Source organism: Notamacropus eugenii, chromosome 5, assembly GCF_028372415.1.
Source record: "Notamacropus eugenii isolate mMacEug1 chromosome 5, mMacEug1.pri_v2, whole genome shotgun sequence".
NCBI classification, from domain to species: domain Eukaryota; kingdom Metazoa; phylum Chordata; class Mammalia; order Diprotodontia; family Macropodidae; genus Notamacropus; species Notamacropus eugenii.
In genome coordinates, this window is record NC_092876.1 from 279,338,156 (window position 1) to 279,390,975 (window position 52,820).

The following is a 52,820-nucleotide window of genomic DNA, read 5'->3' on the forward strand; positions in this document are numbered from 1 at the left end:
TCCCATACAACTCCTGTTAACTGAGCTCCTCTCACAGACTCCCTGCCTCATTTTTCTGAGCACTCTCAAATGAACCCATTTCTATTACCCCGGTGGGGAGCAGTTTGGAGCCTTTCAGAAGCGAGAAGTGGAGGGCCGAGCTGAAGGGGAATGAGAGATCTTCCGACTGAGTGGAAAGTAACAGCGAAGGTTGTTGGGAGGCTGATGTATTTATTGCTAATGAGATGAATGACCTGAATCCATTCCAGGAAGCTTAGAGCTAGTCGGGTGGATGCTGATTGGACCACTGAACGCGAGGTTGGTTGCTGTAGCAATCTGCACCCGGGAGAATATTGGTCAAAAACTCAGATTTCACGGTTGCTCCCCCCCAAATAATTTGCAGAACGGGAGGGTTGGACTACATGGTCTTTAAGTTCATTTCTGACTCTAAATCATAACTCCTATGGATCCTCTTGCTCCTACACCTTTGCAACACTCTCTTCCTTTTCCTCCAGTCTCCACCCCCTTTCGCCCCGCGTGCTTCTCTTCCACGTGGCTCTGTTTACATCAGTTGCCTGGGAAACTCAGGCTGGGAGGAGCTCCATCAAGTCACAATAGTAAAGAGCCAATGGGTGCTCCACGTCTCAGTGACGCAAGGACGCACAGGGCGTGGCTAGGCCGTCCTGGAATGCCGTATGGCGATTCCCCGCTGGGTGGCGCTGTTCTCCCGGGGAGGTCTTCATTGGGGCCCCTGGCGGAGGTGGGGAGAGGCGGGCAGGAGCCGGGGCCAAGGAGCCCTCTGCGTCAGCTGTTGCTCACTGCGCCGCGCCAGTGTCAGGCGGGACTTACCCGCAGCTCCATGCCTGTTTTCGGCTTGGCACATCCACCCTTAGAGAACCAGGTAGGTGCCACCTGTTCGGGATTGGGGCAGAGGGAGGATAAGGAGCGACCTCCGCTGGGGCAATGCCCGGGGTGCCCCCGGAGCCAGAGCGGACCCCGGGGACGTGGGGGTGGGCACCCTGCGGGGCCAGGGCTCAGGCTCGGACACTCGTGGGGGGAGTGTCCGCCGTGCCAAGGCCGGCTCCTGCTCTGGGTACCAGCCCGGAGTACTGCTGCTTTGCCGTGCCCGGAACCAGGCTGCCCTGGGTGGCGTGTGCCTGGGTATATTTCGGAGGAGCGGGACGTGTGGTGTGTTGTAGCCTATTGTGACAAGAAGGTTGTGTGCCGCTCATTTACTGCCCCCCTGGAGGGTTTTCTGGGGGGGAGGGGGAGGGGAGGAGGAGGCGAGAGAAGAGAGGAGAGAGAGAAGAGACAGACAGACAGACGAGCTAGTGTGGTCTGACTGTCAGCCGGGGGAAGGCAGCAGTTCAGTAGTGGAGGAGAACTGCTGCCAATCTCAGACCGGAGGAGGTATCTTTATAACCGCCCCCTCCCCCCCCATCATCTAAAGCAGCAACTTAAACTTTACGTTAATAGTTATTCACGTTTTTATAGTGCTTTAAGGTTTGTGCTTTCCCATATTACTCTTCCCCACCTCGAATAGGACTGAGCATCCCCACTTCCACCTTGCTTTAGGTTTAAGGATGAGAGAGCTGGATCTCACTGGTACAGAGCTGAGACTGAGGATGGGGAGAAAAACTAGGAAACGACCCATTGCCTAGATTATACTGAGGCTTACAGAGTTGTGGGAGACCAAGGAAAGCTTGGAGAGGGATCAGGTGATTGGAAGTGCTGAAACTCAGCCCCTTTGATGCTGTAGACTCATGCCCCCTTGGGGTCAGGGAATGAGGACTGGAATGAGGACCTGAGTGCATCATCAGGACCCAGTGCTGAGTCAGTGGCATCAACTGGGACAGGGTGGAGACAGGTGCCTTGAGACACCTACACAAAGGTGGGCTACGACAAGGACTGTGAAACTCTTGGAGAGCAAGATGAAAAAAAAGGCCTAGAAAGGTGAGAAATGCCATTTTTTCCCCTCTATATCTAGTATAAAGGCAGAGCCCTATGAAATGGATCCATCAAGAGTAGGACTCAGTTGGGTATTTGCCTAGGCACCAGTGGGACCTTGTACTTTTCTCACTTTTTTAAGCCTAAAGGAAACAGCAGTGGTCTGAAACGCCTGGACAAACACTTGATGTCTCCTTGACTAAGGCATCCTGGGAATTTGTTCAGCCTACTTTGTATACCACAATGGTGGTGGGACCAATCCTGCCCTGGTTATGAGAGCCAAGGGATTTATACGTAGACATATAAAAGAAAGCTTTGGAGTTGCTTTTTAACTTTAGAAGCAAGCATGGCACTTAGGGTTGACAGACAGGACTCTTTTTTTTTTCTACCTAGAAACATGTAACCTCCAGATAATTTCAGTCCTATGCTTCCTTTCACCCCAAGCTACAACCAGTGCACTCTGCCACCTTTTCTCTTTCCCTTTCTTTTCATTGAATCCCTTTTTGTGCTGCTTCTTACTGTATCCTTCCCTGAGTTCTTTTAAAGTCACCCTTCTGTCTAGTACCTACTCATTAGGGACAGTACCCTCCCCCACCTTAGGTGGGCATAACACTGCCCCTTTAAGTCTCTCTGGATCCTGGAATGTGAGTGAATTGCTGTAGCCATCCCTCTGAGGTCAGATAAGATACTATATATATCAGAGCCAGTAACCTGAGCTCCGGATTACCCAGCCTGGAGTCGGGCTTCACTCCTCCACCTTCCACTCCATCCCATGCCCCGCTGGGGAAGGAGAGGCCCCCAGAGTCCCGATCAATCCTTTTCCCCTGGACACAGGTCAGTGACTGCCCCCACTATGCATCTAAACATACATAGGTGCTGCTGCCTGGTGCCTGCCCTTCTAGTAGGTCTGGGGGAGTTGGGGCAGGGAGGGGGTGGTGGGTATAGATGACAGATGATTATCTTATCTATCCAGCCAGGTCTAGTGCTGTGAACCAGGCCAAGACCTTAGGAGATGGAGAGCAAAGGAGATACAAGATCTGGCCAAGGAATGGAAAGAACCGGCTACGCAATAGACTTAGGGGACCTCTTCCTAAGGGTTTTCCATATTGCCTAAAATGTCCAGAACACTATTGTATGTTCATGGTAGTAGTGAAGCAAGTTTGGGAGCATTGAGGCAATGATTTGGGAGCACTAGCACCATTTTTGCTTTCTCTGGAAAATATAAAGATATGCTTCCCAACTAAGACACTACCGTGGACCCACATATGTACCTTCTTTTTCAATTATTCATTGTTAAAGCTTTAATCTGATCTCTGGGTCCTACTTCCTTACCTTCCCCACCAGGCTCCTAAGAAACTTGTAGGAAACATTAAGGGGGTTTCATTTTTCTGACTGATTGCCACCACCCCTAAAGGAGTCAGAGTTTGTTAATCATATGAGGGATAATGTGCTCACCCCTGATAGATATGCTTGCTAAAAGAAGGCTGAGAACAGGCTCAGGTTAGGGGAGGAGGTCTGAGAATAAACAGAGCCCTTGACCAATGAAAATATCAACTATACCATCCCCCCTCTCCTCTCTACCTGTGCTCCTTTTTCTGTCAGAACACCCCCAGATCTGATCTGCCTTGGACTGGCACTCATGCCTTAGTGCTTTCCTGCTTTCCCCAAAGAGATGAGCACAGTAGTTTGGGCCCCTTTCTTGCCCCCCACCCCACCTACCTTCCATAGAAGGCACTTTAGTCTGACCACATTCCAATCCCGTTAGTGAGTAGCTTTAGGAAGCTGTGAGGTCATTGCTGAGGAGGCCCCCAAAGCACCTGGTATGGAGGAGGTTAGGGACATAACTCATCCTACACTGGGCTCCTGTATACCTGAATAGGGACTTGATCCCTATATGCAGATTTCCCACGAACCTCACCCTGAAATCTCCATCCCAGAGTCAGAGCAACAGAGCATGGGATTCATTTGCCCTGGAAATCACTAGGAGGTGCTTATAGGTAGAATAGATCAAGGGTCAACAGCAGAGGCAGCAACCAGGACACGGGATGTCCCTGCCCTCTCTTCTCCTTGGGGCTGGGAGTTTCTGGGATTCCCATTAAGCAAGTCACTTCCCTGGCTGGACAGGTTAGGGAACTCTTCGAGTAAGGGACAGGAAATGACAGTGCCTGATGTAAGGGAGCTGACTGTCCTGGTGGTGACAGGGTTAATTGTAACCCTTGAGTCATCTAGCTTGTTGGCACCTTGTGCCAAGTTAAATCTGGAGTCAGGGTTGGGGATGGGACATGACATTGTCTGGAGACCTCCTAGCTGTATTCAGGAAGCTTGTGGCACCAGCACCATGAGGGAGATTGGCACTGTGGCTGAAATGGAGTCTTCCTGAATGATATCTTGACTGATCAGTATTGTTCCAGGGCTCAAGTTGCTCCCGGCTTCACTTTCATCTGCCTGCCAGTGGAAAATCTGAAGGGTTGTCTCCTACAGGGGCCTCCACAGGGCCCCCCTACAGGGGTGGAGCAAGGGCAGTAGCTGAACAGGCCTGAGGGAGGAGCCTGGAGACCCAAGTTCTAGCCCCTACTTGGACTATGGACCAGGAAGGTATCCTTACATATACTTACAGTCTCCTTCCTGAGACCTTGGCAAGTCCCTTGTAGCCCCAACCCCAGGGAAGGCTAGACACCTTCCATTCCCAGAGAGATGAGGGGCTATGAGGCACTAAGCCTAGGGGAGTGGACACTGCCCCCACCCCTTAGGGAAAGTACTTGACCTAGATGGTCCACAGGGACCTTATCTCTTCTGAGGTAACATGGGAATGACCTAACTCCAAAGAGAGTGTAAGCTTAGCCAGAGAGTTCTGGCAATCAGAAAGAGAACCCTGCAGTCTTGAGAGATGGAGCTGGGGAAAAGTACCCAGAGCTAGGCAACTTGGCTGCCCAGTGTGTCCAAAGTGACTGGCACCAGGGGAGGTGCCTGCCTGCCAGGAGCTGCGTGTCAGTACTTGCCAACCCAGAATAAACAGGAGGAGGGGATGGATAAGGGGGGCCCATACTGGGTGGTGAGAGGGTGAGAAGGATCCCAGCCAATAGGATCTTTTCTTACTGCCCCATGAAAGGGCCATTCAGTACCGGTGGTTCCTGTGGCAACGAGGAGACTCACAGCCATGTGAGCACCTCTGCCCTGTATGAGGAGGCTGGAACCAAGTCTCCCTTCCAGCTGTACTTTGCCGGCGTCCAGTGACACCCCTGAGCCAGGTAATGCCCAAGAGAGCCAATACATATTAGTCTTCTTCTCTGCACCAGAATTAGATGGGCTGGGGCTGGAGAATGCCCTGGGGCCTCAACTCAAACAAGTACCCCCGAAAGACATGATGCTGTCAGGTTTCCAAGAAGGGATGCATATGTTTGTGCATTGAGAGGATGTTTAGTTTATTCCATCATCTGCCCCGAATTACCAGGATGACAGTAAATTTACTGCTTTGTATTGGGACTGCCCCAGTTCAGCTGATTAAGTAGTGTGAGAATGAGAATACGTAAACCTGTAGGGATTCCCCTAGCAGAGGTGTTCTTCAGTTTTTCATGCCATGGACCCCTTTGGTAGTCAATCTGGTGAAGCCAATGGTGTGTTTTTAAGTGGTTCAAATAAATTACACAGGATTGCTAAGGAAAGCAATTATATTAAGATAAAGATGTGTAGGGGTATTTTTCCCCATCCAAGTTCATGGGGCTTCTGAAATCTAGGTTCTGTGAACCCCAGGTTGGTAACCTCTGCACAAAGGAAAGGGACTGTTTTTACTTGGGGAGTTCCAGTGTTGGAGGGGACAGAGAGACATGAATTTTGAAGTCTTGCTTCAGCAGCCCCACCAGCCATATCCCAATGCTCCCAAACCATCTCAGAAATATCTTCTATGGCAGGGTTAAGGAGCCTGTGGTCATGTGTGGCCCTCTAGGTCCTCAAGTGTGGCTCTTTGACTGAATCCAAACTTCAAAGAACAAATCCCCTTAATAAATAAATTTGTTCTGTAAAACTTGAACTCAGTCAAAAGGCTGCACCAGAGGACCTAGAAGTCTCAAGGCCACAGGTTCCCCACCCCTGCTCTGTGGCTTCCCAAGAGTCCAGTGTCATAAGACAGGCCATCAGATGCCAAAGCTTGTGACAGTGGCCTACAGAATGCCAGTGTGGTGGTGGTGGTGAGGCTACTAGGGAAGTCATGAGCTCATCCCCTGAAGAAGAGTGGGACGTTGCCATGTCTGAATGACTGCCTAGTTTAAGGGAGCTGGGCTCCTGATGCTTGGAGTTTCTCTGACATTGAATTATTGATGGAGATTTCAAACAGTGAAATAGAGCAGGACTGAACCAACTTCCCCCTTTCCCCACCATCTCTCTCTCTCCTTTAACCCTTTCTTTCTACCTCTTCTCCCTTGGGGACTGAAAAAAGGGGAAAAAGACTTCCTAGTTTCTCCTCTAACCCTTCTTCAACTATCTTTTACCACACAGGTTAGAAGGGCACTGCTTAGGGTTGAGTACATGGCTTAGTTCTGGCCTAAGGGCTTGGGATAGGGGAATTTGTATATAATGAATTAAGGGGCTAACAGAGACTCAGCAGCTGGCTTGGATGAGACTCTCTACTAGTAGTCTTGGGACACTATCATGGGAGTCAAGTGCTTTGTGGGAGTTAGCTAGGTGGGCAGGGAGGACTATCCCTTTAAGCCCCCATTTAGATTTCTTTTTGCAGCTGCTGCCAGAATATATACCCCCTGCCTCAAAGCTGGTTTCCTAGAGATCTCAGCCAAGCCTGAAGTATTTGAGGCTTGGCACTAATTCCAAAGTGGGCTGGGCTCTGGGCCCTCTGAATGCCCAGGGGAGGGGTGCAGGGAAGGCTAGACAGAATCAATGCCTACTATATCTTGCCAGTGCCTCCCACCACCACTATTCCAGTACTCCCTGGCTGATCTCATCGGGGGCAGGACTGGGAACCCATTGGGCAAGCTGACAGCAAAAGCAGAATTAGGGTACCTCTGTAGAGAGGAGTGGGCAGACCATTTATCATTACTAGAGGAGGGGAAATAGAAGAAAATTAATATAGCTAGAAGAAAGAAACCCCGAGTCCTGACCGATAACCTTCAAGGAAAAGGGGGTGTGAGCACCTATTAACACACCAGTTCCTTTGATCTGTTCTGCCAGCACTTCTCCCTCCCTAGTGCCCTTGGCCAGAAAGACTAGTCCTGTAGGGAGACAGCAGTACAGGCTTTATGGTAGAGGGAGGAGCATAGGGCAGTAGCTGAACAGGCCTGAAGGAGGAGTCTGGAGACCCAAGTTCTAGCCCCTAGCCTTGTTCCTACCCAGCTGGATTTTTAATAAATGCTTATTGAGTTGTGCAGCCTTGGGCAAATTATATCAGCTCCCTGGGTCTCATTTTCCTCCCCTGTAAAATGAGGGGGGGTGCATTAAATACTCTCTAATATCTAACATTTTGCATAATTCCATTCCCTTTCTGGGTTAGCCACCAGAACCTAAGGGTCAGTTAGAGCTGGGAGGAAGCAAGTGAAAGAGCCGTGGGCTTGGAATCAGGAGTTGTGAGGTCCTGGCTCTGCCTTCATACCCTGATGTAGAACCCTGGGCAGGTCTCTACCTTTTTGGACCTCATCTATATGCCATGTGGGAGTTGGACTAGAAAGAACACTATCTGGGGTCAGAGAACATGGTTTCAGATCCCAGAAAGTCTCTTCCTCTCTTTGGGCTTCACTTTCATCATTTGTAAAAGGCGTGGGGCTGGGAATTGGCCTGGCTGACTTCAAAGTCTCTATCCAATTCTGACTCTGTAATCCTATAATCTCTAAGAAGATCCACTCCAGAGGGAGAGGGCAGTGTTGGCTGTAGTACTGGATTTCTGCCTCTAGGGGCCCCCTTTGCACAAGCCAAGCATTTCCATAGATCCTGGAGAATTTGTGGGATTCATTTGAGGCTCCTAGAGGTGTTTACTGGGACTGTTCCAGCTGTCTGCTGTAAACTACTGTAATTCTGCTGTCTGTTGTAGAAGGAAGGGTCAGTTTGAGTACCAGGGAGAGGAGCCCCAGAGGTTAGACTGGGCCACAAACAGGTACTGCCTGGAGCCTGGGCAGAGTGGTGCAAAGACTGGTAGAACATTGGACCTAGAGCTTAGAGAATCATAAATCTAGAGCTGGAAGGAACCTTAGAGGACATCTAAACCAACCCCATCATTTTTACAAATGAGGAAAATTAGTACAAGGGAGGCCAAGTGACCAGCCCAAGGTCACATAGGCAATAAGCATCCAAGTCAGGAAACCTGGATTCTAGACCTTGCCACCAACAAGCTTTGTGACCACCTCCCTGAGCCTCAGTTTTTCCATCTCTAAAACAAAGTGGTTGGACTGCTAAGATTTTTCTCTACCTATAACATTCTGTGATTCTAAGATGGTTAAGCTCACCTGTCATGACAGTGCTGGGCCCACAGCTTATATCAGAAGGATGTTTCTTCTCCTCTCAAAAGCACACCATGCAATGTGTCTGCTGTCTCATGAGTCTGGCTTCTTAGAGTCCTCAATTTGAAATGAGAGCTTCACTAACCCCCTTCAACTCCAGGAAGCTTATCCAAGGGAATGGGACTATCTGTATCTAATGGGAATGGGACATTATATGTGGCATGGGGAGGAGAGGGATCCTGAGTAGGGGGTGTCTGTCTGCATGCTTGTTTGACTCTGTGTATGTATATAACTGTAAAATAAGGAGACTGTTTTGTGTGGCCTCTACAAGTAATAATAAATCAGTTACTCTGAAACTATCCAAGCTGGAATGGGCCTTAGAGATCATTATGTCCAACCTTGAGAAGAGGTAGGCTCAGAAAGATTTAAGTGACTTGTCCATACTCACTTGGCTAACTAATCTCATTACTTTAGAGTCAAGTAACATGTCTAAATTGTACAGTTGTGTTTGTACCTTTGTGTGTGTTTGCTGGCATTAGTGTCTCAGTATAAAAATCTGGGATTTAATCAATAGTTGAGAGGCCAGACTAGAGGTCCAGCTGAGGATAGGGAAATTAAAGGGATTGATGGGAATGGTAGGGGAGCTAGTCCTCCAGGGCTGTCTTTGACAGCTGCTTCCCTTATCTTACAGCCCATGCCGCTGCCAACCCCCACTGAGCTTCGACCTGAAGGATGTCCCAGCTCTCCTCCACCCTGAAGCGCTACACAGAATCATCACGCTACACAGATACCCCTTACTCAAAATCCAGCTATGGGACCTACACACCTTCCTCCTACGGAGCCAATTTGGCTGCATCCTTCTTGGAGAAGGAGAAACTCAACTTCAAGCCAGCACATCCCTCTGGATTTCTCAACACCCGTCCCCGTACATATGGCCCTGCCTCCATCCTGGACTATGACCGAGGGCGTCCCATGCTGAGGTCTGAGATGGGAGGTAGCAAAAGAGGAGAGAGCCAAAGTAGGATCAGTGAACGGCCTTCTGGGAGTGGACTCAATGGAGGCAGCAATCTGCCTTATGGAATGCCTAGTAGCTCTCTCAACTACCTGCCTGTAAATTCCCGGGACCAGGTAGTGCCCCTGACCCAGAAGAAATCTAACAGTCACTCGGACCTGGCCCGAGATTTCTCTGGCCTTCGGACCACGGACAGCTATAGGATGGATCCTGGGCCAGGGCGGAGCCCAATGCTTGCCCGGACACGAAAGGAGTTGTGTGCCCTACAGGGGCTATACCAGGCTGCCAGTCGATCAGAGTACCTATCGGATTACTTGGAGAACTATGGGCGCAAGGGCAGTGCCAGCCAGGGACCAGCCCCAAGAGCCCTGGAGACCCTCAGCCCCACCTACCGACCAAGTGGCCGCTATAGCCTGTGGGAAAAGGGCAAGGGCTCCAGCCCTTCCACCTCCCCAGGGCGGGATGTTATGGTGAGTTAAGCCCATGGGCACTGAGGCTGGAAAGGCAATCCCCCAGGGTGTGGGGAGGGTCACTGAGGAACTTTATGTACTGAGCTCTTCTACCTTCCAGTTTAATGATAAATTGGCTGAGATGGGTCATAGGGATGGAAAACTTTCTAACCTCTATTGCTATCACTCCTAAGTCCCTGTTGAGGGAATAGGGGGAGGGTGTCACAATATGACCAGGCTCCCTATTGGTCAGTGCTTGATGAGAGAGTGAGGAGACCTAGCCCACTCTTGTCCCTGGCTGAACCCTGGCTTCGGTAAGCTGTGTTATAGAGTTGAAGGGAGGGGAGGAGAGGAGGAGGGGAGAAAGGAGGAGGAGCTGGATGACGCTCTCAGGAATGCAGAGCCTCCAGAACCACTGCTATTCTTATCCTCTCCTTTTCCACGGAGTCTGCCAGACCCCAGGGTCTCCAGAAAGCTCTGCTGCTTCTCCTTTTTCTATATGTTAAGGTCTACTGACCCTTTCTGGACCAAAACCAAGTGTAGTTCCCTCCCCACTATATTACCATCACACCTGGAACTCCCCAGCTCCTTGTTGGGTGGGAAAGAGGTCAGAAACAGAGCTTGCAGGCAAAAAGAGGGACCAGCCTGCTTTAAGCTGCTGCTTCTTTCTTTTTCTGCCTCCCCATCTTCACTTTCATGTTCCTGTACTAGCTGTCTTATGGCCCTACATCATCAGTTGGAGGAGCCAGAGAGATAACCAGCTGACTTTCAGAGCCCTACAGTTGGACAACTGGACTTCTTAAATGATTTACTGCTAATTCAGATAAACTTATTGTGGGGCTTTGAAACATGTTCGTGGTTTGCCTTGGACCAGAGTGCATAGGGGTTCATAGGAAAGGCCTCACTTGGAGAATATTCAAGAGTTGATATCACATCTCTGTCCTCTGAATTCTCTTAGTACTTTGTTATGTGGTCTAGGATGATCATGACAAATTTTTATTAGGCTAAAGTAGATACAGACATGGAACATATCATGACAGTGGAATTCTGATAGGACAGCTTGATATCACCATTGACAGACGTTTGTTGGCCAGTCTTCTATTGTGTAAGATAGACAGATATGAAATTCACTTCCCATTGTTAAGGAGCTTATCATCTATTTGGAAGATAGGACATAGGCATATAATAGTCACTAAGACACACAGTAGTATTGCTGTATAGTAAGATCTGAATTGAATGGTGCAAAGAGCAGTGCTTTAGGAATTCAGAAGAGGAAAACATTATTGTGGACAGGAGGGACAGAAAATGTTTGACTTTATCTGGCCTTTAATAAGTGATGAGGAGGAAGGAAGGAAGAAAGAAAGAAAGGAGTTACAAAGTACCAACAGGTGCTTATAATTAAGCTAAGTGCTTTAGAAATTATGTCATTTAATCTTCACAACAACCTTGAGAAGATAGGTACTCTTATTCCTAAAAGAAGAAACTGAGGCAGAGAGTGGTTAAGTGTCTTGTCCAGAGGTCAGTTTTAACCTCAAGTTGTCCTAACTCCAGGCCCAGCACTGACCCACTTAGCTGCCAATAAGACTGAAATAACTGGAGAGCAGTGAGGTAGGGCATCCTAGGCTGGGAAAACAAATGTGGAAAGCTGGGATTGGGCAAAGTGTAGTAGGGGACATTAAATCATTTGGATTATAGCAGAGAGTCATCTAAGAGAGTAGTAGTGGAAGATAAAGTATGTCATGACACAGGAAGTATTTAATGATCAGAGACTATAATATGTGTGTGTATACATACATACATGCATAAAATTTCACTATTTTTGTCATGTCAATAGATATATATCATAACTTATCATGGACTGAGTTCTAATTGTTTGAATCTCCTACAAAAGTGGCATCATCCTCTCGGTTCCAGACCTCTAGAACAGCTTCAGCTTTGCACCAGAGAAGGAAGCAGTGAAGCGACAAATTCCACTGCAGCAGATAGAACCACCTGCAGATCCTTACTTTGTTGCTGGGAGTGACCTACCAAACCTCAAGTAGCAGACAGTCCTCTATAGCTGTTCAAACGAACATTTAGTGAGCACTTCCTCTGCAAAAGTGCTGTGCTAGGCATTGAGATCACAAAGATATGAAAGAAAACATAGTTCCTATTCTCAAGGAGCTTAAAATTTCAAAGGAGAAAGGACATGTACAAAGATAACTTGATTACAAGGTGATGTGTGCTAAGTACAAGGAGAAACTCAGAGTTCTGTGATTTTAGGAGGAGGAGAAATAATTTCCAGCTTAGAGACTAAGGAATAATAAGGAATACTTCATAAAAGTGATGACATCTGAGAGAGAGGGAGGGAGGAAAGGAGGGAAGAAGGAGGGAGGAAGGAAGGATAGAAGGTAGGGAGGTTCAAAGGATCCCTCGATTTGTGATTTCATCAGTGTGTGAACTCCTTCCACCAAAGAAGACTGCAACTAAACCATCCGTAACTTAGTAGAGAAATACAAGGGATTTGCCTGGGACTGAACTTCAGTGACTCACCTGTGGTCACATAACTAGTGTCAAGAGGTGAGATTTATATCCAGGCTCTAATTTGACTTCAGGTCTAATCCTCTATTGACTATGCTAGCTACTCTGTTTATACAGCAAGTTAAAGCTGTAGAACAGTGTTCTACACACTGTTAGCTCAATGAGTCTCACAATCCTATGAAGTTGATACTGTAAGTAGTTATCCCCAGTTTACTGATGAAGTAACTGAGGCTCCCAGATTAAGTGATGCCTATGGGCACAGATAACAAGTTGTTTAAATCAGCATTTGAACCCTGGGCTTTTTGATTCCAAGTCCAGGACTTTATTTATTAAACCAAGCTGCCTGCCTCAAGGGAAAAGAGGGGGACATGAAGGGTCACTAGTTAGGAATAGCCTATTTTGCAGTAGTCTGGGGCAGAGGTGATGCAGGGCTTTTTAAGGGTTTTTCTGGCCTTCATTACCTCAGGCCTAGACAGTTGAAGTAGCCTCCGAATAATGGGTGTCCCTGTATCCAATATCCCCTCTTCACTCTTACCTCTACACAACTGCCAAATTAATATTCCTAAAACACAGGTCTGACCATGTTGGTCCCTTGTTTAGGAAGTGAGTCACCTAATTGTTGCCTGTTGCCTGATAAAATAAAAACCCTCTGTTTGGCATTCCTGATCTGGCTTCAGTCTGCCTCTCCCTTTTCCATCCTCAGTTTTCTAGACAAATGAGTCTTCTTGCTGTTTTCCAGCACGTGATATTCCATCTCCTATCTCATGCCTGGAACACTCTCCCTCCTCACTCAACCTAATTTCCTTCAAGGCTCAGTTCAAGTGCTACTTCAGATATGAGAACTCTCCTAATTTCCCCCAGTTGCTAGAATTCTCCCCCTCCCCCCAAGAAATTCTATTCACTTTATACATATTCTCTATTTACTTCTGTTTGGTGGTGTTTCCCCAATGGAATGTAAGGAGGGCATGAAGTGTCCTGGTTGTGTCTTTATAGCCGCAGAACCAGTGCTCAATAAAGCAGCACTTGTTGAATAAATGAATGATTAAATTGTAGTGGGGGAGTGTAAAGGAAGTGATGAAGGCAGATCCATTGCGGAGGTAACTATTGTCAGGTGTCAAAACAAACTCCCAGATCCTGACCCTGAATGATTTGAAAAGAGGATGGAAGGGCCATCCATAAAAATTAAGTTTGGAGAAAGGGCAGATTGGAGGGGAGTGGTGGGCAGGAAGAGAAAGAGGTCATAGGATCTTGGAGGCCATATAATACTACCTTCGCCCCCACCTCTCCAATTGTGTAGATTAGGAAACTCAGGTTTGGAAACATGGTGAATTTGAGATCCTGGCTTAATCAGCTCAGCAAATAATGTAGGTTTAAGTGCTTTTCAAACCGTGAAGTACTATTGTAAATGAAAGTTACCATTTATAACAATGATATAATGATGATGATGGCATTATCATCATCATCATCATGATTAGATATCTAGGAGGAAGTTAAAATCCAGAATTAGACAAGCCAAGACTGGAAAGAAATTCAGATCAATAAATATAAAATGCCTGTTGTAGCATGACTGGGAATACAAAACCAAAAATAAAATAGCCCCCGCCCTCAAGAAACTTACATTCTTTTGGGTAGAAGCAAGGGATATATTCAGATAGATAATAAATACAAGTTTATTCTGAAGAGAGATAACTCTATTTTTGAAGGAAAAAATGGGTCCCAGTTGCCTGAGGATAAAATACCAATGCCTGTTTGGCACTGGAATGCTAGCCCAGTGGAACATAATCTAAGCCTTGAGGGAAAATGAAGATTCTTGGAAGCAGAGATAAAGGGAATATAGGGAACAGATTTGTACAAGGGCACAAGATGGGAAATAGAATGCAAAGTTCAAGAAATAACTAGTATTCCAGTTTGGCTGGAATGCAGAATACATGAAGGTAGGAGGTGATATAAGATAATATCAATAAGGTGGGCCACAGCCAGGCTGAGAAGTCTGTATTTTATTCTAAAGAAAATAGGAAATCATTGACAAGTTTTGAGAAGGAGAATTATATAGTCAGACCTGTGCCTCAGGAAGATTATTTTGGCAGCTGTGTGGAGGAGGAGGGTAAGGGGAAAGACTGGAAGCAGGAGGATCCATTAGGTGGCCACTGCAATAGTCTAGGATAAATGAAAAAGTAATGAGGGCCTGAACTGGGGGGTGGGGAGTGGGTGGAACAATGTAAGTGAAGAGAAGGTGACAGGTCTTAGAGACACAATCAGCAACTTGGCAAATTGATTGAATATGGAGAATGTTAGAGGGAAGACTCCAGGCTTATGAACTAGATGTTGGCAATCCCTCAATATCTGATAAGGGTGCCCTCAAAAATTTGGGAGGTTTGGAGAAGAGGTGAATTTAAGGAGAAAGGAAATTAATTCCATTTGAGACATGTTGAGTGTGAGAAATTGAAGGGGATCTCAGTGGAGATCAGAAGATCATAGATTTCAAACTGGAAGGGACCTTAGAGATCATCTTACCCAAATCCCTTATTTTTCAGATGAAGGAACTGAGTTCCAGAGAAGCTTAGTGACTCATCTGAAGTCATTAAGGTTTTAAGTAGGATTTGAATCCAGCTCCTGACTCCAAATCTGGTACTCTTTCCACTAGACTAAGAAGCCTTGATGACAGCAGGCAGTTGACCATGTGGGATGGAACAAGATTAGAACTGGATAGGTAGATTTGAGACTTATCTGCCTAGAGGTCAACACTGGAATCAGGGAAATAGATAAGAATGTAAATCTGACATTTCACCCAATCACACAAGAGAATTTCAGCTGAGAAAGAAACTGGATACCATAACCTCTAGTGTGTAAAAGTTTTATTGGAAGTTTTCCTTTCCTTCCTTCCTTCCTGTTCTCTTCATTTCCCCTCCCTCCAAAGACATAGCTAGTTCCTGATGTCGATGCAACGTAGAGCCTTCTCATTTGCAGGTTAGAATGGGAACTTGACCACTTCCTTGAATAGGAATGAGCCTATGCTTTTGGCAAATTGACGCTTTGGAATCACATCTTTTAGTTTATTCAGTCAGTCAGCAAACATTTACCAGTAACTACTGTGTACATGGCACTATACTAGGTGTTATGAGAGCTACAAAGATGGATGAGCACAGTTCCTGCCTTCAAGGAGCTTAAAATCTAATAGGAGAAATGAATATGTGTAATAGATGTTTTTCGGTCATGTCCAACTCTTCATGACCTTATTTGGGTTTGGTTTGGTTTTGGTTTTTTGGCTGAGATCCTAGAGTGATTTGCCATTTCCTTCTCCAGCTCATTTTGCAAATGAGGAAACTGAGGCAAACAGTGTTAAGTGACTTGCTGAGTCCATGCCCAACACTGTCCATCACGCCATCCAGCTGCCCCACTGTAATAAATAGCTGTATATAATAAAGGCCATGTCACTGGAGCAAAGAAAATGCTACATAATTTAGAGAAGGGTAGAGATTACTTCCAGCTAGAGGCATTAGAGAAAGATTCCAAGGCACTGGCATTCTTTCTTGAGCTTGAAGAAGGGCCTGAGTTCCAATGGGCAGAGATTGGAAGAAAGATACTCCAGGTAGAACATGACTAAAGATACAGAGATGGCAGTATTCAAGAAATCAGGGGAACTGAACTAGCCAATTTAGGCCAGGTCCCCTTCCTCCTGATTTCCTTATGTTTAACTGCTGCCATTAATCAAGAGTACCATGGAGGGCAATATTACCACAATGGACGTTAGGACAGCTCAGTTTCTGACAATTTAAGAGAGTGGCAGTTGTTGGTGTACAGGAGATACTTTACCTTTGTAAGGATGACCAAAGCAGACCCTGACATTGAAGATATTAACACATAAGCTCTTTTCACCTCATTAATAGTAATATCATCAGGCCTTCACTCTGTTTTGATGGTATAGTATCTATTTGCAACAAAGAAAGAAATTGAGACCAAAAGAAGAATGATTTGGAAGCTTTGGAAAGAAGCAATCAGAAATTCTAAATTCCCAGGCCTCCTCTGCCCCCTCCTCCTGTACTTGATGCCTCTGAACTGTGATAGGCATAGTCTAAAAATTAACAAACTAGGAAGGAGAAAAGGTTCAGTACCAGAGAAGAGCCTTCCAAGTGGAGTGGGTGCTGTTCCTGAAATGCAGGAAGCTGAGGAGGAGGAAGATGGGCCCAGAGCAGGTAGAAGCAAAAACCCAAAGAGGGAATCAAGCCAGCACAGGTGGTTTCTGGCCTTGCTAGGGAACTGGAAGCCTCAATACCCAACGTGCTACCATCCCATCCTATCCACCCCACCTCTAATGTTCCCTAGGCCTATGGAAGGACAAGCTGTTCTACAGAGTCCTGCCAGGGCTGTGCCTTAACCCCCTACAATCCTTCCTAATCCACCTCCGCTCCACCCCCTCCAGCTGCTCTCTCTCCTGGCCCTTGGCACTGAGCCTCTTCTGTTCAGCTCAGCTCACTCTCCCCAGGGAACAAAGTAGAGCAGAAACGAGCAGTGAGGAAATATTTGTTATTCGAGGTCCCTCCAGAGGACAAAGTCACCAGGCTGGACACCTACCCCCTTTCTCTCTGCCCCCTTCCTCCCTGCTCCCTCCTCCTCCCCAGCCACACTGGGAACCAGAAACTAAATCAAATGGGGCCCTGCATACAATCCTCCCTTCCTCCCCACACCCATTTTTCTTCCAGGGTTTCCCCACCCCCTCCTCACCTCATTTGTGTGCAGAAGCCCAAGTTTAGGAATACCTGGGTCCTCTTGGCCCCTAGGGCAGCCGACTTGGTGCCCAAGGCCTGGGTTTGCAGAGGCTCAGTGACAAGTGCCACTCAGGTAATAAATCATGGTCACATAGGTTTACTTCTACCCTCTCGGATGGGACTTTGGACTTGAACAGTGACCTGAAATGAGCCAAGGGTTACTCCAAACAGGGCAAATGAGGACACCAAGGACAGTCCTAGGAGTTCCTTGGTGAGTGCTTTGACCGTCCTCTCTTCCTCCCCTTCTCTCCCCTTGGCCCTTTTTACTCAACCAAATGAAATCCTTGCCCTGTCTCTTCTTTCTCCAAAGAGACAGCGTGAGGCCTTAAGGCCTTCTCCCCAGCACCAATACCACCCCCCTCCCCTAATTAGCTTGGTGTTACTATCCATGAGGGTTTGATTGGATTTGTGTTTGACAGGTTAGGAAAGTCTCCTAGAAGAAAAAGCCAAGAAGAGCTGGGTCCCCTAGCTAGGAGAAAAAGCTAGATGCCAAGAGTCAAAAGTGCATTGATTCAATGGTTTGTGCTTAGTTGGGCATCTGAATACCTGAGTTTGAGTTTCACACACATCCAGGGCTGTCTGGCTCATGAAAGAACTTTCACTAGGAAAAGTTAAGGGAAGAGTTTTGCTTCTCCAGGCTTCAATTCTTGGCCTTTAAATAGCTAGAGAAAGAAAAGTTAGACGGAATAACAGACCTCAGTTTCTCTGTCTCTGAACAGCACTTTCTTTGCCATCTAATTCCTGACACATGAAGCGTTCCCCCCAATCCAGATTCTGATGACTCATTGACAGAACTGGCAAGAGCTATGCAGGGGTTAATCAAGGTCTAAGAGAATGTTCCCTGCCTCTGGGGGAACCGCTCCACTGATCATCAGAATTAGGAAGTGAACACTGTGTTCAGAGCCCAAGGTTAGACACGTGGCCCCCACTCACCTCACTGTATGCTTGGAGCTGACTTCCTGATGAACCCAGGTGTAAGAGGAGAGGGAATATATGCTGGTCTCTGAAAACTTGCTGACGCAGGCTAGTTCCCCCCAGGGTGCAATGGAATTCAGAACTTGCCACCTCCTATCAGTAACCTGCTTCCTAGAAGTCATGGAGAAGTGGGGTAGGAGGGAGGGCACAGTGTGGAGAGTCAGCCATCAGCAGACAGGGTATAAAGGATGTAGGAAACCAAGGTTCCACTTACCTCTGAGGGGTCACTCTTACAGCCTCATAGACAACAGAATGACTGACCCCATTCCTCCTCTTACAGTGAAACCCAACAGGTGCCAACTCACTACCTCACAGGGTTTGTGAGTTTCAGAAGCCTCTATTCATTCTTCCCAGACTTGCTCAGTCAGCAGCATCTGAGATATGGCCTGGAATCATAGGGATTTTTGCCTGATTTGTTTTGAAGACTTAACTCGGATTTAAAACATTGTGTCCATTTACAAGGGAAGTGGAAAACATGCACACCTGCCCTCAAGGAGCTTAGGCCTGGTAACATTAGTCCAACTTAGAGTAACTTATTTTTTCAAGGCACAGGAAAGGGAACTATGACCACACAGCCAAGGAGGGACTAAGTAAGATAAGTGGGTTCAACGAAATGGCCTCTAAGGTGCCTTCCAGTACTAAGTCTATGAACTTCTCTATCACAGGCTCCCAAAAAAGAGTTCTCCATCCTGAGACTTCCCTCTCTTCTCTGGCCAAGGAGAAAGAAGGCAGGGGAACATGGCTGCCCTTTCTGAGAAGGGAGAGAGGGTACCATGATGTCATAGGAAGAGAACGGGATTTAAAATTGCAGAAACTGAGTTCAGATCCTGGCCTTGCTACTTACTACCTGTGTGTGACCTTGGGCTTGTTATCTTCCCTCAGCCTTGGTTTCTTTATCTGCAAAAATAAGGAGCATGGAATTGATGATCTCCAAGGTCCCTTCTGAAGCTAAATCACTGGGCAAGTCCTCTGAGCTTCAGTTTTCCTATCTGCAAAATGGGGATAATGATACCTGGAGTATTGAGAACCCAATGGGATAATTATGCAAAGCACTCATTATAGAGTCAGCCATTATTATTGTCTATCAGGATACCTGCCTCTTGCCAGTGTTCCACTGCAGCCAGGTCAGCCCTTGACTGCAATAAGAGGAGTCTGTCTGCTTTACAAGAAAGAACACATCCTGTCACCTTTCCTCAAGAAGTCACTGGATTTTCAGGCACTTAATCCAAAACACTCAGAAGCTGTCAACCAGCACACTATCAGCTCCTTCACACTGACACCCCATTTTATTGCCCACCTCCAAAAGAGGTGGGCTTCTGGGACCTTTGGTTTTCATCTCACAGACAGCCATAACCAAAGATGCCCCCGGAAAAGCAATTACAAAAAGCTTTAAGAAGCAAAGCATAACCAAATGCAAATTAATACAGTGTGTTTAAACTAAGGGCTTCATTGCTGAAGGGGACTTGGTTAATGGTGTGTTGAAAGCTAAGTGCATAAGTAACAAATCGAAAGTTTCATGGAGGAAATGAGTTTGGAAGGAGAAGGGATGTGGACTGGCAGAAAGGAGGGAGGGTTTTCCCAGAGAGGTGCATCTGTGCAAAGATAGGATGAAGTGGGAGAAGTCAGGTTGCATGAAGAGTACAGTGTGTGGGTTTGCTTGGCTCCCAGAAGCGAGTATGGAAAAGCAAGGATGATGAGATAGTAAGAAGTGATTGGTGGACAATATTAAAGGAAAGGTTAAGGAGTTTTAATTTAATACAAGGCAATAAAAAACTGATTTCTAAGCAAGGAAAAATGACAGGATCCAAGCAGTGTTTGAGAAAAATGGTTATTACTGCAATGTGTATAATGAATCAGGAAGGAGGGAGTTCAGAAGTAGGAAAACCTGGAAGGAAGCTGTCGTAGTTGTCCAGCTGTGAAACGATCAAGATTGGCACTGGGGTGGTGGCTGCGGAGGTCCACCCCTTTACAGTCACAGCATGCCTGGCACACGTGGGCAGGCAGAGCCCCACCAAACTCCTTGTCCTCACCTCTGCCTCCCCAACCATTCCAGCCCCATCCCAGGCTAGCCTTGCTTAGGGCTTCCCTGTCTTCACCATGAAGCTGAAGGTCTTCGGTGTCCACGCCGTGCATGCGTCCAGGACGCCTTAGCCACGTGCCCCTGGCCATGTGGACCCCATCTGTGCACATGTGAACACGAGCAGGCCTGTTTTTATGAGAGGAACAGAAGGAGCCCACAGATGAGTACCAGCACACGCCGCCGCCTCTCACAATATTTTTAAAGGCTGCTAAATATAGCCTCCAAGCTCCAAACAAGATACTTTCTCCAGGCAGGTCCATGTGCAGCTCCGAGGGGGAGGGATGGAGGCAGAGATAACTTCTCTAGAACCAGGAGGCCCAAAGGAAGCATGCGGGCTGGGCCTACAGATGAGACCCCAGCTTGGGACTCAGCTCAAAACCCATTGCCCAGAAAACTTCATGCCCGCCCTCTGCCCCCCAAAAAGCCTCCGGGCTGTGGATTCGAACTTCCTCTCCCCCACGTGTAGCTAATAAAATGTGAATGCCGGAGGGGGGAGCCCCGGCGAAGCGGGGTAAGTGGGAAGTGGCGGCCCCCGAGCCGCGGGCATCTCCGGCCGGGATGGCAAAGGTGCTTTTTCTCCGTTCCGCGAGTGCTGTCTGGGGGCGGGGAGGGGAGGAGGCCCCGGAATGGGTGCTGGGGATGATGACGGGGTCCGCGGCCGGCCCGGAGGTTTACCGCCGCTCGCCTTCCTGACACCCAAAATGAGCCCCGTGCTGTGGTGGTTCCGAGACCACCAGCAGCGCTCCGGCCCCGCTGCCATGCCCGCTAGCCGGCTGACCTAATGCAGGGGCCTCAGTTTCCTCAGCTGTGAAATGAGAGCTGGACTAAATTACCTCGAAAAACCGGAGGGCTGAGAGAGCGGAACCTCGCAGGCTCAGAACTCCCGCCGCCCCCGGGCATGGGTCTCGCGCCCTCAACCGCGGCCGGGCCGGCCCCGCCCCCAGGCCGCAGGCCCCGCCCCGGGCCCGCCCCTCGGTGACGTCGGCGGGCTCCAGCCTCCGGGCCGCTCGAGTCCGACAGTCGCTCGGTCGGTTGGCTGCGCGAGTGACCGAGCAGGCGGCGGTGGACGCTGTGGTGGGGGGCGGGTCTCGCGACCCCACTGGGAGCGGCGGCGGAGGCCGGCGGCGGCGGCGTGACGGGGCTCGGGAGCGGTTACCGGCTAGGAGAGCGCGCGCCCGCGGCGCCAGCTGCGAGGTCGGGCGGCCACCTGGGTCGCCGGGCCCCGCGCGGGGGGGCCCCGCCCGGGCCGCCGGCTAACGTCTGTGGGGGGAGGGGAGCGGGGCGCCTCTGAGCTCCTCCGCCGCCGGCCCGCCCCCCAGCATGCGCACCTCGTACACCGTGACCCTGCCCGAGGAGCCCCCCGCAGCCCCCTTCCCCGCCTTCGGGAAGGAGCTGCGGCCCCGTGCCCCGCTCCCCCGCTCCCTGCTGCTCTCCACCTTCGTGGGGCTCCTGCTCAACAAAGCCAAGGTAGGCCGGGCCCCCGCCCAGGCTCCGCTCCCTTCCCGTGCCCCCTCCCCCGAGAGGCCCGCCCCTCCTTCCCGGGGAGCCCAGAGCGTGACGCCCCCGGCAGTGCCCGCCCGGCGTCGGGACAGGTGCGAGGGGAGAGTAACCTTGAGGAAGGTGGGGGTGCGGATGGCACTCCCGGACCGCCGGGATCTAGACTCCCTTAGGCCAGAATCCGAGCTCGAAAGACGTTTCCAAAGCGTGTCCCTGGGCTTTGGGGGAAGCCTGGGACCCTGTGAAGGGCAGAGCAGCTGGAGGGGTGGGGAGACAGGAGGAGAGCGGCCCCCCTTTGCTGTGGCCAAATTCGGCTTTGTGGAATGAAATCCTGCGTCCCCAAAATTTAGAGAACACCTTCAGAATAATGCTGGAACTTGGAGACAGATTGCCCTCACCTTCCCTCCTCCCTTTAAAGAGTGCGAAAAGGGGCAGGAGCTTGACAGCTCTTATGTAACAGGCGCTGCTGACTCGTCCTGGCAGGGCATAGTTTGCCCAGTGCCAGAGCAACACCAGGTTTCTGGGCTTCAGCCAGGACCCATGGCTGACCCTGTCATTATAGGTGAAGTAGTCATAAAGGTGCTGTCCCAGTGATCCTGGGGGTTAAGTACTAAGTCTCAACTAACTTTCTTGTAACCTCTGATCCCGGAATATCTTCTTTTTTATGGGCCGGTGTTATTCAGGGACAATTTCTTTTAACTTGTCAGCCCCTCCCATGTCTGTCCTGACCTTTCCTATTCTTTCTCTGAAGGGTGAAGGCTGTTAGATACAGGTGTTAAAGAGGTGGGGGAGGAGACCTGACCCTTTGTTCTAGATATTTATTGTCACTGACTCACAGGTTTTTTAATGACCGTTTTTAAGAATTGCCAGAACTTTTCAGAATTCCTATAGTCTTAAGAAAAGGGACAAGAAGTTAGTTGAAATCTCCTACCTCCTCAATCTTAGCCTCTTCCTGTTGGTCCAGAGGTAGGATTGTTTTTGGTAAGAAAGGTCACTCCTAGGACATTTTGTTCCTCCTTAGAATGGAAAGTGCTGACTTTCCCTGGAGCTTCTAATTTCCTATTCAATGACAGACTAACTGAATGCAAAGCAGCATTAGTCTCCTTTAATTCCCACCCTTAGACTCTTAGTATTCAACGGTTCCACTTCCTGCACATAGGTCTTAGTATTTGGCAAGAAGGATGAATTCAGGAAGTTTTATGCAAGCAATTAACCCCCATAAATCTGGGGCGGGGAGGTCCTGATGAGACCTGGAGGGAATCTGGCTAGAGACCCAAGCTGAAACTTGGATACAAGGGGCAAAACCATAAAGAGTAGTAATAGTGAGTGATGACCTAACTTTTTTGACCCTTCTCCCAAGTTACTAACTCCTGATTTAAAACATATTGGGGGAACCTAGGTTGAAAGATGACCCTATATTCTTCCCCTAGGCTGTTACTATAGATGTAATATCATGATATTGGTAGGCACTGATATTGGCACGGTTGGAGGGATGCTCATGGCCCCAGTTTTTTCATGTGTGTAAGTTAAGGAACTTGGCACACTAGGTTAAAGTGTGTAAGGGCTATGGCAGACATGTATTAGATGGTATTTGAGGGCAGAATTTTCAGCATTCAGTTAGGAATCCTCAAAACCAAGAAATGTGTTAGAGTCTCAACAATGCGTTAGATCCTGTTGTACTTCTGCAGGCCCCCTTGCATATTTTTTAAATAAGGTTTCTACCCCAAAGTTCACATCAATAAATCTCTTCCTTTTCAAAATACTGCAAGCTGGACTGCCCTAAGCCCTGAATCTTGCTTTCTGTTTTTCAGTTAGGGTCATACAGTGTCAGCCCTGGCAACCTGTTCTTCTCAGGGATGGCACCTTTCATGTGGTGTCAACATTCCTTTCCCTGTGACTATATATTTAAGGGTTCTTTTTGAGTGACACAATCTGACTTAACATGCTGGGAATCAGCTTTGTAACTGAGGAAGATCTTAAAATTTAGATATGAGCTCATCAAAGCAACATTTAAAAGAAGCCCCCGCATCTACCCAGCTCTCCTTTCCCTGACCACTTTTCCTGGGTTAGTGAGCCTCTGACAACTATGTAGGCTGTCAGTGTATAGCAGGAGTAATTTTAGCCGAGCTATTTCAAGCTCCATTTCAAGCTCCTGTTCTGATGAGGGTTGAGCTGGCCCCACACAAACACCAGCCAGTACAGCTCTGGAGCTGATCCTGGACCATCTCCCTAGAAGCAGAGGTAGCAAACACCTTGAAGATACTGTTTTAACACCCCTTTTGACACTTCAGACTTTCTGCCTACTTGGATTAGTAAAGGAGCCTTGACAATGGGCATCCTGACTTCCTTCCTGAGCATCTGTTCTACCTGCATCACCTCTCACCAGCCCCCATTATAGGGATGTGAGTAAGAATAGCACCCTTCAGCCAGACTTTTTTACCTCTGCTTAGCCACCCGAGTGATATCAAATCACCCTAATTTGCCATCACTAGGATTCCCAGCCAGTAGCCTCTCAGGATGTCAGAACCCAAGCCATGGAGCCAGGGAAGGAAGACTCTCCTAGTTCTTAATTCATCAGCCCTTGGGAGTTGAGCGAAGCAGGAAGGAATTCCACCTGTCAATGGCATTTTGGACTGGCAGAGACTTGAGCTTCTCTCAGCTGAGGATCTGAAAACATGGTTTATGATTTATTTCATTAAACTTTTCAAGCCCTCTTTGTATGTTGGGCAACCATGGTAAAATTAGGGATCGTTCACCTTGGGCAAGTCACTTAACTTCTCTGGGCTTCATTTTCTTCATCTATAAAATGAGGGGGTTGGACTAGATCTCAGAGGTCCCTTCCAGCTCTAAAATCCTATGATCCTATAAATCCGAGCCATGAAGAAAACCCCATTTTTTTGACTTGCAGTCTCCCATAGCCAGGAGTAGAGGGAAACCCAAATGTTCTAATCTCTGTTTCCCAGCCTTAATGGCTAGCCCTTGCCTGCTGTAGAGGAGAGAGGTAGTTAAAGATAAGTGAAAAGGTGAAAAATAATTAAATAAAATAGTTTTTGACAAAAAAGCAAAATTCTGAGGAACACTTTTGTTTCTTTGTTGGAGAGGTGTTCTTTACCCCTCTTTCCCACAAGAAGCACAGACCTGGGAGGTAAAGAGCCTATTGAAAATAATATTTGTGGCTTAGGGAAGTCCAAGGCCCCTCTCAGAACGGGGCTGTGGACCTAGCACAAGCCCTGCCTGGATAGCTGACTAGATTTCTGCCTGATGTTTTATGCATTACTTATTTATTTGTTTGTTTATTGCAGACCTCCAAAAGCACCCAGGGTCTGGCTGGTCTTCGAAACCTTGGGAACACGGTGAGTACTAACCCGAAACTGCACATGTCTACCTGACCCAGCTGTTCCTCAAGACTCCCCCATCCTGTTCCTGGCAGAGCATCCTAACTAGAACCACCCACCTAGCTTGTAGGCAAGATAACCACCTGCTAAGCCAATTGGTACCTTCCTTTCCTGGTTGGCATTTCCCAGAATTGTGATGTCTTGCCTCAGTTCCTCAGAAAAAAAGTCCTGTTGAAGGGGAACTGCCCTTTTAACTGGCAGTGATAATGCCCTTCCTGATCCTTCCCCTCAAGGGTATCCCTCCATTTTCTACTCCCTTCTTTCCAATCTTGCCCACACCCTGTTGCACACCCCTACAGTAAATAACTCTTTACATCATCCTGTGCTGACATAGGGAATTTACTGCAGGTCAACAATCCTTTCACTTATGAAAAGGGGAACTTGAGGTTGTGGGAGGATTCATATCTGGGGTAAACCAAAGAGTTCTGTATGCTAGGGAAGCTAGAACTCTAGACTAGAGCCACATATCTGTCCTACGGACTGAGCAGAGACTAGGGATAGGTAAGGTAGGCAGCCACCTAGGACATAGCATATTGGTGGGGGGGTTAGGGGAGAATGGGTTTGATCGTTATTCATAAATGAATATTTTTAATGCCTGGATATTCTATTTTCCTGGCATATTGATATTTTTATTTTTTGATAAATTAAAGCACAAATTCTATGAACAGAGACACTTAGGGTAGGGTGGGAGTGGAGAATGCAGTTCTCAAGCCTTGGTTATAGTGTACAGATACTTATCTCTCTGCTTTGCCCAGTAACGGCTCCTGTCATCTCTTTCAGTGCTTCATGAACTCAATCCTGCAGTGCCTGAGCAACACCCGGGAACTGAGAGATTACTGCCTCCAGAGGCTCTACCTCCGTGACCTCAATAGCAGCAGCCATGCACATACAGCCCTTATGGAGGGTAAGGAGTCTTGGGCAGTATCCTTTTAACCTATGCTATCTGGAAATCCATTTGTCCTTTCCACAACAACTGCTTTGGCTGTTCTGTGTCCCTTTGATCATGTCCTCTGCCATTTTCCCTTTTTTTAGCATTTGCCTACTTTGGTTAGGGTCCCAGTTTCAGAGACCTTTAATGGACTGTTCTATGTCCTGGCATTTTCATACACCTTTTCTTCCCAATAGAATTTGCAAAACTGATCCAGACCATATGGACTTCGTCAGCTAATGATGTGGTGAGCCCATCAGAATTCAAGACCCAGATCCAGAGATTTGCACCCCGATTCGTTGGCTATAAGTAAGGCTTCTGCAGAGAGATGTCTCTTCCCAGGGTGGGTGAAGGGGACAGTCGAGAACTTCTGGGGAAATGTGTATGACTTACTTGCCCCCTCCCCTGCCTCTTACTGTTTTCCCTTCTATTTGTTCAGTCAACAGGATGCTCAGGAGTTCCTTCGTTTTCTGTTGGATGGACTGCACAATGAGGTGAACCGGGTCACAGTACGGCCTAAGTCCAACCCTGAAAACCTCGATCACCTTCCGTAAGTGAGAGAAGGAAAAAATGGGCAAAAAATTAAAAATGGGTTCTTCTACCTTTTTCCTCACAAAAGCAAAAGACTCCAGGGAAATGACCAAGAGAACCAAAGTAGGATGGATCCTACATTAGATCTGAGTGCCTGTTTGGGTCAGAGCTTCTATTACACTTACTTGTATCTTACAATAATCTGGACCTTAACTCAGTTCTTGTTTAATCCTTCTCTTTCTGGGTACCACAGTGATGAGGAGAAAGGGCGACAAATGTGGAGGAAATATCTGGAACGGGAAGACAGTCGGATTGGGGGTGAGTGCCGAGAATCATCTATGAGGGAGTTCAAGTTGGATTGTCACTTTGCACCTGAGCAATTGGGGAAAGAGGATGTGCATTCCCAAGAACAGTTCCTGAAGATCACTGTCCCGCCCAGGATTTAGTGCTTGATAGCAGTACCATCAGGATACAGAAGAGACATGAGCACATAGCATAAAGTGTGTTACTGCATGTCCTTCTCCTCCTTGCTTATATGTCTCACTTCCTTCTTTTCCCCAGATCTCTTTGTTGGGCAGCTAAAGAGCTCACTGACATGTACCGAGTGTGGTTATTGCTCTACTGTCTTTGATCCCTTCTGGGACCTCTCCCTACCTATTGCTAAGGTAATTCTGGCAGCTAGCCCACTTCTGAAACTCCCCTTTCCATCCTTTCCTCTCCATGGCCTCTTACCATAGCTCTGTATTCTCCTAGCGGGGCTATCCTGAGGTGACCCTGATGGACTGCATGAGGCTCTTCACCAAAGAGGATGTGCTTGATGGAGATGAGAAACCAGTAAGTGATGCTTCCCAATAGGCAAATAACAGCTTTTTGTTAACACCTTAGTTTACTTGATAATCACCTGGCCAAGCCCCAGGGTTCACTACCATCGAATCCTGTGGTGTTCCCCACAACTCATCCATTGTGTTCCTTATGCTTTTCAGACATGCTGTCGCTGCCGAGCCAGAAAAAGGTGTATCAAGAAATTCTCCATCCAGAAGTTTCCAAAGATCTTGGTGCTCCGTATCCTTAGGGCCTACCAAGACAGGCATCTTGCTTTTGGGGAGGATGAAGGGTATTGAAATAGACTGATTGAATTGTGGGGAGGTGAGGGTGTTACAGGAATGGGATAATGAAATCTTCATTGTGTGAGGCAGCTATGTGGTGCAATGGATGGAGCACCAAGCCTTGTATTAGGAAGATCTGAGTTTCAGATTTGACCTTGGACGCTTACTAGTGTGACCCTGGGAAAGTCACTTACCTTCTGTCTCAGTTTCCTCATCTGTGAATTGGGAATCATAATAGCGCCTGCCTCTCAGGGCTGTTGTGAGGATCAGAGGAGATGACAGTTGTAAAGCACTTATCATAATACCTGGTACAACATAAGTGCTTTGTAAATGTTGGCCATTATTATTTCTTCTCTCGCCCATTTTTCTGCTGTCTTAAAAACAAGAAAGCTCAGGAGGATTTCTGTATTCATTATTTGGACTTGTTCTTATAGTGCTTAGCATGGTGCTGTTTACTTAAGTAGACAATAAGTATTTGAGGAACAAATACTACTACCCTCTCTGCTCTTAACTCAAACCAATTCCAGATCTAAAGCGATTCTCAGAATCCAGGATACGAACCAGCAAACTCACAACATTTGTGAACTTTCCACTGAGAGACCTGGACTTAAGAGAATTTGCCTCAGAGAACACCAGTGAGTATCTTACCAGAATTTGAACAGGGATGAAGGGGAGGGGGAGGCCTCACTACCTTTAGGATGGGAATGAGAGGAAAGAGGAATACTGAGAGCCAGCTGAGAACAGGAGAGAGGATGGCATGAGAGGCTGGAAGCCTTGTGACCCTCGCTGCTGTTTGACTCAGTACTTATTCATTTAGACCACGCTGTTTACAACCTGTACGCTGTGTCCAATCACTCTGGAACTACCATGGGCGGCCACTATACCGCCTATTGTCGGAGTCCAGTGACAGGAGAATGGCACACTTTCAATGACTCCAGGTGAGCAGTGTTGGGAACAGTATGCCCATCCCCCTCTCCTAGCAGACAGGGGTGGGCCAGGAATGTTAGAGTTACTGTATTTCAACAGGCAAAGAGCTTGGGACAGTTGAAAAGTTTTAGTAGTAGCAAAGTAGTTGCTGGTTTTCCAGAGATGTCCATTGGTTGGCTCTTGACCTTGATACTGACTGTCCTTCCTTTCTCCACAGCGTCACACCCATGTCTTCCAGCCAAGTGCGAAGCAGTGATGCCTATTTGCTCTTTTACGAACTGGCCAGTCCACCCTCCCGTATGTAGCAGCAGGGGCGCCACACCCCACCTCCCCCTCCCCGTGGCAGCCCCACATCCCAAGTTTTTTAAAAAGACAAAAAAAAAGAAACTGCAAATGAAAGCGAAAGAGAGAGAGTAATAAACTAAAATAAAGCTGCCGAGCAGGAGTTTATGCAGCCTGGTCAGGGGCCGGGAGAGAGGAGCTAGGTGTTCCCAAGGTTCGCCCAGACCTGGCTGGGAGAAAGCAGGAGGATGCGGAGACTGGAGTCAGCAAGGCGCTCCCTCGGCTTCTCGTGTTTTCTTTTTTTAAACTTGTGTTTTCCATGTGTGTAATAAATAACAGCAGTTTTTGGGGAGAAGGCCCTCATCTATTTGCTGCTGTCTCCAGCCTCCAACTCCTTCTGAGGAGACCTCATCCTCAGGAACCTAACTAGGAGGACTGCGCCTGGCCATGCTGGCTCTACAGAGAGGAAACCCCATCCCGAGTCGCCAGCCAGCTTGAAGTCACGTGAGCCAAGAGGCCTCCTGACGCTGCTAACTCCAGAGGAACTGATTGTGGGATATTTTTTTGAAACAAGCAGTTTTTGTTTTTAAAAGCCCAATTTTCTTTTTTCTTTCTTTTTGTTTTTCAAACAACTACAAGCAGAGTTCTCAGACTGGAGATGTTCTCCCGTATGCCTCTTTGCATCTGGGGAGTTGTGTTGGTTTTATTTTTTAACTTGTCAAGCACAACTTTTTCTAATAGCATCCCCCAGCGGTGCTAGGCAGGTATGTCAGCAGGGCCCCAGGCACAGCCATTGTACAACTGGCATCTAACAAGTTGTTTTTTTTTTTTTTTTAAGGCATTTTGGATGGATCCTAGTTGCCTCTGAGAATTGTGCCTTACAGCATTTGGGGACTAGGGGAATGCCCTTCCCAGATATATCCCTCTGCCTTGTTTTCCTTTCCCCCAGTGCCATGCTTGGATTTGCTGGGGGAATAGGAGCTATGTCCTTACACCACTGACTGAGTTCACAGTGCAGTGAGATGAAGAGGCAAGTAGGTAAGGAGAACATCTCTCATGACAAAGGTGTCTGGTTCTCCCTACCCACTTCCTCCAATCAAACTATGGTTCCACTTCCTAGGCATTTAAAGGACAGTACAAACCATTTCCCTGGCACCTCTCCCAGTTTTTCTTTTAATTTATTCCCTTCTTCCCTTCCATTTCCTCCTCTCCTCAGAGCTTCTCAGACATAGGCCCCTTGGACTGAGTTTCTCAGGGACACCCATGCTGCCCCTTTGGCTCCTTTTGGCATTAGTCTTTAGTACCATTGTGAGAGCTACAGCCATGAGTGCTTTGGGACATGCTGCCTCAGCCCTTAGTGTTCTCCCCATCATGGGCCTGGTTCTGCCCTTAGATAGATGGACACAACTCCACTGGGTCTCTGGAAAGGAAGATTATTCAGCCCCAAGGAACTGAGCTCCATGGGTCCTCCCCCACCAGCAGACCCAGGATAAACTTGTGCTCCTCAGATTGAGGCACCCCAGTGCATTAAGGGGGGAAGACCCCTTTGGTTTAGTTGGCCTGACCCCTTTCTCCAGGGGAGACCTGTAAACCTGAGCCAAGGGGCTGGTGTACACTTGCTTACTGTGTAAGCAAGAGTAAAAGAGAATGTCTAATGTACAGTGGAACCTTGTACAGAATAAATTTTAGCTTTGAGAAAAAACAAAATAGTCTCTTTGTGAGTCAGCTGGTGATTAGGGTTGGGGTTTGATGGGTCCAAACAACAGGGCTCCACACAGTTTGGTGCTCAAGAGTTTTTCCTGTATAGTCTTGGTGACCTACCAAACCATGAGCTATGACAGAATCATGTAAGGCGGGAAGCACTACCCTGGGTATCAGGAATTCTGATGATAGATGTTGGACAACTATCATCATGAGTTCAGATCTGGCCTCAGACACTAGCTGTGCGACCCTGAGCAAGTCACTTAACTCAGCCTCAGTTTCCTCATCTGTAAAATGGGCTAGAGAAGGAAATGCAAACCACTCCAGTATCTCTGCCAAGAAAACTCCAAATGGGGTCATGACTAAACAACCAAACACCAACAACAGTGATGTATACCGGGTGATCATCAACTATCATAGAACCTCAGAACTAGAAAAGGCATCCAAGGTTATGTAGTCCAGCCTCCCCTTTATAGCAGCTGATCCAGCTTCGACTTAAAAACCTGCAGGGTTGAGGAATATGTTTTGTAAGGCGACCCATCCCATTGTTATCTCAAATTGTAAGGAAGGTCTTTCTCTGAAATCTTGCTTCCCAGGAGCTTATCTGCTCCTTGCTCTCTTCTATCTGACAACATGCTGGACCTCAGTTTCCTCACCTGAAATGAGGTGAGCTTTGATTAGATTTCTTAAGCCTTTTCAATATCTGAAGTTCTATGACTACATCCTTTTTAATAAGCAGCTGAATTTCCCCTTCTAAACAACCTACATGAAAGAGACCACCCTTTCATTACAGCAGTAACTTTATTTAAACCATAAGAGTCACATGCCTGTAAGACTGCAAAACCTTCCTCATTACATAATTACAAACACATACTTTTCTGTTAGGTTTAAGTAAAACCTTACCCCATGCAGTAAAGGTAGTCTTTTTTTTCCAGTTTTATGTAATATCTTGCCTATTAAAAATAAGAGCCCTTTTACCTTAGACTTGTATCCTTTGATTTCAAATAACTTTTTCTCGGTACAGCATTTGCTGTCCTTGGACCTTTAATTGCTGAAGTCACTGCAAATTTGGATTAGATTCAATCTCAAGATTTCCTCCACCTCTTAGCCATCCTTCCTTTGACATCATTTCTACCATAGTGCACCAATGCTGGGGCTATAAAGGAGTCTTTTGAGCATGCCAAGTACTGAGATCCTCTAAACTCAGATTATTTCATCAGGGGAGGGTCATACCCTTACCTGAAACTGGCCTCCCTGCTCACCTGCCCCAACTATGCTGTCTTATTCCATTGCTTTATTAAGCACCTCTGGGCAAGGCTAAGTGTGATGGATAAAAAAAATGCTTAATAATCCTTGCTCTCACAGAATTCATGTTGTACTTGGCGGTGGGGTTAGAACATGAATGCTTGAGGATGTCCAAGTTCATTTGAAGAAGAAGAGAACACAACTGGAAGGATGAGGAGGCTTCATTTAGGGAAAGGGCACCTAGACCTTGTCTTGGAGGAAGCTAAGGGACAGAGGTGAGAGACAATGTGCTCAAGGAGTTTAGGAGGAAGCCTGTGGGAAGGAGTACAGATGGAAGATGGAAAATCAGTTTCAGGGAATAGTATGGTCAGTCACTTCATATGTTTGCCTCATTTTCTCCATCTCTAAAATGGGGATAATAATAGTACCTTCCACCCCAGGTGGTTTTGAAGATCAAATGAGATAACACATACAAAACTTTGAAAAACCTTTAAGTGTTCCATTAATGGTAGCTCTTAAACTGGAGCTTCTGGAGAGGTAGGAGTTAGTCTGTTGAAAGACTTTAAATGCAAGGCTGAAGGAGATTGTATTTTACCCAAAATGCAATAAGACACTGAAGGCTATTGAGGATTTGAGTTAAAATAGTCAGACCTGGATTTTAGAAATGGTAATTTAGCAGTTGCAAAGGAGGATGGATCAGAGAGGGGAGAAACAGAAAGGAGGCTCTTGATGAGGGCCCAAACTAGGATAGTGGCAATGGAAGTGTAAAGAAAGGGGGGCCAATACGAGAGATGTTGCAGAAGTAGATGTGACCAGACCTGACAATTGGTTATGGAAGGTAATGAAGAGGGAGGAATAAAGAATAACTTCAACATTGTAAAAACAGGGAACTGTTAAGATGGTGGTGTTAGGAGAAATAGGGAAGTTTGACAGAGGGGTTTAATGCTAAGTTTCATCTTGAATTTGGGGAGTTTTGAGTTGCCTACATCTATGTGGAGATAGTCAGTAGACATCTGGAAAAAAGGGACTGGAATACAGGAGAGAGGTGAAAAACAACAACAGGGCTTTTTCTCATAAGAAAAAAGCAATCCTGACCTTGAACCCCTGGGAACTTTCCCTAGTGTCCTGACATCCTGAGGTCTACTTTGGGGTGACAGCCCACCTAAGCATAACCCAATTCCTAGACTTCAAAGTATTAAGACGTTTCCCCCATACCGTAGAAGGATGGCAGCTACAAAAAGCACGTGTTTTCCATTTTCAGTAGTTCCATTAGCTGTGGAAATGAAACTAGAAAAGAAATTGGGTGTTGAACTAAACCGAAATAAAAGCTGCATCTCTTCGTTCATTAGCTTTTCACTGGAGAAGTCAAGAGGAAGAGTGGTTTATTTCTTGAAGGTAGACAAGACACTTGTTTTCTTCATCCTTTTGTTCATTCGCCCAAAAAAGCAAAGCATTTATAAAAAACCTACTATGGGTTCAGGGAAGATAAGTACCTCTACTGAGGGTTGCTGAGGCCTTTTCAGGGCTGCTTTCCACCTTTGGTGCCCACCTGCCACCCAGCTCTCTCCCCTGTGTCTCCAAGAAGCTGTAGCATAGGCATCAGCTGTACCCAGGTAAAACCATGTCAGCAGTAAAACCAAATTGAGGGAAACTGATAGACCTCAAAGCCATCACTGAGTCAGGGGGTGTCTGCCCCAAGCAGGTGAAGACTTCCCTCAGCAGAAAGGGTAGATGTGATCGATTTGTTCCAACAGACAATGAAGGTGTTATAAGGCAGGCCTGGTGGAGTACTTAGAACTTGGTTAGACATTAAAGACTCCAATGGCATCCACTGCATTCTAAATCATTGCAGTTTTTTTTGACTTATTTGGCATTCAATGACTTTGAAGAGAGAGTGAGGCTGATGACAGTGCAACTATGCCTCACTTAAATCTAATTTATGCAAGAATTCAATGCATTAATATACAAAATCAAATGATATCACCCATACCACTTTACCATTTTTACCTGCCTCAAAGTCCTGTGGCAATGGGCAAGTGACAAAGCAGCAGGTGCACACATACTCAGAATTGTAGTCACAACCCTGCACACAGGTGGTCCAGGCCATGGCCTCATTTTCTCACTGGATTGAAGCAGCAGAGGGATTTGGCAGCCACCTAGATGTCTGGGCAGAACTTTTTAAGGACCACTTCCTTCAGGAGGAAGGTGCTAGAAAAGGTACTTTAAAAATTGTCTGTTTCACCTAACCTAAACCTGCTTATAAGAGCAAGCAGGGATCCTACCCTATGGTAGAAACACACAAAAAAAATACAAAAACTTTTGCAAAGATGATTCCACTCACCATTGATACATGGAATGTGTGCACATTTATGAGCGACAAGAAATCTAGTAGACCTGAAAGACAAACAGTTCTTGTTACAAGAGAACTCACTAGATATCCCATCTAAATAGCAACCCTGAGTAAAACAAGACTGGCAAATGAAAGCCAGCTTACTGAAGTCAGAGCTGGAGTCGAGTGGTTACAGTAATGGGGAACAGTGTGAAAGTGGCATAGGTTTCACAAAGAAAAATTTTATGAAGACCTTGAGATTCTCATCCTTAACATGCTGAAAGAAGACAAACGTGTAATTCTGGGTGACTTTAGCACCAGAGTAGTCACAGACTATCAGACGAGGCAAGGAATCCTTGGGAGGAATGGAGTTGGAAACAACAATAACCATGGTCACTTTACCACGGGACTTGTTCATCTCATGACCTCATCCCCAACACCATCTTCTATTTACCTAAACTTGAGTTAAATAAACTTCAGTTCAGCAATAAAGCTTCATGGATGCACCCTCATAACAAACATTACCATTTAATAGACTGCCATTGTAAGGAGAAGAGACAGGCAAGATGTGAGAGTCATGAAGGCAATGTGTGGCCCAGAATGCTGAACTGATCATGGACATATCTTTTCTAAGCTAAATATTCGCATTCAACAAAAGCTGGAATCCCAACCATCAGAAGACTTAATGTCAACAAACTAGAGCACTTCTCTGAGCTAGAAGAGTTTGTTGCTAACTTGGAGGGAAAGCTGAGCCAACAAAGTTGGCAACAATAGAGCAGAAAAGGAGTGGGCAGCCTTCAGAGATTTGGTGTACAGCACTGCATTTGCTCATCGGGGCCAGAACACTCACAAACATCAAGAATAGTTTCATGAAAATGATGGGGAAAGTCAGAAACTGCTAAATGGAAAAAAAAAATGAAAACTCCACAGGGTTTAACAGAAGGATAGTTCATCCTTCTCTAAGAAGGCAGCATTTGATACCATCAAAAGTAAAGTGCAAGCAAGACTAGAAAGATGCAGGACTCTTGGCTTAGTAAGAAGGCAGATGAAATTCAGTTTCACACTGATACTAACAATCCAAAGCACTTTTATGGTGTCCTGAAGGCTTTCCATAGGTCAGAGACCTATCGTGCATCTCAACGACTCAGTTCTGATGGAGCCACACTGATCGGTGACAAGGACATGATCCTAGAGAGATGGACTGAACACTTCCGTAGTGTTTCCAACAGACTGTCATCAACCAATGCTGATGCCACTGACCATATTTCTCAGGTTGAAGTCCATCCCTCTCTTGCTAAACTTCCAACTGAACTAGAGAAATTGACTGCCATTATACTCCTCTCATGTGGTAAAGTGTCTGGTGCTGATTCTATTCCAGCAGAGATTTTCAAGGCAGAAGTTCCACTCTCATACAAAAGCTGGCAGAAATGTTCTAGGTTATACGACAAGAGGAGGTAATTCCCCAGGAGTTCAAGGATGGCTCCTTGTTTATAAAGGAAAGGGATGTAGGTTGTCTTGTGACAATCACAGAGCGGGTCTCTCTCTTAGTCATTGTTAGCAAGATTCAAGAATCTTGCAACCAGGGTCTTCCTTAGTAGGCTGATCCTTCACCTGCAAGATAGTCTTCTACCTGAGAGCCAGTGTGGTTTCAGAAAAGGCTAAATAAAAATTGATATGGTTTTTGTTGCCCAGCAACTCCAGGAGAAATGGCAGGAGCAGAGCAGAGGTCTCACACGGTGTTTGGCAATCTGACCAGACCAAGGCCTTTGATGCTATCAGGCATGAGAGCTTGTGGAAGATCATGGCAAAATTTGGTTGACTAGAGAAGTTCATCAATATTATGTGTCAGTTCATGACAGCTTGATACCAAGGGCTCTGGATAATGGATGATGCTCTCACACTTTCCCAGTCACCAATGGAGAACTGGGTGCTTATTCCCAAAGATTTTTGGCCTGATGTTTTCAGTTATGTTGGTAAATTCCTTTAATGAGAATGAAAACAGCATCAAGGTGGGTAACCACTGACAGTAAATTATTTACCTTGAAAGGCTATAAGCCAAGACTAAAGTGGAGGGAGAGTTGGTACCTAACTTTTGTTCACGGATGATTGTGCACTCAATTCAGCCTCTGAGGCTGAGATGCAACAAAACATGGATCATTTCTCTGTCATTTGTACTAATTTTGGCTTGATGATTAACACCAAGAAAACAGAAGTTCTCCACCAGTCAGCACCACATCATCCATTATAGCACATGGAGAATGCTGTGGGTAAGTCCACTTACCTTGGCAGTAAACTTTTCAGGGATGTACACATAGATGATGAGGTTGCCAGATCTAACTCAGTGTATGGGAGGTTCTGAAGGAAAGTGTGAGAGAGAAGAGAGAAGATGCACACCAAACTGAAGATCTAGAGTCAGTCCTGCTGACCTCATTGTTGTATGCCTATGAAACCTGAACAGTATACCAGTACCATGCCAGGAAATTGAATCACTTCCATTTTAATTGTTTTTGGAAGATTCTGGAAATCACCTGGCAAGATAAGGTACCAGACACTGAGGGTCCTTTCTCCAGATGAACTGCATTCAAACTCTACTTCAGAGAGTGCAACTCTGATGGACAGGCTGAAATGTTTGAATGCCAAAGGCATGTTTGCCTAAAAGACCATTTTACAGAGAGCACACACAAGGCAAGTGCTCACAAGGAGGTCAGAAGAAGCAATACAATGACATTCTCAAGGTCTGTCTGAAGAACTTTGGAATCAATTGTGAGACACGGCAGATGCTGGCACAGGACCATCTAGCATGGTGTAGCTCAAAAGACACATGAGAGGCACAAAGTAATCAACATCTCCACTCCAAATATTCCCATGGACTATTTGTGTCCAACCTGTGGTAGAGCCTTCTGACCTCATACTAGTCTGATCTATCACAGTCAGACACACTGTATCTTGATCCCAACATAGTGATGCCATTTTGGTCTTCTTTGAACATGAAGGAAAACAACCAACTGGGTAAACATATGACATTCCCTGCCCTTCAGAAATATATATTCTGTTGCTGATGGATGGAGCAGAGGGTTGGAGTAGTTAGAAGTGCTTTTCCATAGATGTTCTTTAGTTTTATTCACTGACAGCTTCCCTTCCTCTTGAGTCCCTTAACTCTGTGTGTGCCCCAAGCCATTCAATGCCCCGCAGAGTCTGACTCAAAGCAAGCTTTCCAAGCTTATTTCATAGTGCTCTCATTTAGCGACTCTACATTCCACCTAGAATTAAATTCTTGGAATTCTCTAATCTTGGCATGCTCTCTCTCTTGTTTTTAATAATATTTTTCCCAATTATGTGAAGACAATTTTTAACATTCATTTTTTTAAATGTTGAGTTCCAAACTTCCTCCTTCTCTCCCTGAGAAGATAAGCAATTTGATATGGATCACACATTGACAGGCTCTCTTCCACATCAGTGCCCTTACATATATTATCCTTCATTGCTGGAGTAGATTCCTTATGTATATGTCTATTAAAATACTTTCCTTTTTAAAGGCTCAGATAAATTACTGCTTTGATGAAGCCTTACTGAACTCTACTCTGTTAGAGGTAGCCCTTCCCAATCTCTCACCACTATGAGTAATACATTTGTTCAATTATTTGTAATGTTTGACTCTTCATGACCCCATTTGGGACTTTCTTTGAAAAGATACTGGTGTGGTTTGCATTTCCTTCTCCAGTGGATCCCTGTGGCTCTGAGGACCTATAGCATGTGCAGTGGCCACACCCTAGGAAAACCATCTCAGTAGATGGGCTAAGCCAGGTTAAGGGTAACCAATGGACCTCAAATCTATGGGGAATGTCTACCCCAAACATGTGAAAACATCTCCCCTTAGAATGGGCTGATGAGCACAATTTGTTCCAATGGCCATGAAGGTAGCTGATGCAAGCATGGTGGAGTTTGGTCAGATATCAAAGACACCATGGTCACCCACTACATCCTGGGACATCTCAGGTCACCTTGACTTTTGTCCTCCCACTGGACTTTGATGACTCTGGAAGAGAGAGTGAGGCTGACAATTTTGTGCAACTGTGCCTATTCACAGGCAGGTTAAGACATCACCCTGTGATGTCATTAGTCCTCTTCAAAACAAACTTGAAAGCTACTTTTACCAGGTCCCAACCATTCTCAAGAATTATGTTTCTAATGATGAGCAAACAGACTTAAGAAAAACCTGGAAAGACTTATTTAAACTGATGCTGAGTGAAGTGAGCAGAACCATAGTGCATAGTACATAGTAACAGCCATAGTGCAAGAAGTAACTTTGATAGACTTAGCTCTTCTCAGCAAAACAAGGATCTAAGACAACTCTAAAAGATTCATGAAGGAAAATGCCATCCACATCCAGAGAAAGAACCATGGAATCTGAATGTAGATAGAAACATGCCATTTGCTATCTTTTGTTGCTGTTTTGTTTTGTTTCTTCTTTCTCATGGTTCCTCTCATTAGTCCTGGTTCCTCTTTACAACATGACTGATGTGAAAATGTGTCTAAAAAAAAAAAGAAAACAAGTAGATACAAGAGCCCTTTTAGTAGCTGTATCTATTTAGGACAGCTTCCATACATTTGTCAGTCTCAGAGCTTTGTGATTATTTTTCTACAAATATTAAAAATTAGCTAAACTTTTAAAAATGAATTATGTTTCTACTGTGGAAATGTACCAGTCTTTCAGTTACTTGGTAGGGGGTTGTCAACCAACAGGCCACTAGCTTGTATTTTCCTTGTTTTTGTTGTTGTTCAGTCATTTTCAGTCAGGTCCAATTCTTCCTGAACCCATTTGGAGTTTTCTTGGCAAAGATACTAAAGTGGTCTGCCATTTCCTTCCCAGTTCATTTTACAGAAGAGAAAACTGAAGCAAACAGGGTAAAGTGACTTGCCCAGGGTCACACAGCTAGCAACTGTCTGAGGCCAGATTTGAAGTTACAAAGATGAAACTTCCTGATTCCCAGCCCTGTGCTCTCAAGACTCTAATCTCTAGCAAGAATTCCTAACATCAGGCTTGAGCAACTCACTACTACTTCCTCCTCTCTGAGTTCTCTCCATTTTCTGAAACTTCAAAGCACAAATCATCAGAAAGCTATGCCTCTTACTCAAGGATGGACATATATCTTGTGAAGACTGAGGCAATCTTTCCTGGTGCCATGATATGCATATACCAGAGTGACCACACGATGCCTCCACTGAGCCTGTTGCTCAGGTCTTCAAATTTAAAGCATGTGTATAATTTAAATGCTCTGGCTGTGGTTCTAATACTCTGGCTATGTTTTTCCTGTGAATAGTACAGTGAAGCTCTATACTCTTTAATTCCTGCTAAGGCTAGCACCTCCTTGGGAAGCTTGCTCTCAAACTCTTCAACTTGATCGAAGAAGATCCTTCAACGGAAACCATATACTGAGAAACACCATAACACCCTGGCAACTGAAAAAGTGTTATGACTGGGTGGGGCGGTTTAAGGGTAACAGCTCCAAAATCTCTGCACATATGTTTTCCATGTAAGCATCTTAAATTGGTATCATTTTCCTAGAAATACATTATGCACAGGTCTCACACTTCTTACATATATAGTCTGCTATCCTTGGTCCAGTAGAATCTGCTTTGCATGAGTTCTAAAGCTCTCTCTTGGCTAACATGTCCAAAATCCAGGGCTATGTTATAGCCCTGGAACAGAAAGCCTTGAGTAATACCAATCGCTTTTTCATCTTTTGTTTAGGATTGTTTTTAGTCTAGCACAGTACTCCCCTGGAGAGGAAAGATGGTAGACTGGATATGGAGCCTGACTTGGAACCTAACCCTAACCCTAACTCAAATCCCACTTGACACCTACCTGTGTGACAATGGGCAAATCAATGCCCAGGCAACTCTTTTTAATTAAAAATTGTAAAAAAAAAAAAAAAAAAAGGTAGTGACTTTCACTGGTCGGGGTATCCCTCCACCCAAGAGTTTCCTATCCCAGCATAATCACAGGTCCGGTCCCAACCTCAACAATACTTCCTCACACAGGAAAGTGGACTACGGGGAGTGAGAGTTAAATCCTTGAGCATCACAACCTTTTTCCTTTTCCTTTTTTTGCCCCCCACATCACTTTTTCTTGAACTGCTTCATTTCTCATAAGCATTCATATTATATCTTGCTCATTGCCCATCATCCATGACAATGGAAACAAGAAAGATGGCTCCCCTGCTACATTTAGGTGCATTAATAGCATGCTATCCCCTGGGTGTCCCAGTCTTGGCTTCTTGGCTTCTTTCACACTTTCTTGTGTGAACAACCCTATTCTTTGTGTTTCACAGATCACTCTTACCTCTCCATGGGGATTATCAAGGTTTCTGATAAACTGAGTCTACATGTAATCCCATATATCCAAGTTAGTTTTCCTTATCTGATAAAACTTGATTGATTTGTTTTCAATTCAATCTATTTTCAGCTCTGAATTTTCTTTCCTATCTCCCATCTTGAGAAAGTAAGAAAAACTTGTCACAAACATGTATAGTCAAGCAAAACAAATTTCTACATCAAAAAAAAATAATGCCTCAGTCTGGCTTCTGGGTCCATTACTTTGACACCTAGAGGTGCATAGCATGTCTCATCATGTGTCTTCTGAAATGTGGTTGGTCATTATGTTCTCACATCGATCAAAGTTGTTTGTTTTTATAATATTGTTATTATTGTATAAATCATTCTCCTGGTCACTTCAATTTGCATCAGTTCATACAAAGTTTCCCAGGTTTCTCTGAAGTCATCTTCTGCATCATTTCTCATAGCAGAATAGCATTCCATCACATTCATATACCATAACATGTTCAGTATTTCCCAACTGATAGGAATCCTGTCAGTTTCCAATTATTTTCTATCACAATAAGTATTGTTGTAAATGTTTTCCTTTTTCCCTTTCTTTCAACCCTTTGGAGATATAAACCTTGTAGTGGCATCACTGAGTCAGAGCTATGCATAGTTTAATAGTTTGGAATAGAATGGCCAAACAAGTTTACAGTTTCACCAACAGTGCATTAAAGTCCCTATTTTCCCACAGTTGCTCCATCATTTGTCATATTCTTTTTTTTAGTCAACTTTATCAACCTGATGGGTATGGGGTAGTACCTCAGAGTTGTTTTAATTTGGATTTCTCTAATTATTAGTGATTTAGAGCATTTTTTCATATGGCTATGGATTGTTTGGATTTCTTCCTCCAAAAACTGCCTATTTATATCCTTTGACCATTTATCAATTGAGGAATGACTTGTATTCTTACAAATTTAACTCAAGTATCTGTATAATGAGACCTTTAACACAGAAACTTATGGCAAAAATTTTCTCCTTAATTTCTTGCTTCTCCAATTTTAATCATATTGATTTTGCTTGTGCAAAAACTTTTTAATTTTATGTAATCAAAATTGTCCATTTTATCTAGTAATACTTGCTAAACTCATAGTTGGCTAGCAATCCATCGCTTAGTGATGGTAGCCAACTTAACATTTGTTAGAATGAGTCAGTGGATTATCACCCAGCTATACTTGGAATCAAGCTCCAAGCACATATTCTCAACATTTCTAAGTAACAGGAACTTTAAAGTCAAGAACTCCAGTTTTTGGATGTAATAAGTCTCACTATCAACAGGTTATTAGCTGTTTGAGCTGCAACAACCAATGTTCTCCAGATACAAGACTTTTCCCAAATCACCTAGTCCGAAGTCTGTGTATTATACAAAGGACTTACAGCAACAATCATATCGTTGGTGTATGGGTATGAGGCAGTCACCAGTTCCTTCCAATCTTGCTCACATTTCTTCTCCCCATGAGAAATATGCCTATGTATATTCTCCTGATGTCCACCTTCGTAGCAAAATAAAATTCTGTCTCTTTGGCTTTATTCTTTCACTGTTGTTCCTGAAGCAAGTCTCCTTGACCTTGGATCCTAGACCATTTGCCCTTGGATATGAAAAACCCCAGAGCCCTATCCTTGAGACCTAAAGTCTCATGGGAAAAGAAGTCCTATTAGTCAAACAGACCTTTTGTATGCCCTGTGCACAGACTATTCCATTCTACATAATATATGCTTAATAAGTGTTTTTTGAAAGGAACCATTCAGATGAAAGGGCTTGAACTAGGATAGTGGTGATGGGAAATAGTAAGTAAGGATGAGATCTGAGAGAAATTTTTAAAAAGATTGGGGACAGCTAGGTATCACGGTGGATAGACCACCAGTCCTGGAGTCAGAAGGATTTGAGTTCAAATCCAGCCTCAGATGACCTGTGTGACCCCGGACAAGTCATTTAACCCCAATTGTGTCCAAAAAAAACCCCAGAAGACAGACTAGACAGGGCTTAGTGATTGACTGATTAAGCCGGGCAGGGAGAGAGAGGAATCAAAAATAATGATGATGATGATTCATTTTGCTTAGTTCTTTACAATTTACAATGAACTTTCCTTACAGCAGCCCTGTCGAATATGTAGGTAATATTAGCTAGTATCTATATAGCACTCTATTAAAAAGCACTTTACACATTTTGTCTCTTTTTCATCCTTACAACAACTTTGTGAGAAAAGTAATATTTGTGTGTGTACATATATATATGTGTATATATATATATATATATATATATATATATATATATACACATCCACACAAATAATATACACATATATGTGATAATTCCCATTTTACAGATGATTTGACAAGAAACTGATCAGAAAGATTAAGGGATTTTTATCTGATTATACAGCTCATAAGTATTAGTAAGTGGCAGAGCTAGACTCACTAGGTCTTCTGATTCTTAGTCCAGTCCTCTTTCCAAGTTTACGTGCATGGGTGATTGGGAGAAAGCTGTTGTTATCGACAGACATAAGGAAATTTAAAAGGAACATGATGAGTTCATTTCAGGCCCTAATTCCTGCTTTACCCCCCAGAATCCAACTCATGACACCCAATTATACTTCAGCTAGCAACACCACCAGAGTAGAGCAAAGCTATGATAGTCTGCAGGAAGTATGTAGTAGGATGGATCCTCCATCACCAACATCTTCTATCTTTGTGAAAGTTTTAAAGGATCTAACCTCATTCACAGGCCACGTTGAACTATATCTTCTTGGTAGTCATCAGCAACATTTTGACCCAAGGTGCTCTTGCTTTTGATTCCAAGGTTTTTTCTTCTTTAATCATTTCTAATCCCAGTGGATAGAATGACAGGCCTGGAATCAGGAACACCTGAGTTCAAATCTGACCTCCAACACTTACTAGCTGTGTGACCCTGGGCAAGTTACTTTACCCCCTCAGTGACCTCATCTGTAAAATTAGCTGGAGAAGGAAATGGCAAACCACTCTAGCACCTTTGACAGGAAAACCTCAAAAGGGGTTACAGAGAGCCTGACATGACTGAAAACGACTGAACACTATGAGCAAGATACCATGCTGGGTGCGGGGAATACAAAGTGAAATAGTGTGCCTTCAAAGAACCTAAAGTACTCTGGAAGGGGACAATGTGCAAACAGATGAGTACATACATGATAATTTAGGCAGAAAGGAGAGAACACCAGCAGCTAAGTGAATCAGCCCATCCATCACTGACCATTTTGGTCAACTCCCATCCATCTCATTGTCCCATAAATCCATGTTTTGCACAGACATCAATGGAGCTTATATTCTGTTCATCAGTTGTCTCTCCCATACTGTCACACAGTTCTCCTAGTGATATCCTTTACACTACTCTTTCTTTATAATGCTTCATTTGTAATGTGTTGTGTTCTAATCATACTCACCATATGCCTCTACAGAAACATATTAATTGGTGCTGAGGATAATGTAAAAGATTCTACACAGCACAAGCTGGATAGCACCCAAGCCAACTAATGTAATTTTAGCTAGAGTTCCCCAAACCTAGTTTGGCCCATGATTTCCTTGGCCTGGAGCCCCTCACCACTGGCCTCTTCTACCCTAGAACATCTCCCTACCCCCGCGCCCCAGGACCTCCCTCTTATTCCTCCCCTAATACACATAGCAATCTGGAATTCAGAAACTAGGGTCTATCCCTTCTAAAATTCTAGGCTCACTCTCTGCCAATCAGGAAACTTCTTGATTGTTGGCAGGCTTTGGATGCTCCACCCACATTCCGGCTTAATCACTGGTTAACTGCACATCTCTAATTCCTCCTTCATTCCCAAAGGGCTTGGAGGGGGAGGGAAGCAGAAGAAAAAGTACCACATAGAGCAGCAGTTTTTTTCTCCCCAGGATGAAGAAAAGAGAACATTTCAGTGCAATAGCAATGGAATTCATGACAGACAATCCCTTTCATTATATTCCCTCCCTCCCTCTCAGAATCACAAGTTTCCAGGACTTTTCTATGTGCAATCTCAGACACAAAGGTTGGGAAGAGATGGGGTGAAAGAATAGGGGCAGGCTTGAGAGAGAAGAAAAGTCCTTCCCAGTCTATGGAAACTGCAAAAACTTACCCTTTCTGCTTTTAAGCAGGTTTTCCAATAGTGTGGGGACCTCAGTCAGTGGTGACCTTCACAAGCCCAATTACCTTCCATTTACAGACATGTAGAGGACATGATTCTACATATCCCTGGCTGTAGTAGAGCAATGGATTTGGATTTGGAATGAAAAATTCTGGATTCAAATCCTAGCTCTGTGTGACCTTGGATGGGTCATTAAAATTCTCTAGACCTCAGTTCTCTCATCTATAAAATGAAAGAGTTAAAACCAGATGTCCCCTAAGACCCTTTCTAGAGCTAGATCTCCAGATTTTCATTCAGGTGATTGAGCTCCCCAAGGCTTTACAGACAAGGTTGGTTGATCCTTCAAGGCACAGTAGCTACATTAAAGGCATTATTTCTTACTGTCTGTCTGCTGAGTGTGTAACAGTGAATAGCGTTTCAAAATCTGGGGCCACACAATTACAGTCATTACCTCACAGTTTCCCCACTAGTGGTGCTTCTATGGCCCCTTCTCTCCCAAAACAGGGAGATTACACCCAGGAAGCAGTCATTTACACATCAAGAGTTCCTGATATAAACAGGAGTTTCCCATAGCCTCCCTCCATCCTTTTTCTTCCTTCACTGTTGCTATAGAGGGAAAAGGAGAAAAATAAACAGAAACAAAAGCCATCCACAGGAACAGTGAACATTTTTTCCAGCAGCAGGAAGAAGGGGAACTTTTCCCAAATTCATAGTTTGAAAGATCCTTCCACTCCCACCCATCCTTTAAATCCAACATAGTCCCTTCAACTTGAGTCAATTCCTTTAAATGGTGGGAGGCCACCATTTTGCTCGTCCCAGATTCCCCCACTCACCTCTAATATGACAATCTTGTCCTTCTAGTTTCTAAGTGTAGGTCAATACCTGCGAATTTAACTAAGACTGTTTCTGCCCACCCTGTAGTGAGTTTCTCAGGGCCCCTTGACTTGAACCTGCCTGATCATCAGGGAAACTTGCCTCCCTAATTTGCATTTCAGAATATAGATGTTATATTTTAGAGTCATACGGTCATAGTGCTTGAGATGGAAGGGAACTCAGAGACCCACTTCATTTCATAGATGAAGAAACAGGTCCAATGAGGTTGAATTATTTTTCCCAAGGTCATATAGAAAGCATTAACTCATTTTTTTTTTTAAGTCTTGAAAGTTTACAATCTGTTTTCCACACAATTCATTGAAACTCAACAGACATTTTTTAGAACTTACTATGTGCTGGGATGAAGAAATGAGAGTTCAGGGATCAGTTAATAATTCAGTTTGGCTGGGAAAGTGGGAATAATATGAAATAAGTCTGAAAAGATAGGTTGGAGCCATTTCTCAGAGAGCCTTAAGTACTGGGCCAAGAGGTTTTTTATTTTAACCAAAAGCAAAAAAAAGCTCTTGAAGATTTTAGAATGGGAGTTAACATAATGAAATCTCTACCACAGGACGAAAGATCATTTTGGCAGCAATTTCAAAGATTTATTGGAAGAGGTGGTTTCAATATGGCCAAGCACTAAAGATACAAAGGAAAAACCAAAACAGTGCCTGGCCTCAATGAACATTCTACCAGGAAAAAATTACATAAATAAATAAGTACATACAACTATTATGATGACGATGTGAGAAGAAAGGGTCAGATATGAGAGATCCTGTAGAATTAGAATTGACAGATAAAAAACCAAAGCACAGCAAGGAGGGGTGATCCTCTGGGCCCAGACAGCTAGTGGTAGGGCTAAGATTCCATTTCAGGTTTTTTAACATGCTCACTCTTGCTCACTATGCTCACTATGGAAGCACCTTTCGTTCCCTTTCAGGTGGAACAAGGGAATCTTTTTTATCCCCAGCTCTCCATTCAGATTTGTCCACTCTACCTAGCATGGCAGTGAAGGGCTAGAGGGAGTCTATGTCCTTCCTCTGAAGGAACTCTTTTCACCTAGATAATTAGATTTTGCCTGAGAGCTCTCTGAGACTTCTTCCTAGGCATCAGAAACAAGGTCTAGATTGGCTTTTATGAACTTGGAGAGAAATGTGACCTATGTATTGGGTTAAATTATTTTGGTCTTTTGAGGACATGAGAATAGCATACCTTTATTATATTTCCCTCAGCAAATATATAGCTAGAAGAAAAGAAAGTTAGGATAAATGCAGAGTGGTAGACACACTCTTTGACCTGAAGTCACATCTGACAGGTTTGAACCTCTCATATTAAGTGTGTGACCATGAGTAAGTTTCTATCCTCTTTGGGCCCTAGTATCTTCATATGCAAAATAATGACAACAATCCATTACTTACCTCAAAGGACTGTTGTGAGAAAAGCATTGTGTTGGTTATTAAATGAAATTTATTAGCATTTTTTGGTTTTTTTTTAACACATTTTTTGGGAACAGAGCCAAGATGGTGGAGTAGAAGCATGGACCTGCTGGAGCTCTCCCCTCAAAGTCTTTAAAATACCTGTAAAAAATGATTCTAAACAAATTCTAGAGCAGCAGAAGTCACAAAATGACAGCATGAAACAGATTTCCAGCCCAAGATAGCCTGGAAGGCCCACTAGAAGGGTCTATCACATCTAGCTGGGAGCGGAACACAGCCCAGACAGGACTGGAGCAGGTTTCAGGGTGCTGAATCATGGACAGTTGCTGCAGGTTTCCAGATTTCTCAATCCACAAACTCCAAAAACAGCTTCAAAGGTCAGTGAGAAAGCTCTTTCACCTGGGTGAGAGGGGAGCATGGTCTGCCCAGGCCCTGGTCCCAGCCCCAGCCCCAGCCCCAGCCTCAGGGCAGTGGCAGCCACTGCTACATCAGCAGCTGCTTCTGGAGCTCTCCAACTACAGATCCTGGGGGAATCAAGCAGCTGATCTGGGTCTCAGTCCTGAGTAGCAGTCCTGGAGTGAGGAGGAACACTGGCTTAGTAGAGCTGGTGGTAGATATAGAGAAGGAATCCTCACAGTTCCAGGGCAGAAAAATTGTGGTTGCTCACAGACCAGAGCACAGGCCAAGAGAGGAGTAAATACCTCTCCCTTGACTATGCCACTTTAGAGGAACTGAGAACTTACAGTTCTCTAGAGATATCTTGGAGAACAGCTGCATAAAACCTGTGAAGCCTGAGGTAGTATACCTTCCACTTGACAAAGGACTCAAAAGTCAAATAATTAGCTGGGAAAATGCCCAAAAATGGGGGGGGGGGGAATAAGACTCTATATAGGAGGTTACTTTCTTGGTGAAAAGATATTTTCTTCCATCCTTTCAGATGAGGAAGAGCAAAGCATACAGAAGAAGAAGACCAAAACATGCAACCAGAGGACAATAGAAAGGTCAAGGCTCCTACATTCAAAGCCTCCAAAAAAAATGCAATGGTCTCAGGCCATAGAAGAGCTCAAAAAGGATTCTGAAGGTCAAGTAAAGGAGGTGGAGGAAAAATTGGTATAAGAAATGAGAGTGATGTAAGAAAATAATGAAAAACAAGTCAACAGTTTGCTAAAGGAGACCCCAAAAATGCTGAAAGTAACACCTTTAAAAATAGACTAACCCAAATGGCAAAAGAGGTTCAAAAAGCCAATGAGAAGAATGCTTAAAAAGCAGAATTGGCCAAATGGAAAAGGAGGTCCAAAAGCTCACTGAAGAAGATAGTTCTTTAAAAATTAGCATGGAGCAGATGAAAGCTAATGACTTCATGAGAAATCAAGAAACTCTAAAACAAACCAAAAGAACGAAAAAGAATAGAAGACAATGTGAAATATCTCATTGGAGAAATAACTGGTCTAGAAAATAGATTCAGGAGAGATAATTTAAAAAATATTGGTCTGTCTGAAAAATACGATCAAAAAGAGAACCTAGGCATCATTTTCCAAGAAATTATCAAGGAAAACTGCTGCCCTGGTATTCTAGAACCAGAGGGCAAAATAGAAATAGAAAGAATTCACTGATCACCTCCTGAAAGAGATCCCAAAAGGAAAATTCTTAGGAATATTATAGGCAAATTCCAGAGTTCCCAGGTCAAGAAGAAAATATTACAACCAGCCAGAAAGAAACAAGTCAAGTATTTTGAAAATACAATCAGGATAACACAGAATTTAGCAGCTTCTACACTAAGGGATCAAAGAGTTTGGAACATGATATTCCAGAGATCAAAGGAGACAGGATTAAAACCAAGAATCATCTACCCAGCAAAACTGAGTATAATACTTCAGGGGAAAAAATAGAAATTCAATGAAATAGAGAACTTTCAAGCATTCTTGTTGAAAAAATCAGAGCTGAATAGAAAATTTGACCTTCAAAAACAAGAATCAAGAGAAACATGAAAAGGTAAACAGGAAAGAGAAGCCATAAGGGACTTATTAAAGTTGAACTGTTTACATTCCTACATGGAAAGATGATATTTGTAACTCATGAGACCTTTTTCAGTATTAAGGTAGTTACAGGGATCAGCCTAGTGTAGAGTAGGTGGCATGGTAGACAGTGTACCAGGCCTGGAATCAAGAAGACCTGAGTTCAAATTGAACCTCAGACACATACTAACTGTATGACCCTGGGCAAATCACTTTACCCTGTTTGCCTCAATTTCCTCATCTGTAAAAGAACAGAAGAAAATGGCAAATCATTTTAGTATTTCTGCCAAAAAAAAAAAACCCGAAATGGAGTCATGGAGAGTGAGTCTCAAAGTCAGGCAGGCAAGGGCAAACACATCTTCGCGAAAATAATAATAAGACTCATTTAGGTCATAAACCAGACTCTACTAAATGAATTGTGGCAGTGATATCTTAACAGACCCTAGAGCAGTATCTCTGTACCCCCAAAGTCTCCTTTGAGCAGGTGTCCCTCTGAGCCCCCTCACTATCAGACAAAGTGCTGTTCTCTTACCTGACTAGGTTCACAACTCTTAGAATCAATGTTTGAATCTTCTAGCGGTTCTCCCAACAAAGCTTGTTGGGTCTGGGGTACTTTATACAACTCTGAAGATTTAAAAAATGCTCTGATAAAATTAATTCAAACTTTTCCCTATGAACTCTTTCCTCATCCCATCATCCCATGCCTCATCATTATCTCTGAACCAGTTTTTTGGGGTTTTTCCCCTATGGTTCTCTAAACCCCTTCATACAGCTGACTCTGTCCCTTGTCCCTGCCATGGCATATCATCAGTCTTCTCTATTTATAATTCTTCCTCAGCCCCAACAGTGGGGCAGTCCAAATCAGGAAAGTCTCAGAGGGATAGGATCTCATCTGGTCAGGGTCACAATTTCCCCATCCCAGTTTGTCAGGCAGGGAGGGGTAAGTAAAGACAGCAGAAATTAATCTCTAGCTTCCCATGGTCCAGACATTCCTGCTCACCATAAGTATGCTGCTCACTGTGGCTGCTGAGTCTGTCTCCCACATGTGACCTTGAGGTAAATAAAAATTGAAGAGAGAAAGATAAATTATATCTGAGGGAATCAATCAATTAACAAATATTTATTGAGTGGCTGTTATGTAGCAGGCACTATACTGGGGGCTGGAGTTACAAAGACAGAAAAAAGAAGAAACGGTCCCTGATCTCAAGAGGCTTATATTCTATTGCAATCAGGAAAGTCTTTTATTTATTTATTTATTTATTTATTCATTCATTCATTCATTCATTTATTCATTCATTCATTTATTTATTTATTTATTTATTTATTTTTAGATTTTGACATTCATTTCCACAATATTTTGAGTTCCAATTTTTCTCCCCATCTCTCCACTTCCCCCAGCCCATAATACCTTGCATTCTGATTACCCCTTCCCTCAATGTATCCTCCCTTCTATTACACTCCACCCTTTCCTTATCTCCATCTTCTCTCTTTTCTTGTAGGGCAAGACAAATTTCTATACCCCATTACCTGTATTTCTTATTTCCCAGTTATAATAATTCTCAAATTCGTTTCTAATACTTTGAATTCCAACTTCTCTCTCTCCCTCCCTCCCTACCCATCCCCATTGAGAAGGCAAGCAATTCAATACAGGCTATATATGTGTCATTTTGCAAAAGACTTCCATAATAGAAATGTTGTATAAGACTATATTTCCCTCCATTCTACCCTGTCCCCTTTTTTCTATTCTCTCATTTGACCTTGTCGCTTCCCAAAAGTGTTTACTTCTAGTTACTCCTTTCTCCCATTTTCCCTCCCTTCTATCATCCCCCTCACCCCTCTTGTCCCCTTCTTCCCTACTTTCCTGTAGTGTAAGATAGCTCTGCTGCCACCTCTGCTGCCACTTGGCGCCAGTGCTGGGGGGACCCTGCTCCCCTCTTGCCCAGCTGGGAAAGCCCTCCCACACTGACCTTTGGAGCTTTCTTTGTCATTTGTGGGTTGAGGGATCTGGGACCCTCCCTGCTGGGAATTCTGCCCGAGAGGTCTGTTCAGGTCCTGTTCCTCCCAGTGCCATGTGGCCAGGGCTGGGCTCTGCTCCACTCAGTGTCTTGTGAGATAGACCTTTCCTGTTGGCCTTCCAGGTTACATTTGGCTGTGAAGTTTTTTCACTCTGCTATTCTGTAGCTTCTGTTGCTCTAGAATTTGTTGAGTCATTTTTTATAGGTATTTTGTGGGCTGTGGGGGAAGCACCAGAGTATATGTGTCTTTCTACTCCACCATCTTGGCTCCACCCCCAGGAAAGTCTTTATAGAAGAGCTGGTACCTGAATTGGGCCTTGAACGGAAGAAAAGGATTTCAGCAAGCACAGTACCTTGCATATATAAGTACTTAAATGGATATTGAATGGAACAAGTAGGGGTCAGTTGAAGAAAAAGGAGATATTTAACCAGAAGAGAAGATTTCAGGAGGAGGGGAGGTTGTCATAAGGAAGAAAAATTAGACATTTGCTTGACACTAGAAGGCAAATCTAGGAACAACAGTTGATGTTATAGAGAGATATGTTTCAGCTTAATATTAAGGAAAAAAATCTAATAATTAGAGTAATCCAAAGTATCTGCTTTGGTATGTAGTTAAAAAAAAAAAAGAGGCTGGATGGCACTTGTCAGGGCTATTATATAAGGGATTCCTGCCCACTCCTCCATTGGATTAGATGGTCTTTGAAGTCCCTTTCAACTATGATTCTGTGAGGAGAAAAAGTGGTTCAGGTATGGGAATCAACCTGTGCTGAGTAAAGAGGTGGGAGAATTCAGGGGAAAATCAGGGCTAGCAGGTGAAGAGGTGTAATACAAAATAATGATATCAGGCAGTGTGTTAAATTCTGGGAATATAAATATTTACAAGCAAGCAAGACTGTCCCAGCCCTCAAGAAGTTTATATTCTAATAGGGAAAGACAGCAGATAAAGAAGAGCTAGAAAGTGGAGGAGGGACCTGGGTATGGTGATATAATATGGAAATGAGGGAGGAAGGGAGGGTTGGTTCTAGGCAGCATAAGGCGAAAGCTCCCCTACCACAGCCTGGCATCGGAGGGGCAGAGTCCAGAGTTCTGGAGGAAGAGAGACAAGGCTAGTAGTTGGTGTACATACAAGCTATTGGTCTGAAGTACTAGGAAAAGCAGACTGGGTCAAGAATGAGAAGGGCCTTAAATTCCAACCCCTGTGGTTTGTATTTTTGTTCCCTAAGCAATAAGGCCACAAAGGGTTTTCCAGCAGAGTATCAACAATTCCATACCCAAGCATTGAGAAGATTAATTTAGCAGCTGCTTGTGTGAGGCAGGTGGGCACTGCAGTAGGTAGAGTACTGGATCTGCAGCAAGGAAGACTGTTCAAATTCATCCTCAGGCACTTGCTAGTTGTTTAACCCTGGGCACATACCTTACCTCCCTCTGCTTCAATTTTTTCATCTGAAAAATGATGGAGGTGGGGGGAGACTTGATGTCTTTCAAGATTCCTCCTAGCTCCAGATTTCTAACTCTTTCAGCTCCAAATCTGTGATGATAAGAAAGATAGGTTAGAATGAAGTGGGAATGGAGGCAAGGAGGCTAGAGAAAAAAATTTTGTAGAAAGATTCCATCTAAACCTTCCTTGACTGGGTTCCCTGTGCTTCAGGGTGTACTCTTGTCCATTCAAAGAAATCAGTTTTAAGATGTCCAGGTTATGGACTTGCAAGTGGTTATGGACAGTTATGAACTGATGCAAAGTGAAATGAGCAGAATCAAGAGAACACTGTATACAGTAACAGCAGCATTGTGTGATCAACTCTGAATGACTTAGCTCTTCTCAGCAGTACAATGATCCAAGACAATTACAAAGTTCTCATGATGAAAAATGCTATATCCACTT

General features: G+C 44.9%; 1 protein-coding gene and 1 long non-coding RNA gene across 9 annotated transcripts; one reads left to right on the forward strand and one right to left on the reverse strand.

The window, feature by feature from the left end:
* Positions 1-667: 667 nt before the first annotated feature.
* USP2 (ubiquitin specific peptidase 2) lies at positions 668-30,538 on the forward strand. Of its 5 annotated transcripts, XM_072612954.1 has the most exons (14): positions 673-880; positions 1,739-1,932; positions 9,055-9,845; positions 24,965-25,015; positions 25,838-25,961; positions 26,183-26,294; positions 26,425-26,535; positions 26,770-26,834; positions 27,078-27,181; positions 27,270-27,350; positions 27,500-27,578; positions 28,150-28,257; positions 28,440-28,560; positions 28,767-30,538. In XM_072612954.1, exons 3-14 carry the CDS (start codon positions 9,096-9,098, stop codon positions 28,852-28,854), a joined length of 1,794 nt encoding a protein of 597 aa, XP_072469055.1. In that variant the 5' UTR covers positions 673-880; positions 1,739-1,932; positions 9,055-9,095; the 3' UTR covers positions 28,855-30,538. The 5 variants fall into 5 exon arrangements, with proteins under 5 accessions (XP_072469054.1, XP_072469056.1, XP_072469055.1 ...); XM_072612953.1 differs by lacking the exon at positions 1,739-1,932 and having other exon boundaries at positions 668-880; XM_072612955.1 differs by lacking the exons at positions 1,739-1,932; positions 28,440-28,560 and having other exon boundaries at positions 668-880.
* LOC140506140 (uncharacterized) lies at positions 10,380-21,141 on the reverse strand. Of its 4 annotated transcripts, none has more exons than XR_011967798.1 (5): positions 18,044-21,141; positions 17,657-17,772; positions 17,067-17,251; positions 16,158-16,272; positions 10,380-10,980 (listed from the first exon to the last, which is right to left on the reverse strand). It is a non-coding gene; the product is annotated as an uncharacterized lncRNA (long non-coding RNA). The 4 variants fall into 4 exon arrangements; XR_011967796.1 differs by lacking the exon at positions 10,380-10,980 and having other exon boundaries at positions 12,630-16,272; positions 18,044-20,291; positions 20,999-21,141; XR_011967797.1 differs by lacking the exon at positions 10,380-10,980 and having other exon boundaries at positions 12,630-16,272; positions 18,044-18,196; positions 18,300-21,141.
* Positions 30,539-52,820: the final 22,282 nt, after the last annotated feature.

What these genes read in the sequence shown, in the direction of transcription:
- USP2 (XM_072612953.1), top strand. Translation starts at nt 9,096, where the DNA reads ATGTCCCAGCTCTCCTCCACCCTGAAGCGCTACACAGAATCATCACGC. An exon ending in GGAAGACAGTCGGATTGGGG is followed by an intron (nt 26,835 to 27,077) that starts GTGAGTGCCGAG and finishes TCTTTTCCCCAG; the next exon opens with ATCTCTTTGTTGGGCAGCTA. An exon ending in ATTTGCCTCAGAGAACACCA is followed by an intron (nt 28,258 to 28,439) that starts GTGAGTATCTTA and finishes TTATTCATTTAG; the next exon opens with ACCACGCTGTTTACAACCTG.